Source organism: Bos indicus, chromosome 24 (assembly GCF_029378745.1).
Source record: "Bos indicus isolate NIAB-ARS_2022 breed Sahiwal x Tharparkar chromosome 24, NIAB-ARS_B.indTharparkar_mat_pri_1.0, whole genome shotgun sequence".
In the NCBI taxonomy this organism is placed as follows: Eukaryota; Metazoa; Chordata; class Mammalia; order Artiodactyla; family Bovidae; genus Bos; species Bos indicus.
In genome coordinates this window covers 36,969,548-37,041,636 of record NC_091783.1, presented here as the reverse complement: position 1 = coordinate 37,041,636, position 72,089 = coordinate 36,969,548, and the positions used below count along the sequence as shown (strand labels likewise).

The following is a 72,089-nucleotide window of genomic DNA, read 5'->3' as shown; positions in this document are numbered from 1 at the left end:
GGAGTGGGGTGCCATATAGGACTAGCATATTTTATACAATAAAATGTTGATAAATGGAATATTACTTACAACTCGTCAAAGATTATATCTGTTTTCTCATATTTTTCATGTTAAGTTTTGTGATCAATTTGTATATATGTATATAAGATACCAAAAACTGAGAAAAACTCCAGAGAAAAAGCATCCATGCCCAATCACATCTTCATTCTCCAAACAACTCAGTTTATTTCTAACGAGAACGTCAGAAAGTTTCTTACCACGGGAGAGTGACCTTTAAAGAAAAGACCTGACAACCAGATAAACTGCGCACCATTTACAGAGGGATTCAGGGAATTTACTCCATCTATTTCCCTGTCCTCTGGAGGAAATTATTCATTCTCGAAGGGCAAAGCTGATTGAGGGAGGAAGAGTCAGACTGAAAACAGACAATGCTTTTAGCTTTGCTCATGTGAAGGAGTCCAGACTTCTGGGTTTTCACCTACAGAGTGAGGTGGTTGAACTAGATCACTTTAAAGGAGCTTCCCATGTCAGATAGGGTGAGCTTTCCTGTGCTAAGCTATGCTGTGTCTGTGTTGGTTAGGTAAGAATCTTAAACTCTCTACCAGACAACAAACTCCCTGATAAATGGGGAACTTCAGTAGCCAGGCCTTGGGTCCTTAGTTTTAACCCAATTCTAGGCTCTGTCCATGGTACCTGCAGAGAGACTATAGTGGTGAGGGACAAGCAAGGTCATGTATGTACAAGTGCTTAGAGCTGCAAAGTTTTTTTTTTTTTTTAAATGTATGGCAAAGTTGTAAAATGAAAGAACTAAGAATAGACTGAGAATATTTCTTTGGTTTTGAGAACTAAAGAGCTGGAAGAAAACGGGACATCAGTGCAACCAAGTCATTTACAGTGGAGGAACCAGTAGGTTGCTGCTGCCTGATATTTAACAGAAAGCAGTGCCATTAATCTGAAATCATGAACCTACAGTTTTTGATTAGTTAATATTAAAATTTATAAAAGAGAATAAAGCAACATATGAGAAAAGAGATTATGTACACTAATCTAAAGGACTTCCCAGGTGGTTCAGATGGTAAAGAACCTGTCTGCCAATGCAAGAGCTACAAGAGACGTGGGTTTGATCCCTGGATCAGAAAGATCCCCTGGAGGAGGAAATGGCAACCCATTCAAGTATTCTTGCTTGGAAAATCCCATGGACAAATGAGCCTGATAGGCTATAGTTTATGGGGTCGCAAATAGTCGGACATGACTGAGCGACTGAGCACATATGCACACACACCAATATAACACTCTGATGGAGACCATTGCTCTATTTGCTTTTGAAGATTTCAGTAAGTAATAGTGATTTTCAAAAGGACACTACACTGTAAATCAGATGTCCCCCTAAAATGGCAGAAATATAAACCTAAATGTAGGAATAGCTTCCCTCTTCTCATTAGATGCTGACTTTTGCTTCTACTTGGGAGACTTTGGGCAGAAGTTGCATTTATTTACTGTCATTGAGTTAATTTCACATGTGCAGAACATCTCCTGACTTGGTAGCAATGGACCAGGCTCTCAATTTGCCCCCCATGCCAATGTATATTTTTAGCTCAATCACTGAGGAATTAAAACATATTTGCTTGTTATCAATGCAGCTTGTAAGTGAAATACTGGAGAATTTCTTAGTTCATGGGTGCAGGAGAGATTCTGTAAGCTCAGGAACATGCTATAAAGGTGCCCATGTCTTTAGACTGACCTGAATTTTCAAAATTTACTATTTATCAACAAATGATTAGCACTGGCGTTCATTGTAACAGAGCAGCCTTTGCAATGTGGATGGCTGAGTGGGCATGGACCATTAGGTGAATTAGCAGTTGAGGATTCAGAGAGATTGGATACAAGTAGAAAAAGAAAAAAAAAAGACTTAAGCACACCCTTCACATATATCTTTTAAAGTTATGATTTATTCTTATAAGAAAGATATGCTCATTTAAGAATATTTCAAAGATCCTAATAACCATATAGGAAAATGGGGAAAAAACCTGCAATCCTGTTATCTGGAGATAAATACTACCAATTTAGTATGTAGCACTCCTTAGGCTGTTTGCTATATATTTAAGTTATATATACACACACACACACACACAAACATGAAATATTCCTGTTTTATAATCAGTCTTTTCCACCTATAATACCATGAATATACTTTCTAAGTATATTCTTAGTTAACTATTCTTAGTCCATGAAGTGAACTAAGTACAGCAAGTTCTTTACATCACACACTAAACCAGTTTCCTTAGGGTCACTGGAACCAAATATCATGTATAAAAACTTTATTTGTAAAATACCTTAAGCTTTTTAGATACTATCAAAATCCTACCCTGAGCTGTGCCAGACACATAAGAGATTTTATGATGGTATAACTGTAATGTTATTTGAGGAGAATCCTTAATCTTGAAGGAAATCTAAGATTTCTAAGAGAGAGGGGAGCCAGTGAGTTGCATTTTGGGCTGTGGTACACCTGCTTCAGCAAAAGCTAGAACTGTCCATGGTGCTGAAGACCTCTGAGAAGGCTTCCATTTAGCATTTCTCAGTTATATTTACTGACTCAGTACTCACTGCATAAAATGAATCACCACTAATTATCACAATTGGCCTACAAGATGAGAGACATTTTATTTATTTTTACACAAGGAAACGATGTAATAGACAGGAAACAACTTAGGAAGGTTCTTTTGCAAAGGACAGAAATCATTCAAGCTATTTTAATGAAAAGGAATTTAATTTAAGAAATTTAGTATTTATAAAATTATGGAAAGTGCTGACGCAGCAGCCCCTAACCTGGGCCTCCTGGAATGACTCCCAGAACACCACTACAGAACTATCAAGCCAAAGGAACTGCTGTCTCTACTGCATCTGGGTAACTGGGAGTCATGAAGTTTCATGCCAACTGCTGCTCCAAGACCACACTGTCTTGGCTATGATCTGGGGTTTAGATTCTGGCATCAGAATGAGGCCCTCCAAAGCCAGGCTGAGATTACAATACATACAGGAGCAAAATGGATAATCTGCTTTCTGCCTCTCAGCATTCACTAAACCAGTTACTGGACACTCAGATCTTTGCTGATACTGTTTTGGGAAAACCAAGTCCCCATGATCCCTGTATCTCTGTGCACCAGCAGAAATAATAGGAGCTATAGAAGTAGCTTCTGAAGACTTCTGTTTTCCACGAGTACTTCGTATTAGTGGAACCTAAAGCACACCCTGAACCTTAGTTGCAAAGGTACCTGGGAGGAGTGGTTTTCAGAACAAGTAAAACTGAAAGGAAAGTAGAACAAGTGTGCATTAGATGACTTTACTTATCATCACAGGGAGCTGTTATTCAGAACTAAGTTTAAAGCCCTGGGTTCATTTCTATATGACACAAGTTGATTTGGAATCAATATGAAATTTACTCAGATGACCTTGGGGATTATTTTTATTAATTTCTAGTATATAAGTGGGTATTTGTTAAGAAGGACTTGAGTCAGGCTTAGAGAAGTCTGTTATAGCCTGTCTTGGAGTTGGAAGCCTGTAGGGCTCTTGAGTTGAATTAGACTGAAAAGTCATGATCATGAATGAGAGAAAGTATTACAAGAAAAGCTAGGGTGATGTCTGCCTAGCCTCAAGAGAAAATATTTTCTGAGCAGAGAGAATTTGTAAATACTTAAAACCATTGGCAAATCATTTAACAGCATTCTCTATGAAAAATAATTCCATTTATAGAAAAGAATCTCAAGAGATTATGGGCAAAGTTATGGGGATTAGTGAGGTTTGTTAATCCAAGATTGCCTTCACATTGTTGTGGTGGATTTGAGATTCCAGTCTTTGTCTGTTTGGCTCTATTGGGGTGGAATTTCCTTTCCCATGTTAACTGAACCATATGGGAGAACATCCTGGCCTCTCTGAACTCTTCACTCCTCTAGAAGTTACTGGTTAATTCAGAAGCTAGACTTCAGCTTCCTCCTTTCTGTTTCTTTTGGAAACTAGCTGCTTACAGGAAGCAGAATTCTGGTCTGTGCTTCTATGCCACACCTTTTACAGTCAGCACTTGGAACTCAACCTGGTATTTGTGAATGTCTGTTGTATTTTGGGGTTTGGTTCAAGAATCCCTTGGTTTTCAAAACCTAAATCACATTCGTGAATATTACTGATATCAATAGTAAATAAGTGATACTTGGTTGTTTGTCTATAGTTTTTCTAATCAGATTTGTTCAGAAGTAAATTATGGTTTTTTGATCTCATACTACATACCTTTCCCTATAGAAAGTGAAATAAGAAAATTAAACATAAAATGGACAGAAGATAAAAAGGAGACTGTAAATAGCAGACATAAAGCTGGAAAGAGAGAGAGAAAAAAAATACAACAGCTCAGCTGTTGGGAAAAATTCAGAGGAGGAATAATCAACTCCATATATCAAAATCCCAAGTGCACAGCATAAAACAATAATTAATGTTCATGATGGGAGCCCTTGATCCATCAAGAAAAATTAAATTATGTTCAGCAGACTTTCTTTTCTTTACCTAAGCTGGGAAAGAATGTGTAATATATTTTAGAAAGATTTATTCTTTTGATAAAGGAAATATCATTTTACTTATATTTGCTGGACTCTCTAAGGAATACTATTGTGAAAATATAGAAAAACAGAAGAGATTGTTGAGGATAACTTCTTCAGCACACATTATCTTTAAAGATTTTACCATATCATCAGCATTTTCCTACTCTCCTACAATATGTCTAATCAGGATTAATTTTTAAAATTTTACATTAATTGGTAAAATCAGCTCTAAGTGCCAGTTGTAACATGATAGATCATTTGATCTTGTCTTTAAGAAAAGATGTAAAGCATCCGTCTAGGTCTAAATTAAGTTGAATCTTGGGCTTCAAACCTATCAGATATAAATTATAATTATACTCACAGTAGTGGATAAGTGATGTTGTATTCACTTCAGAACGTGGATGTTCTAATTGACATTTCAGGTAGAAAAGAGAGAAGTTTGGCAGTCTGAATGTCTCCAGGAGAGGTATGAAGGTGCAAAGGCCTTTGTTGGGCTGCATTTCAAGCAGTCCGGGACCTGGTTCTTCAGAGCCCTGGACTTGAGCAAACCGAGAAGGGCCGACCTCATGCCAATCATTCTATATGAGACGACAATACACAAAGTGGACCACCAGTTTATCAAATCACAGCAGAGTATGGGGTGATGAGGAGGAATATTCATAACCTCACCCAGGGCACCCTCTTTGTTACATCAGGATACTTCAGAGACCAAGTGAATAATTTACAGGTTGCTTGGTAAGCATGATAGTAAGGCAAGGAGAGTTGGATAATCTTGGTCATTTCAACCAGCTGGTGGTAGGGCATTTTGAATCATCCCTGAGCTGAAATAGAGTTGTAGTAATATATGATTATGAATCATCCTGTAGGCACATTATAAATACCTTAACTTATATCACTTCATTAATACTCCCAACCACTCCATGAGGTAACCTCCCAGGAGGTGTCCTCCCCAGTAAGTAGATGAAAAAATGGAGGAACCAGAGTTTAAGTAACTCTCCTAAGGTCAAAGACTGGCAAATTTGAGAGGTTGGAGTCCAAAGCCAATGGTCTTAAGAGCTACATTATTTATCCCTCTAAGGTTCATATGTTTGTCCTGGATTTAGTGTTTCTTCCTTCAGGATAGTGCTGGATAAACACCCCAAATTCTCATTTTTTCTCCACTTTCCTTTTCTATATTCCAAGCCCTCCATTGCAATTTTGGTCTTAAGCTTCCTCCAGACAAATTACAGGCAAATGGGTTGTTACTATTTTCTAACTTACACTCTCATTCCAGTCCTTTCATTCTGAGATCTCATCCAGTCTATTTGAACTGAGTGCTTGGTTTTCGCAAATTCTCTGGTCATCCATTTATGTTTGAGTTACTCTCGGAGGGACTGAGCGTCTTGAGCCTCATGCCACCTAGTATTTTAATAACTTTGCTGCAACCTAGTTTCTGTTACTCCTAAGTTCTTAGGCATAGGATACAATGTTCTTCTCGTTATTGCTTTCCTATATCACCAACAATTAATGGATAAAATATTGGTAGAAAATAGTCTCAAAGATGGATTGTAAAGCTATTTAACTTGGTACTATTTAACTAGGTATTTCCCTAAGAATTCAAAAATTCTCATTATAAGATGGGTCCCAGTCTTGTACAATTTTCTTTCTATTTTCATTGAATTTTAACAACTGGGACTAGCAAAAGAGTCTTACTTGTTATAGTTTATTTATTTATTTTTCTCTGTACTTAGAGATTTTTCTAAGAATAGCATGGAAAGGGATTTGACTTTTGTCGTTTCTAGTATGATCAATTTCCTATCATGAATCATATGAATCATGGCTGTGAAAAATTAGTCAAAAATTCCCCCCACTTTATTTTATGTTTTCCTGCAAGTGAAGAGGTAATCTCTGACTTGAATCCTCATATTAGGATATAGTTCAGATTCTTGGAGCAGTTCCTTGAGATTCTTGGAAGAAAAATGCTTTATATAGCCTTCTATGAAGCATTTGAGATAACCCTTTATGAATTACTCTGTGTTGACAATTTTACTTGACTATACCAAAATACGTGGGATGGATTATGAATGAGTTTGGAGGCAACTCAATTTTCTGGACTGTCAGTCACCCTAAAGGCAGGTAAGGTCGTAGAACAAATAACTCTGCTCTTGCAAAATCCTATGTGGATGCTCAGACCTTCTGAAAGCCTACAACGGCTTTTCCTACCTTGGCAGTAAACTGCCAAATGATCAGCAAAGTCAGAGTGTCACTTGGCAGAGTAGCAGAAGTGCCTGCCACCATGGGAAGAACAAAAGGGGTTGGGGTTTTCTAACCTGTGGTACAGACGTGAGGCCAGGATTATACCCCAGGCTCAATCCAGTCTTTGGAGCTGTTTCAATTCATAAATTATAAATGTCATATATTGCTGCACAGGTCATGAGAGAATTGTAGATGTTAATTCCAAGACTGTTATTAGTGGAAAGCAATCCTTTGGGAGATGGGGAGGTGGGATGAGGGACACAGTCCGGGAATTAGAGATGCACGTTGTCCAGAGAGGCTGAAGTAATGTGATGATGATAATTAGAGTTTGAAAATGTCAGCAGCAGATGGGACCTGCCATCACTTGCCAATCGCAGACTGTTAAGGTCCCCACAACAAATGTGTGATTCCCTTGGAGCAAAGGGTTGATAGCCCAAAACAGTAGCAGAAGTGTCTAAGGAGTTTGAAACTGCGAAAGATCTATTTAGCCATAAACATGCCCTGTTGGGAGGGATGTTGTAAGAGAGAGTAGAACGCAAACAAGGAGAGTACAAAGGGGAGTCAGCTAAAGTTTAAGAATTAAGTGAGTCCTCACAGATACAGGGAACAAGCTAGTGGTTACCTAGTGGGGAGAGGGAAGGGGGAGGAGGAGGCACAAACCATTATTTACAAAATCAGCTACAAGGATATATTGTAGGACACAGGGAATATAGCCCATACTCTTTAATTATAAATGGAGTATAACCTTGAAAAATTGTGAAGCACTACATTGTACACCTGTCACATGTAATATGGTACATCAGCTGTACTTCATTTAAAACATGTATGTCCTAGTATATATAAAAAAGAATTACATGAGTCTTGTTTAAAACTTCATTTAGTCTCAATCATAAAAAACTACCTTTCTTGGGTTGCCTATATTTGAATGAAATAATGTCCCTTTTGCGTTCAGAAAAAAAAAAAAAAAAAAAAAACTTGTCTTACAGGAATAGCCCATAAACTGATTTCCACATCTAAAAAATAAAGTCATAGTAGAAAATGATACTTTTCCAAGCTCAAAATATGTATTTTTCACATCAACTTTCTTCAGGGGGATGAAATGTAATGCAAATCCAACCATTACCTGCTCCATGTCCTCATTTTGTTAACAAATTGGCAAATAATCTGGTCAGTAAGCAAACAAAGTGCAGGAAAAAGGCAACAGAGAGAGAAATGTCATCTTAACACAAAAGCATTCTATGTAAAAATATTCTATCTTTTGTCCTCTAGAAAGTTTCATTAAAAAAGCACATTCTCTCACTAAACCCACGGTAAAGAGAAACGACGCTATTTCCGGCTTTGTTGTCACACTCTTTCTCCCTTTCCACATCAAGTCCGTGGTGAAGGAACACTTGAGTGGTGTGGTATACCTTTCGAGCTGACCTTTTGTGTCTTTTTAAGTATTGATGAAAATGTTTATTAATTGGGAAGCTGGTAGGAATGACATTCACTATGTATATTCTGACAATAGGACTGGTAATCTAGACCATATTAAGCAATACAATTACATTTTGTAGTTTAATTAGTCTCTGAGAGTGCACATTTTTCTCTTGACCTAAGTTTGTCGGAGAACTTTGGTTTTTACTCAAACAATAAAATCACATGTTTCCATCATGGGGAAAATGGCCTCAAAGCCTAAAAAATGTTTCATTTTTGGGTTCAGATTCAGAGTTTCTTTTTGAAAGGTAGAATCCTATATTCAAATGAGTTGAAATTGATACATTTATATTTTTTTATTGATTGCTTTTCATATCAGGGAAGTGATAAATAAATAAATGCTTTTCATATCAGGGAAGCAACTTATTCCCGGATGGGCCTATATCAAAACTGAGGCAGGCACTGGCAGGATCAGACCCATCCCCTTTGCAACGGAAGCACGAAGTCTTAACCACTGGACCACCAGGGAAGCTTAAGAGCAGCATTGTTGTTATTCAGTTCTCTGTGTCCGACTTTTTGTGACCCCACAGATTGCAGCACGCCAGGCTTCCCTGTCTGTCACCATTTCCCAGCACTTGCTCAAACTCATGTCCATTGAGTCGGTGATGCCATCCAACCATCTCATTTTCTGTCATCCCCTTCTCCTCTTGCCTTCAATCTTTCCCAGCATCAGGGTCTTTTCTAATGAGTTGGCTCTTTGCGTCTTTGTAAAAAAATAATTTGGGCAGATTGAGACAAATACATTTGTCTGCAAGAAGGTTGATAGTGACATAGCAGAAGAATTTCTCGAAAGTGTGGCCAAACCCCATGCAGAGGTGTGTGGCATGAGTCTTTGGCGGAAGCAGGCAGTTGGTAAAATAGGTCTTTCCTTGCAGAAGCAAAGTTCTTAGTCTCTTATCTGAGGCTCTGGGGTGAAATTGCACAGTCTGGGAAGGATGTTAGTGGTATTCCAGGTCCCAGGTCATACAGGGGCAAATTCAAGATGGCTACACAGATGGGGGCGGCCTACAACCTTGGGTAGCCCCAGGTTTTGTCTGGAGAAGTCCCACTCTCAGCCCATGTGGTTTAGGTGGCCTGATCACATCATTACTGCCTGGAATTGGTCCTCACTGGCTAGCATCAATGAGCACATGCTACCACTTGGTCATACTTTACGGATGAAAATGGACCCAAACAGTGAGATTTTTTATGAGGTTTCAGGAAGAGATGTGTCCTTTTCTGCTAGACTTGAAGAAGAAAATATATGAAGAAGAGTTATAGCCTCCTTGGTCTAGATTTTGAGGATTGCATCAGTACTGAGGACTTTAGAACCAAGAAATGGAATGAGAGGAATCAAATCTTGGTGACATTGTTAGAGCTCCAGCATCAAGCTTTCTTGAGACAGGAGTAAAGCGTTATTGAGGAATAGTGAGAGGAAAAGGGAAGAAGCAAGATTGGGCCAGAGAAAAACTGGATATTTCTCATAGCACTAATGGATTAATTTCCTAACAGAGTACTTCAGGCTCCCAGGCATGCAGCTGACTTCACTGCCTTACAAAGTGTGCTTGTTTTAAGCCTACCTTGTTTTAAGAGGGCTGCTGCCTATTTGACTTACTCAGCTCTACTTCCATAACCTCTTTCATTCTGTTGAGCCCTTAATTTCATCTCTCCCCAATGAGACAAATTCTTTGGCAGAAGTATTTAATATCAAATAAAGAAAGTAGAACTGAGAACAAGGAATGTAAAATTTGAGTCAAGTGGCTTATTTTCTGTAGGTCTCAGCTTTCTGTCTTGGTAAATGAAGGAGTGGGTCCAGATGATGTCTAAGATCCTTCCAGCCCTTAGATTCTAATATGTTGTAGAAACAATTTTGATTTAAGGATTTCAGTTTCAAGGTGACTTTGAAAGGCTACAACACAGTTTAGCTAGATAAGAGTTAATAAAACTAGTAAGGAATTAAAAGAATAATCAATTAAAAGTGGATTCCAGGGCTCAAGAATATTATGGAATATTCTTGCAAGATGAAGCCAGAATTAGAGACTGTGGGATAAATGAGGAATGAAGAGATAAAACATTTGGAGAGAATCAGATATTGCAATAAAGGAGGTAAGAATAATTAATTCATTTATTCCATCACATATTTGTTGGGAATCTTGTGTATGCCACACCAGTAGGCCTTTAGTTCAGTTCAGTTCAGTCGCTCAGTCATGTCTGACTCTTTGCGACACCATGAATCTCAGCACGCCAGGCCTCCCTGTCCATCACCAACTCCCGGAGTTCACTCAAACTCATGCCCATTGAGTCAGTGATGCCATCCAGCCATCTCATCCTCTGTCATCCCCTTTTCCTCCTGCCCCCAATCCCTCCCAGCATCAAAGTCTTTTCCAATGAGTCAACTCTTTGCATGAGGTGGCCAAAGTACTGGAGTTTCAGCTTTAGCATCATTCCTTCCAAAGAACACCCAGGCTGATCTCCTTTAGAATGGACTGGTTGGATCTCCTTGCAGTCCAAGGGACTCTCAAGAGTCTTCTCCAACACCACACTTCAAAAGCATCAATTCGTCAGTGCTGTTTTCTTCACAGTCCAACTCTCGCATCCATACATGACCACAGGAAAAACCATAGCCTTGACTAGATGGACTTTTGTTGGCAAAGTAATGTCTCTGCTTTTGAATATGCTATCTAGGTTGGTCATAACTTTTCTTCCAAGGAGTAAGCATCTTTTAATTTCATGGCTGCAGTCACCATCTGCAGTGATTTTGGAGCCCCCCAAAATAAAGTCTGACACTGTTTCCACTGTTTCCTCATCTATTTCCCATGAAGTGATGGGACTAGATGCCATGATATTCGTTTTCTGAATGTTGAGCTTTAAGCCAACTTTTTCACTCTCCTCTTTAACTTTCATCAAGAGGCTTTGGAGTTCCTCTTCACTTTCTGCCATAAGGGTGGTGTCATCTGCATATCTGAGGTTATTGAAATTTCTCCCGGCAATCTTGATTCCAGCTTGTGCTTCTTCCAGCCCAGTGTTTCTCATGATGTTCTCTGCATAGAAGTTAAATAAGCAGGGTGACAATATACAGCCTTGCTGCTGCTGCTGCTGCTGAGTTTCTTCAGTCGTGTCCGACTCTGTGCGACCACATAGATGGCAGCCCACCAGGCTCCCCTGTCCCTGGGATTCTCCAGGCAAGAACACTGGAGTGGGTTGCCATTTCCTTCTCCAATGCGTGAAAGTGATGTCGCTCAGTTGTGTCCGACTCTTAGCGACCCCATGGACTACAGCCTACCAGGCTTCTCCGTCCATGGGATTTGCCAGGCAAGAGTACTGGAGTGGGGTGCCATTGCCTTCTCCATACAGCCTTGACGTACTCCTTTTCCTATTTGGAACCAGTCTGTTGTTCCATGTCCAGTTCTAACTGTTGCTTCCTGACCTGCATATAGGTTTTTCAAGAGGCAGGTCATAGGAGTACACAAATATAAAAGATATTACCCCTTTCTTTGAGGAGCCAGTAATCTAATTATGGAGATGTATTGATAAACAAATGCCATAGTCTAACACGTGCTTCACTGGAATAGAGGAGTCACAGATGTGTAGAGGAGCTTGTATTGAAGACAACACTCTGTTTGAATTCTATAATTGGACTCTACAGTTTCTTTGATAAATTATTCACACACGAAATGTATATCATAAATTCATAACACCAAATTAATAGAATTTCTATGATTAAATTTATTTCCTAATTTAGCAAAATACATGCTATGCCAAATTTTAAATTTGGGATCAAATCTTTGTTCTTTTGAGAAAGATGGGATGAGAGAGATAAAACTCTTAAAAATTAAATCTTGTAATTGCTGGAACAATCTTTACCAAGCCCAGCCAATACCTTGTTATACTCTAAATATAACTTGTCATTTTATGACAAAATCCAATTTTGAGATTAAGTGAAAATCCATTTTAATTTTCAATTGTTCATCATACTCGAACACCAAAAATTTACAGAAGGCACTTTCACATTTATTTTGTGTCAGGTGATGTGGAATTATACCCTCTGCATCCCTAGAAGATGGTAAGATTGATGAGCTGTTTCTGCAGGCAATTGGAATAGACACTATTAAATAATGTATTGTCTTCACTCACTTTAGCTTAACAAGATTTCACCCTAAGTCATCTCTGAATATCACCCCCAAAGAAATTTAATTCATTGATCTTATGCCCCAAAGAATGATTCTATATGGTAGCTGTCTGATAATTAATGTATTTCATGACTGGTAATTGTTCTTACTAACAGAAATTCTCAAAGTAATTTGTATTTTAGAGATTAGAATACAGCATTTAATTTTCAGTATAAGGAGTGGGCAACATTTAAAGCCTGAGGTAAAGGACACAAGCATAATGAGAAGAATTAAAAGAGCATAAAGAGGCCATAACAATGTAACTGTTTCAAAAACATTCTCTTACTAACACTTAACTACAGCCAGCCAAACAAAAATAAATTGTCTTAATGTAGCCAAGTTAATGTAATAAAATTATCAATTAAAAAAAAAGCAAGGGGAATTCAATTTGTTCTTGCTAGTTGCCAATTCTTTCCAGGCATGCTTTGAAATTTTGGTCTTCTGTAGACCTTAACTAAATAATTCTGTTTTTTCCACAAACTAAAATTAGTAGAATTTGATGGTGAGAGGTGGAAATATCTGCTTTTGTAGGAGAAAATATTTCAGTACAGACATTCATCTTCTTCAGTGGTTAAGGATAAACATATTTGAAAACTAGGGACAGATAAATAAATCAGTTCTCAAACTTTGTCTATCCTCTTTTATCTTTGCATTTATAAATATTCCGGTATAATGTTCATGCCAGTAAAATGCTGGAATCTTAAATATAATTACTAACCAAATCAAGATGAGAACATTTCCATTATTCCGAATTTTCTTCTTGCCTTTTCCTAATTAGTAAGACTCTGTCCTCAGAGGTAACTATTTTTCTGACTTCTATTATGATGTATTACTTTACCTGTTCTTGAACTTGATATAAATTGATAGTATAGTTCTTTGATGATGACTTTTAAAATCATGTCTATATCATCACTATAAATTTGTTTAGGTGTCACAATATACCAGATTAGTGCTTCCAACTCATTATGTTCTGTCTCTCCAGTATTGGATTTCCTGTCTGTATTATAATTAAAAGTGGATTACTTTCACTTAAGTTAAATGATTCTGAATTTAAATGGGATGGGTATGAAGCAGTTCATTTTGGCGGAATAGTGCATCTTGGCAGATCAGGGGGCATGAATTAGGCTAACAGGTAGGCAGAGGGGCTTGCTGTGCTGGGGGAAGGAGAATCATTGACATGTTTCTAAGTCTGGGTTGTTGGACAAAGACTATATTAGGTTCTGTTTGCAGAGATGGGGTACATGGTGAGGCCTACATTTGGGAATAGGATAAGAGCCCATATCAGGGATGAGGGGTCAGGGATGAGCAGGGAGAGTGTGAGTCACCTGAGGGTTTGGGCCATAGATCTGCCTGTGTCTAATCCTTTAGCAAATGCTTCTTCTGCCTGTGATGGTTGATACCAGCCTGCAGACAGAGGTCAGGTGGCTCCCTCCCCCATTCTGGAAGGTGACACATAGAAGTTAGGAAAAAGCAGGACCAGTCTTAGAGTACCTACAAGATAAAGGCCCGGCGCCTGGACAGGACGTATGTGCCTCCCATTAGCTGACCTGTGCTTTTGGTGGCTTCAGCTGCCAGCACTCTGCTAGATGCACTCTAAATTCTAGGGGATCAGAGCTCTGTGTGAGCTGCTTCATCTGCCTGCACTGTCCTTCCCCCTTTACCAACTGGAATAGATGATCATGTACAGATAGGGAGAAAGCAAGCTCAGACCATTGGCTTGTCTGGACACTCATCTGAGCTCTGTCTCTTACCAGCCTTGTGATGCTGGGCAAGTTACTTTACTTCTGCAAGTCTCAGTTTCTCTTTTCACCAAAGAGGGACATAACAGTACTTTCCTCTTGGGGTTAAATGAGATAAATTCTAAGTGATTGGTTGCCCAGTTGGTCACCATTTCGACCAGATGGGAAAGAACTTACTTAAACTGTAACCCCTCAAGAGTTTGGGATGGACATATACACAGTGCTATATTTAAAATGGATAACCAACAGGGACCTACTGCATAGCTCAGGGAACTCTGCTCAATGTTATGTGGCAGCCCCGATGGGAGGGCAGTTTGTGGGAGAATGCATACATGTGTATGTATGGCTGAGTCCCTTTGCTGTCCACCTGAAACTATCATAATATTGTTAATCGGCTATATACCAACACAAAATAAAAAGTTAAAAAAATATAGGCCCTCAAAATTCAACTGAAATAACTCTCTATTCAAAAGCCTTCTCTGATCCTACCAGGAAGAGTGAAGTTTTCACATAGCCCTGTTAGAGTATTTCCCACACTTGTGTGTGTTCAGGCGCTCAGTCTTGTCTGACTTTTTGCAACCCCATAGATTATAGTCCATGAGGCTCCTCTGTCCCTGGGGTTCTTCAGTCAAGAATACTGGAGTGGGTTGCCGTTTCCTTCTTCCAGGGGATCTTTCCAACCCAGGGACCGACCCCGAGTTTCTGACATCTTCTGCATTGCAGGTGGATTCTCTACCATTGAGCCGCCAAGAAATTCCCACACTTAAAAATAATAATTTCCTTTCTAACTCCTCCTCTGGACACTATACTACCTGAGGAATGGGACTGTGTCTTTCTCAGTTACAGTTCTGGTGCTGCCATGGGGTCAGGTACATAGTGGGCACTCAGGAGATATTTGTCACATGCATGAATAAAGCCTGGCATGCTGCAGTCCATGGGGTTGCAAAGAGTCGGACACGACTGAGCAACTGAACAACAGCAACGATGAGTAAAGCCTGTTATTTGGCCATGATATATTGTACCTCATTTGTTTTTGGTAATTTTCCTTCAATGCATGGTTCATGTTCAAGATTATTTTGTAGGGAAAGTATGAGTTTCACTGAGTCTTTCATATTTACCTGTCGAGTTACTCTAGCTACCTTAAATTGGCTTGACAATCAACACCAACACAAAATTACTATTTATGAACTGATTCTCTGTTGGAAGGCTCAGCAGTGACACTGTGAAAATAGCTGCAATTTAGCAATTCAGTAGCATTTGCCTCAGTGAAGGAGTTAGTATAAATAATAACCTTTAGCTTCAGCTGATCCCCTGGAGGAGGAAATGGCAACCCACTCCAGTATTCTTGCCGGGAGAATTCCATGCGCGGAGGAGCCTCATGGGCTATAATCCGTGGGGTCCCAAAGAGTCAGACAATGACAGAGAAACAGCACAGAGCACACAACTTCAACTGAAACCACAAAACCAGTGTCAGACTTCTGGGATGAAGATTTAAACAGGAGCCTGGCTATTCATTTCACATTCTGCTTTCACTATTGCCATAATATATAAGTGTAATTCCTGACCATGAGTCCCAAGGCTTGAGAAATGACACTAGCAAAACAGGAAATGTTTCACCTTACCAGAAATGTAACTACAAGGTTCTTTTGATATTGGATTATTAATATTGTGCCAAAAATAAAGCTTCTCTGCACACGCACCAGCAAGGGAAGTAAGATGACAGCCACAGGCAATTCCTGTAATGGTGCTCACAGTTTCCACTCTTCTCCCTGCCTCTTCCTAATGTTTTTCCTAAGGAGAAACACACAGGTGTCCTCTATGTGCCACAGAACAGTTTACATTTAACTGTCTTTATCTGTAGAGCAGTTTAAATTCTAAAGAAGCAAACATCCCTAGTATATTTATCTTGTAAATGGAAGTCTGTAACATCTAATTTCCCCTCCCCTCCCCACCATCTCTAGTTGCCACGAATCTGATCTCTTTATATGCATTTGTTTGTTTCTCTCTCTCTCTCTTAGGACTTTCATAATGTGTATATTGGCCCACCTAATGGTGTCTCGTGAATCCCTTAGACATTTCCCCCCCACTTTTATTCAGTCTTTTTCCTTTTTGTTTCACTGACTCAATAATTTCAAAGATACCTTTGAGTTTATTGATTTTTTTTTTTTTAGTTTTATGAGGTCTCTTGAACACTGCTGCTATATTAAAATTTTTTAAACTTTTAATTTTATATTAGAGTATAGCTGATTAACAATATTGTGATAGCTTCAGGTGGACAGCAAAGAGACTCAGCCATACATATGTAACTGGGAAGGGTTAATTTTTAATTTTCAGTGGATCTACTTCTGTGACTTCAACCCTTTTTTGTTACTAAACATACATAAAGGCCTGTCTCAGGGAGATTGAGGCTTCCATGGCAGTTCAGTGATTAAGACTCCGAGCTTCCAGCATGGAGGGGTGTGGGTTTGATCCCTGGTCTGGGAACTGCTGTGGGGAGAAGCCAAAAAACCCCCAAAGAAACAGTTTAGGACTTCAATGGCTCAGATGGTAAAGAATCTGCCTGCAATCAGGGAGACCCAGTTTTGATCCCTGGGTTGGGAAGATCCCCTGGAGAAGGCAATGGCAACCTACTCCGGTATTCTTGCCTGGAGAATTCCATGGACAGAGGAACCTGGAGGGCTACAGTCCATGGGTTCGCAAAGATTCTGACATGACTGAGAAACTACACTTTCTTTCAGGGAGATAACCTGAGTCACCCACCTGTGAAGGAGTGTAAGGAAGTGAGACTAACACATTCACTGCCTGAGGCTTGCCATTCTAGGGGATGTTTGCAAGGACTGAATAGTCTTTTTACTGTGTTTCCTCACCTCCCCCATCTCCGATCCATAAAAGAACCTGGCAACCAGGCCCTGACAAGATTTTGAGGTCTAGCCTGCCAACTTCTTGGTCAGCTGGCTCCCTCAGTCTTCCTTGCCTCAACCTCTCATCTCTCGGATTCATTGGCCTGTTGTGCGGCGAGCAGAGCAAGCTTGGACTCCATAACACATATACATGTATCCATTCTCCCCCAAACTCCTCTCCCATCCAGGCTGCCACATAACATTGAACAGAGTTCTCCATGTATACAGAAGGACCTTGCTGGTTATCCATTTAAAATATATCTGCTACTGTACTTCTCAATTCAGTTATTGTATTCTTCAGTTCTAGAAATTCTATTAAAACACTATCTCTATTGATATTCTCATTTTGTTCAGGCATAGTTTTCCTGGTTTCATTTGGTTGTCAGTTTTCTCTTATGGTTCATTGAGCTTCTCTAAGATGGTTATTTTGACTCTGTCATATAATTCTTAGGTCTCTATTTCATTAAGGTAGGTTTTTGTGCTGGCCTGAGGCAAGAGCTATCCTGGGTTAAATGCACCAGATTTCTTTATCCATTTCAAGGGGCTGGGCTTGGCTTCACACTTGTCTGGGATACTGTGATTTCTTAACTAGTTTCTGGAGTTCTTGTAAAGGCTTTTTAGATGGTATATGTTGTTAAGCTGGTGTTTCCTTGGGGGAATGAAGTCTGAGGGTTTTATTTTGGTATCTTGCTAAAGTCTCCCTGTAGGATCATTTAAAAAGTGTATCCTTTTTACTTATTCGTAATCTTCACAATATGAGTGGCAACTAATATTCCTGCAGTAGTAAAGCTAGCTATAATATTTTAAACATCTTAAGGAAATTTACAGACATTGCATTTATCCTGAGAAAACCTTGCAAGAGAGCCGTTCTATTCTTCTGTTCCAGTTTCGGTAAAAGGTTATCTAAGAAGTTAAACTTACCCAAGGTTAACATTAGGTTGGGATTCAGCCTCAGGTCTGCCTGGCTCCAAAGCCCCTGCTTTTCCTCCTCTATCCCTTTCTGCTGTAGGTCTTTTGGCAAAGAACACACATTATTGAAATATGTTTGTCACAGAGAGGTTTGTTGTATATATAACTTCTGAAATACTATTGAAGGTAACTACCAGTATAAATTACTGCATTAGTAATGCTTCGGATGTGAAGAAGATTTTGGTTGGCTTATTCCTTGAATTTTGCACCTTTTTACTAACAAGTTTAATTTTGTTGTTAAAAATTTGGGTTAACTTAGATTTTTCTAATAATCACAGCATTGCCATAGGGCATTTTTTTCTTTGCATTCTTGTTTATTAGAATAAAATATGAAGCCACACTAAAAAAAAAATCTACCAATAGATTTATTAAATAAACAATGCATACAACTGGAAACAGTATTGGCATTAAATATAAGAGCATGATATTTACCGCTATTGAAAGATGTTCATATATTAAAAATTAAATAGAAAGCAATCAACAGCATAATAAAACTGTGAAGAAAGGGGATTATTTATAAAGTTGGCTCTTGGCTAGCATCTGAAAACTCAGAAGGGCCATAGGGTATTAACTTCAGTCAACACATTACTATTCTGTTATAGACTTCAGGAAAAAAGATTTTCTCTAAAAATAATAACTTATCTGCAGGCCATAAGCTTGATGCATATCCAAATTAGAGCAAATTCTGAAGACTGTCAATTAATGATTATCATTCAACTCCTCTAACTTTACATGAAAAGAAACTAGAAACGCTGTTAGAGATTCATGTGTATGCATAAATAGTGATGGTGGAGAATTACCTAACACACCAAAGTGCAATCTTTTCCATGCCTATTTAATTTTTTTTCTCAAGGAATCAAATATCTTACAGGCATCCTATAATTAATCTCCATATACCTTGACATTTCTCCATAATTCTGTTTAATTAGAATTAACAGTGATATTAATTATGCAGGCAAATGAAGCAGACTGTTTCCTAATGGTTAAGAATCACTGAGCGCTCCCATTGTGTGACCTTAGGCAAGATCCCTAAATTTTCTTCATCTCCAAGAGGGGTCTGGGAAACAATAGAACATATTTCCTTGCTGAGTATCAGGCTTTAAATACAATAAGTCAAAAGTGTTTGGAACGTGGAGATAAACCAATGAATGTTACTATATTTTAGGGAAGGCTGGTACAAGTGGAAATGTTTCATCAGTTTATTTAGAAGAGATAAATATATATTTAAATTCTTCTGACACATGGAATAAACTTTAAAGAGTCAATGGGATATTTTACAAAATAAAATATTTCTAAAGCATGAAAACACCGAAATGATTTTCAACTCAGAAAGTATTGAACATATTTGCTCTATGAACTTTTATTATCTATCCAGGTGTATTCAGTTCAGTTCAGTTCAGTTGCTCAGTTGTGTCCAACTCTTTGCGACCCCATGAATTGCAGCACGCCAGGCCTCCTTGTCCATCACCATCTCCTGGAGTTCACTCAAACTTACATCCATCGAGTCGGTGATGCCATCCTGCCATCTCATCCTCTGTCGTCCCCTTCTCCTCCTGCCCCCAATCCCTCCCAGCATCAGAGTCTTTTCCAATGAGTCAACTCTTCACATGAGGTGGCCAAAGTACTGGAGTTTCAGCTTTAGCATCATTCCTTCCAAAGAACACCCAGGGCTGATCTCCTTCAGAATGGACTGGTTGGATCTCCTTGCAGTCCAAGGGACTCTCAAGAGTCTTCTCCAACACCACAGTTCAAAAGCATCAATTCTTCAGTGCTCAGCTTTCTTCACAGTCCAACTCTCACATCCATACACGACCACAGGAAAAACCATAGCCTTGACTAGACGGACCTTTGCTGGCAAAGTAATGTCTCTGCTTTTGAATATGCTATCTAGGTTAGTCATAACTTTCCTTCCAAGGAGTAAGCGTCTTTTAATTTCATGGCTGCAATCACCATCTGCAGTGATTTTGGAGCCCCTCAAAATAGAGTCTGACACTGTTTCTACTGTTTCCCCATCTATTTCCCATGAAGTGATGGGACCAGATGCCATGATCTTCGTTTTCTGAATGTTGAGCTTGAAGTCAGCCTTTTCACTCTCCTCTTTCACTTTCATCAAGAGGCTTTTTAGTTCCTCTTCACTTTCTGCCATAAGGGTGGTGTCATCTGCATATCTGAGGTTATTGAGATTTCTCCCGGCAATCTTGATTCCAGCTTGTGCTTCTTCCAGCCCAGTGTTTCTCATGATGTACTCTGCATATACGTGAAATAAGCAGGGTGACAGTATACAGCCTTGACATACTGCTTTTCCTATTTGGAACCAGTCTGTTGTTCCATGTCCAGTTCTAACTGTTGCTTCCTGACCTGCATACAGATTTCTCAAGAGGCAGGCCAGGTGGTCTGGTATTCCCATCTCTTTCAGAATTTTCTACAGTTTATTGTGATCCACACAGTCAAAGGCTTTGGCAGAGTCAATAAAGCAGAAATAGATGTTTTTCTGGAACTCTCTTGCTTTTTCCATGATCCAGCGGATGTTGGCAATTTGATCTCTGGTTCCTCTGCCTTTTCTAAAACCAGCTTGAACATCTGGAAGTTCATAGTTCATGTATTACTGAAGCCTGGCTTGGAGAATTTTGAGCATTACTTTACTAGCATGTGAGATGAGTGCAATTGTGCCGTAGTTTGAGCATTCTTTGGCATTGCCTTTCTTTGGGATTGGAATGAAAACTGACCTTTTCCAATCCTGTGGCCACTGCTGAGTTTGCCAAATTTGCTTGCATATTGAGTGCAGCACTTTCACAGCATCATCTTTCAGGATTTGAAATAGCTCAACTGGAATTCCATCACCTCCACTAGCTTTGTTCATAGTGATGCTTTCTAAGGCCCACTTGACTTCACATTCCAGGATGTCTGGCTCTAGGTCAGTGATCACACCATCGTGATTATCTTGGTCTTGAAGATCTTTTTTGTACAGTTCTTCTGTGTATTCTTGCCACCTCTTCTTAATATCTTCTGCTTCTGTTAGGTCCATACCATTTCTGTCCTTTATCGAGCCCATCTTTGCATGAAATGATCCCTTGGTATCTCTAATTTTCTTGAAGAGATCTCTAGTCCTTCCTATTCTGTTGTTTTCTTCTATTTCTTTGCATTGATCGCTGAGAAAGGCTTTCTTATCTCTTCTTGCTATTCTTTGGAACTCTGCATTCAGATGCTTATATCTTTCCTTTTCTCCTTTGCTTTTTGCTTCTCTTCTTTTCACAGCTATTTGTAAGGCCTCCCCAGACAGCCATTTTGCTTTTTTGCATTTCTTTTCCATGGGGATGGTCTTGATCCCTGTCTCCTGTACAATGTCATGAACCTCCGTCCATAGTTCATCAGGCACTCTATCTATCAGATCTAGGCCCTTAAATCTATTTCTCACTTCCACTGTATAATCATAAGGAATTTGATTTAGGTCATACCTGAATGGTCTAGTGGTTTTCCTTACTTTCTTCAATTTCAGGTGTACTGGGGAAAGCAAATCAAGCCTTTACTCAGGCAATTACAATATAGTTGGGGAAGCCTGGCATGTTTTGAGAAAGACAAATAGAATGTTAGGTGTCAAAATGAATGGAAACTTGCAATAGGAATTCTACAAAAGAGAGCATGGTGAGGGGGAGTGGTACAAGGCAGCCTCATGAAGAAGAGCTCTGAGCTTGGGGAGTTTGACTGGAGAAGAGAAGACCCTTTAGACGAGGGGCATGTGGTACATGCATTCTTCCCTGGTGGCTCAGTGGTAAAGAATCAGCCTGCCAATGCCTGCCAGTGCAGGAGACGTGGGTTTGATTCCTGGGTGGGGAAGATCTCCTGGAGAAGGAAATGGCAATCCACTCCAGTATTCTTGCCTGGAAAATCCCATGGATGGAGGAGCTTGGCAGGCTACAGTCCATGGGGTCACAAAGAGTTGGACACGACTTAGGGACTAAACAACAACAACAAATGTGGTACAAATAAGCAAAGAGCTTTACAAACATCAGTGATCTGTGAATTATCTTGCACACTTATTAAATGTGGCACCTGACTCACAGGTATAGAGAACAACTATGGTTACCAGTGAGGAGAGGGAAGGGGAGAGGGGCAATACAGGATTAAGAGGTACAAACAATTAGGGATAAAATAAGCTACAAGAATATATTGTACAACTGGGGATATACAAGCCAATGTTTTATGATAACTATCAATAGAATATAACCTTTAAACATTATGAATCATTACCAGAAATTTCCATAATATTACTGTATATAAACTATACTTCCATAAAAAAGCAGACTACTTTTTAAAACATTCCTTACCCAAAATTAAAGTGCAGGCAAAAAACTGAACAAAATTTTTTAAAATGTGTGAAAGAAAAAGGGCCAATAACTCAAAAAATGTAATGATTATTACAGCCATCATCAATGACAAATGCTAACCTCCTTCGTGTAACCAATTAACAAAAGGCAATGACCATATAGAAAAATGAGACTAATAAAATTTCATAAAGTGAGGAAATAAAAATTTAACACATTTATTTATTTGATAAATAAACCAAAAAATATTTTTACCTTCATATACAATGAACTGTAAACTAAAAAACAAAACACCAGTTTTTAGCTATAGTTTGAGAAAAAATTAAAACTGTAAATTCATTTTTTAGGGGTATAAACGTACACCATATTTCATAAGTTATGTGGCTGTACACACCCAAAGTCTTTCTTAACATATGTGCATGCATGCAAACTCATTTTAGTCGTGTCTGACTCTGTGCGACCCCATGGACTGTACCCGCCAGGCTCCTCTGTACGGAGATAATAGCCAAATGATTGAGAAACATGTCAAAACTAATGGAGAGCCTACCCCTGGCCTTACCAAGTGGTTAGAAAAGTATTCTGGACCTGTGCAGGAAAATACACGAGTCCATCTGGCTAGTTTACAGCCATTTCCTCCCACTGTTTTAGTCTGGGTTTTCTAACTAGTAGGTTTAACTGGATGGGACAATCTAAATGAGTGACAAAGACGCATCATGACTCTGGGGACTTTGCCTTTCTTTCCTGTTTAATAATTTAATTTGTAGATTGTTAAATGATTTAAGTCCCAGGAAGCGTAGAAGGCTCTTAAGCTTTTGCTTCCACTGGGCTTTTTAACCCAAAGAATCAAATGACAGTCTGTGAGACAAACGATAGTGACTTTGTGAGTTTTTCTGGCCTTTTGGCATGAGATGAAGAGGCCAGACGTTTTCTGTTTCCAGAGATCAAATCTTAATGATAACAAGAAAGCCCGCGTTCTCTGATGTGGAAACAGGAAACCTGTAAATCTTTGTGTCCTGCTCTGCTTCTATTTCCTGACAAGTCGGCTACTTGAACGCCCGTCCCTTGGAGCACTTATACCGACAACATGAAAAGAAATTAGTTGCTTTCATTTATTTCTTCATTTCCTCATGGGAATTTCCTGCAAGCATGGATCATAATAACTTGATAAGCAAATTATTCTGTATATCTTATTTCATGTTTTTTCTAAAGAGGCGCTTTCCTTATTATCCTACCCTCTAAAATTGTAAAACAGTAAAACATTGGTGTCTGGTGGACTCCTTGGTTTCCTTTTTCACAAGACAAAGGCACTTTGTTCTGACAAATGTGACAAACCAACTTTAGTTGTAAACTGAGTAGCCAGACGATATAATATATTATTAAGTATTTATGAAGTAATCTGGGGCAATATGCAGCTGGTCCCCTGTTCCTTAACAGATGTAAGAATTCCCAGTGTATTTCCCTGATTGATTACATGAATTTCCTTATTACAGTGCTATATTTGAACACAAGTCTTTAATCATCTGATGCCTTTTCTCTGCAAGACCATCTTTCTGCAATAAAAGGGCATCTGTTTTAACAGCAGAAACTGCATTTATCCAGAGACATTCTAGATAGAAATAGATTACAATACAGATTGTATACTAGAATTACTTAATTGGAGTTGTTTAATTGTTTGTTTGAAATGAATTGTGTTGTCAGTAAGTCACTATATGTATGTTAAACATCCACATATTCCTTAATATGAGAAAGCTATCTTTGGGCTTTCTCCCCAAAATATCAGATTATTTTCCCTCACATACTATATAAACTCAGATGAATTAAGAGACTCACATAATGCTCTTCAGATAAATTTGCCTTGAAGCTGAGATTATGTCCCAAACATGGAAGTCCAAAGCCAAACTCTCATGAAAAATTCCAGTGACTATAAATAGAATTTCTAAATGCGAAATGTCATTTCAACCTTCTCCATGTCACAGCTTGACTCTCATAATTGCTCTTGTTGCCTTATTTCCTTTAGTACACTGTGACCATTTCCTGAGGTGACTGGGTACTGTGTGATCTTTTTCACTTACATTCGGTATCATCGTATGAACATTATCTGATAGGGAAAGGAGCCTAGTCATAACATAAGCAACTCAACACAGCCGACCTTTAAAACTGCTGGTTGCTTTAATAAGACACCAACACTGCCAGCAGCAATGTTATTCTTGAGCCTCTTAAGGGTTCATTTCAGTGGTTGTTTTCCATTACATCCATTAATGTAATCTACACAGCAGGGCTGTCTCTAACTATGTTATTAATTATTATGACGTCCTGTTATGCAAATTGAAATATAGATATGGATTTCAAGACCTTGAATGGGAACATAAAAACAACCAAGTTAAATCATTTCATTTAGCAAAGCAGCGAGTAAAAACAAAAGACTTTCCTAAACCACACAGCTGTGGCATAACTGACCTTGATTTCCAAGGTCAGCACTGGATGGAGCAGAATTGATGGCTTTTGCTGACACTTATTGAATAGATTATGCTAGAAACCTTCTGCTACTATGGCTATAGAATCAACTTGAGGATACAACAACAAAACATACAAAATTTTAAGTCACAGAGAAACAAGAGTAGGAAATTTTCATAATTTTCATTATTAATTACATATCAGCTTCTATATTTTCCTTTCCAGATGGCACAATGATAAAGAATCCACCTGCCAATGCAGAAGATGCAAGAGATGTGGGTTAGATCCCTGGGTTGGGAAGATCCCCTGGAGCAGGAAATGGCAACCCACTCCAGTATTTTTGCCTGGAAAATCCCATAGACAAAGGAGCCTGGTGGCCTACAGTCTGCTGCTGCTGCTTCTGCTAAGTCGCTTCAGTTGGGTCCGACTCTGTGAGACCCCATAGACGGCAGCCCACCAGGCTTCCCCATCCCTGGGATTCTCCAAGAACACTACAGTCTATGGGGTTGCAAAGAACCGAACATGACTGAGCAACTGAGCGCACACACGACTTAGGTTTTATTATATAGATACAGAAATGTTTCACTAGTAATTTCTATAGACCATGTAAACTGAAAAAACAAAGGTTAAACAGTTAGTATTTAAGTCTTTTGCTATGTAGTTCAGAAACTAGAAATTAGGATTTTCAAGTTGAAAAGCAATTTCTTTGAAAAGTCCAAATAAAATTATTACTCTACCTAGAGATGAGGCCAGAAAGTCACACATCTATGAAGACAATAAAAACTCAAAATTACATAAGAATAAGACAGGTTTATATCTTCTTCACCCATAAAGATTTCCTTCTTTTAGTGGATGTTCAAGAGTATTTTATGAACCTGCGAATGAGAACAGAAGGGCGAAGCAAATTCAAATAGTTCATTTAGATAAAATCTGTGTAGCCATTAAATCTCAAAACCTCAGCAATATCTATGGAGTTATTTCTATTTCCATGTGCTCTAAGTTCATGTTAACTAATACAATCTGTACCTATTTATGATGGTTTCATCTCCTTTTTAATTCCTACTTCTCTGCCCTCAGGGAAAATGCCGACTTCCAACTATCATTTGAAATTAACTTCTCTTTTTCTTATATGTTAAAAGATGACTACACCTTTAGTTTATTGCAAATATCAAAGACAACCAGCAATCTCTTCATCATTTCCTCAACTATGCAACTCAAAGTACGTCTGTTTCCATCTGAAAATATGCTTGCTGATTCCCAAGGCTAAATCCCGCTGTCCTGTAACCTAACTCTGCCTTCTCCTCCTGTATTTACCCTCAGTTTATTTAGTAAATAGTCCTCTTCAGTCACCTGGTGGAGTTTTTCTCCTTGATCCATAAACATGTTCTGGTTAGTTCTAAATTGAACAACATTATTTTATACTAATGCATTATACTAATGCCTTTTCATTTTCATGCCTACACACTGGGAAAGACTGATGCTGGGAAAGACTGAAGGCAAAAGGAAAAGAGGCGGCAGAGGACGAGATGGTTAAATTGCATAACTGACTCAACTGACATGAATCTGAGCAAACTCTGGGAGACAGTGGAGGACAGAGGAGCCTGGCAAGCTGTAGTTTGTAGCTGCAAAGAGTCAGACACAACTTAGTGACTGAACAACAATAACAATGCCTTTTCAGGTTCTTTTCCTGCATTTTTCAGGCAAACTGAGTTTATCCATTAAAAGGCACAATATAACAGAATGCTTAGTGCCAAGGGGGAAATGTTTAAAATATATTTTAAAGGTAAATACAAAACCAAGTAGACAGGATGATTCCAATTTTGTGAAAAATATGTATGTTTACATAGGAAAAGGTGTACAAGGCTATATACACACAAAGAGAGACGCACATACACCCAGAGAGATAGAGATATGAGACAGAGAGAGACAGATTTTTCTGGGTAATGACATACATTTTTACTTGAGCTATATCCAATTGCCTAATTAGGTTAAGTGAGGGGAAAATGTGCAGTACTGGGGAGGTTGCCACTGTAAGGACAAGGTCCAAAGGTCTGGGGTCAAAGATTAGGGTTCAAGTTCTAATTCTGTCACTTACTAGGTTAAGGGATGTGGCCTTAAGCAAGTTCCTTAACCTCTGAGACTCAGTTTTCTTCATCTGAAAATAAGGATATTACTAAATATTTTATATACTTTGAAAAATTAGTGGTGGGCTTTTCCAAGGATGAGTTACCAATGAGTCATTATAATAGATGCTATTTACCCATCCCTGGTAGAATGATGTTCTATCCACATTTCCCCAAACATATGTGGGTGATCAACTGCCAGAGGGCATAGGGCTTCAGCAGCAGAAACTATAATAATTGTGTGTTTCAGTACAATTAGCAGGTGATTGACTTCACTCTTTCTTGGCAGAGAGTATGCTCCATTCTGGGCTTCCCTGGTGGCTCAAATGGTAAAGAATCTGCCTACAACACAGAAGACCTGGGTTCAATCCCTGGGTTGGAAAGATCCCATGGAGGAGGATATGACAATCCACTCCAGTATTCTTGCCTGGATGGAGGAGCCTGGTGAGCTACACTGCATGGGGTCATAAAGAGCTGGACATGACTGAGTGACTAACATTTTCACTTTCCATGCTCCATTCTGCCCTTTGCTGTGGGATGTCATTCTGGGGCAGGAAAACCCTACTTCTAAACTCAAGTGTGCTTTAGGATAAACTCTTCATTTTTACTTTATTAAAATCTAACCCCTATACACTGATTCACGTGTCTTAACCTCTCATAGAGTGGAATTTGTGAAGATCATATATTTTTCAAGGTTCAGTCCAGGATATACACTACTCTTGATTTCAATAAATAAGAAACAGAGCCAAAGTCAGAACAGTCAGGAGGAGGTGGGCTTTTTCCTCTGGGGTTTAGAGTATCTAATTCCAGTCTATTTGTTCATTCATTATTAACTTGCCTTGCTTATTATTTGGTTTCCTGGTGAGACTCCTAGGGTTGTCCCAGCTCATTCTCTGCAGGTTTATTCTCTCTTTTGGTTGAGTGCACTTTTATTTCTTTAGCAGCATCTCTTTTGTTTTATAAAGCCTCAGATGATATTTCCAACTCTCTTCTGATCTGTTGCATTTTTAAAGGAAAGAAATATTGTGCTACAGCTAAAGAGACTTTGAAGCAGCAGAGCATATATAATTTATGTCGAAGAAGGGTGAGTGAAACCATCTCTGGGACCAGCTGGTTTTAATGTGTCTGAAAGCTCAAATTTTTAGAACACAACCACATAAATGTCCTTTAGATTTGTAAGCTTGATCAATTTGCTTAGATATTTTTGGACTGGAGAACTTTACAAATGACTTCTATTTTGAAGAAAATAAAACAAAAACAAGTGGGAGCATGCTGCTTTTGAATTTTTCCTCTTCTAATGGAAATCAGAGAGGCAGCTGCAGCGTAGACAGGACTGATTGCATCTCCTGGCAGGGTCTGTGCCAGTGCCTGTACACACCCGTCCTGCATTGGACTCTCTGCAGAGCAAGGTGGTTCAGTTCAGTTCAGTTCAGTCGCTCAGTCAGGTCCAATTCTTTGTGACTCCATGGACTGCAGCACACCAGGCTCCCTGTCCATCACCATCTCCCAGAGCTTGCTCAAACTCATGTCTGTTGAATCCATGATGCCATCCAACTATCTCATCCTCTGCTGTCCCCTTCTCCTCCCGCCTTCAATCTTTCCCAGCATCAGGGTTGTCTCCAATGAGTCAGGTCTCTGCATCAGGTGGCCAAACTCTTGGAGCTTAGGCTTCAGCATCAGTCCTTCCAATGAACACTTAGGACTGACTTCCTTTACAATTGACTGGTTTGATCTCTTTGCTGCCCAAGGGACTCTCAAGACTCTTCTCCAACACTACAGTTCAAAAACGTCAATTCTTTGGTGCTCAGCTTTCTTTATGGTCCAACTCTCACATCCATACACAACTACTGGAAAAACCATAGCTTTGACTAGACAAACTTTTGTTGGGAAAGCAATGTCTCTGCTTCTTAATATGCTTTTTAGGTTTGTCATAGCTTTTCTTCCAAGGAGCAAGCATCTTTCAGTTTCATGACTGCAGTCACTGTCTGCAGTGATTTTAGAGCCCAAGAAAATAAAGTCTGTCACTGTTTCCATTGTTTCCCTATCTATTTACCATGAAGTGATGGGACCAGAAGAAGCAAAAGCTGGAATCAAGATTGCCGGGAGAAATCTCAATAACCTCAGATATGCAGATGACATCACCCTTATGGCAGAAAGTGAAGAGGAACTCAGAAGCCTCTTGATGAAAGTGAAAGTGGAGAGTGAAAAAGTTGGCTTAAAGCTCAACATTCAGAAAACAAAGATCATGGCATCTCGTCCCATCACTTCATGGGAAATAGAAGGGGAAACAGTGGAAACAGTGTCAGACTTTATTTTTTGGGGTTCCAAAATCACTGCAGATAGTGACTGCAGCCATGAAATTAAAACACGCTTACTCCTTGGAAGAAGAGTTATGACCAACCTAGACAGCATATTCAAAAGCAGAGACATTACTTTGCCAACAAAGGTCTGTCTAGTCAAGGCTATGGTTTTTCCTGTGATCATGTATGGATGTGAGAGTTGGACTGTGAAGAAAGCTGAGTGCCGAAGAATTGATGCTTTTGAACTGTGGTGCTGGAGAAGACTCTTGAGAGTCCCTTGGACTGCAAGGAGATACAACCAGTCCATTCTGAAGGAGATCAGCCCTGGGATTTCTTTGGAAGGAATGATGCTGAAGCTGAAATTCCAGTACTTTGGCCACCTCATGCAAAGAGTTGACTCATTGGAAAAGACTCTGATGCTGGGAGGGATTGGGGGCAGGAGGAGAGGGGGATGACAGAGGATGAGATGGCTGGATGGCATCACTGACTTGATGGGCGTGAGTATGAGAGAACTCCAGGAGATGGTGATGGACAGGGAGGCCTGGCGTGCTGCGATTCATGGAGTTGCAAAGAGTCGGACATGACTGAGTGACTGAACTGAACTGAATTGATGGGACTGGATGCCATGATCTTAGTTTTTTGAATGTTGAATTTTAAGCCAGCTTTTTCACTTTCCTCTTTCACCTTCATCAAAAGGCTCTTTAGTTCCTTTTCACTTTCTGCCATAAGGTTGGTGTCATTTGCATATATGTGGTTATTGATATTTCTCCCAGCGGTCTTGATTCCAGCTTGTGCTTCCTCTAGCCTGGCATTTCTCATGATATACTTTGCATATAAGTTAAATAAGCAGGGTGACAATGTACAGCCTTGATGTACTCCTTTCCTAATTTTGAACCAGTCCATTCAGAAATAGCCAAAGTGCTTTTCACATTCCTATACTTGTGGCTCCAGTAGAAATGACTTGGGAGCAGTGCCAGGGAGCATTATTTAGGGTCTTTTGGATAGAAACTGAGTTGTGGGTGAATGTAAGCGTGTGTGTGTAGGGCCTGGGGAGTTTAAGCATTTGCTCTCAAAGGTCATTTGCACTGAAGATAGAAGAAGTGAGATAAGGAAGGAATAATCACTGAGCAGCTCCTAAGAGAAAGGGTGGGCTTCTCTTGTGGCTTAGCTGGTAAAGAATCGCCTACAATGTGGGAGACCTGGGTTCGATCCCTGGGTTGGGAAGATCACCTGGAGAGGGAAAGGCTATCCACTCCAGTATTCTGGCCTGGAGAATTCCATGGACTAAATAGTCCATGGGGTTGCAAAGTGTTGGACATGAATGAGTGGCTTTAACTCACTAAGAGAAAGGGCACCATGTTTTACAGATGCTTTCTCATTTAATCCTCAGTATAACTCTGGGAGGTGATATTACTTAGGAAGCTGAGGCCAGAGGTGTTGAGTAGCTGGCTCATGGTCACACAGCTAGTAAGAGGCAGCACTAGATTCTGACTGGCAAGTCCTGGTCTTTCTGGGACACTAGCCCATGGAGTCTCAGGAACTGACCCTCTCTAACCCTGTGGTACTTTCCAGGTTCAAAGACAGGAACTGGGTCTCTTGTGAGGCAGGGGAATGGGTCTTCCACTTCCCGTATTGTCACCAAACACACTGAATGGGGAAGGCACCTGTGTGATACACGTGGACCCGAAGCACCATGACTGTTGCAAACAAACTTGCCCTGCCAGCTTCTTGCTTTCCTCCTGGCTTTCCCTCCTTAGCCCCAGAATACCATTTGCTATTTCCTCCTTTCTGGCAGACTAACCCTTCCTTCTTCTTCAGATCTCGGTTTAGTTAGAAGTTCCTTGGTCACTCCCATCCCCTTCCCCAGGCTGGTTTCTATGGTCTACCATTGTCACAGTCCATCCTCACATTCTGTTATAATTACTTGCTGATTTCCCTACATCCCCGGTTAGGTCATTGGAATAACGTCCTTGTTCACTGTTTTGCCCCAGAAACTAAGATGCATAGTGCATGGCGTGTGGCAGACGTGCAGGGTATCTGAACACAGACTGAGCAGTGTCAGGCCTAGCTGGGGGAGGGGCGTTAAAACCCATGCTATGATCCCAGCCTCCCAGGGATCATAAGACCTAAGGAGAAACAGTGTGTTCACACTGTAAACACAGCTCCAAGACAAGTCCCCTACCCCTTCTTCCCGCCAGATGGCGCCCTAAACTCAGGACGTGTTGACTGGTGTCACCGAGATGGACAGAGAGACAAAAGTGTGGACTTCATCAGTGAAAATGCCTGAGTTACTTCTCACTTCCTTTCTCTTCTCTTTTCCTCACTCCTTTCCCCCTCTCTTTTTACAGAACATATAAAAAAGATACAGAAAAGAATTACTGCCTTTGGCTTTTGACTTAACGAAATCTAACTTAGAGATTATTTTAAAATATTTGAAGAAATGTTAAAAAGCATTATTAATTTAAACATTGTAAAATGGATATAAATACATTTTTATATGAGGCAAATAAAACTTTCACTTGAATAAGGATGATTACTATTATCAACAAACCTACCTTCCCACTGGGCATTGAATATCACCAATGCTAACAAAATAACTATTAAGAAATTAATTATTTGTGTATTAGAGCAAGTGTCTCAGCCTTGGGTCTCAGTGGTTCCAGTTATTGGCTTAAAGTTCTGGGCACAAGTGGGATTTTTGTTTTTGTTAGAGGTAATGACTTTGTCTCCTGTGTACAGATAATAGTTTACATAAAAAATTATTCAGTGATAAAACTGATAACACAGTGTTTGTAGAACCCAATTCCACTCATTACCTTATATTAATGGATTTTCATTCCATGTGTCTAGGATGTTATCTTTCTGCTTTCAACTTTAAACTTACAAGAAGATCTTTGTTACCTTCTGACAATAACAGAAATGCAGGAGCTAGTGCAGGGAAAGGCTAGAAAGAATAGAACCCAGAAGCACACAATCTGTAGGCATTAGGATGCTGCCATCTTTGAATGACAATTGAATTTCTGGAAAAGCCAAAGTGTTTGTAGTATGAAAGGCTGGATTTTATTACATTGCCAATCACAGTTTTATGACACAGCTTTATTCTCTTAGTCTATAAAAGTATACCTACAGAAAATAGCCAAATTTGAGCATCAGAAGCCCACCCAGTCTACCTGATGCATGATCTTTGTAGTTCTGAGAAGCAAAAGAGTAATTTAAAATTAGGAGTGTGAAGGTTGTATGTGTGTGTGTGTGTGTAAAGTTGACTGGATAACTGAGGGGCTTATTGGTGGGTAAATGAGAGTTGGCTGTGGGTGTGTGTGTATGAAAGGCTGAGCAATGATGTAAAAGTTTGACTGCAGACCTTTTTAAATATGAAAGTTGCTACACTTGATCTGAGCTCAGGATTAAAAAAAAGTATACCTACAAAATATACATAGATAAATAATGTACATATATATCATATATATGTATTATATACATACAATTTATATAAATGAAACTAAAGTAGCATAAGTACAGTATTATATACTTATAAAAATAAATTTTACATTAAAGAGAATCCCATGAATTGAGTAAACACAATCTGAGAATTTCTAGATGTCCTGGTGCATCTCCAACTCTCACATCCATACGTGACTACTGGAAAAACCATAGCTTTGACTAAACAGACCTTTATTGGCAAAGTGATGTCTCTGCTTTTTAATACACTGTCTAGGTTTGTCATAGCTTTTCTTGTAAGGAGCAAGCATCTTTAATTTCATGGATGCAGTCACTGTCTGCAGTGATTTTGTAACATGACCTTTATCAAATTATAGAACTTGCATTTTATTTTTCTGAGTGATACTTAAAGAATCACAAATAGACACTGAAGTTTGTTAAATGATTTTTTACAAACTTCCTAAACAAATTATTTTTGTTTCTTTTCTTCAGACAAATTTTGGAGTACCTTGAACAATTTTCTAATGTTAAACCAACATTGTATTCCATGGTAAGCCCTCTTGATCAGACATATCCGAAGTAGTATGCCGTACAAGTAATTGGAAAATATTCATTTAAACACACATAGAACTCATTTGTGAAAACTGACTTTGTTTTGAGTCATAATTTTAAGGAATTACTATTATACACTTTATGATGGCAGTGCAATTGAATATGAAATAAATAGTAAAGTGATAATAAGAAACTTCATTTAGTTGAAAATTAAAAATGCTTACACATAATTTAAACTAAAATTAGGAAATACTTAGTACAGAACAAAAATGAAAGTGCTACACATCCACATTTACATGATATAGTTAAATCGACACTTTGTGGAAAATGTATAGCCTTAAATACTTTTATTACAGTTTTCAGCTTGTGGATTTTAGATCAAGCAGATATCATAGATTTAGGCCTAAAGCATTTATAAGTGGTCCTACCATTTGCCATGGATTCTAGGGGAAATCTTCAGTTTATTTTTATGTGTTTGTCTACTTAAGCCTCCACGGAGAGTTTGTCTACAGAAGTGAACTTACCACGCTGTATACAAGAGTGCATGTATATATAAATTCTTAAGATAGCTGATGGTTTCAGTATTTATTTACTTCCCTGGACTAATGTTCTGCCTTTGTATTTGGCTTCATACTTTTTCTTGCATTTTTGTAATCTCATACATTTACTTAAAAAGTTATTCTATTTTCAGTATTTTCTTTCAAACATATAAAAGTGCTTTGTAGTAGTAGGTGTCAGTAATTCCCATCTGCCTCACTACTGGAAACTCATATCTATCTTATTATTTTTAATATATACTCTTTCAGTTTAAAATATTATAGTATTTCCATGATGATTTCTTCTTTAAATGTAGTTCACAGTGAGATTGCATTTTCAGCAGGATCTTCCCCCTCCTTTTTTAAAATTGCATTTCATTTTTATTGCATTGACAACAAACTTTGGTTCGTATCAAAGAGTCCCTTCAGTATTCATGGAAATGTCTTACACTATTATGCTGTCCATTTTTATAAAATTAATGATTCTCTTAAAAATATGTATTTTCTAATTGTTAGGTATGTAGTTTTATATATGTATAAAGCTTGTTCATCATGCACTCAAGTTCTTATATCTGTACTAGTTCTCGACTGCTTGATCTATCAGCAGCACAGAGGGATGCATTAGTATTTCCCTATATGATTGTGGATATCATCATTAATCTGCCATGTTTTCATTTGTATATTTGGGGCTTTCTTTTTAGGTATCCTAGTGGGTTTTTATCATTTTACTTGAAGGCAACTGCATCACTGATGCATTTGCTTACCTCTGCTGTTCCCTTTCCTTGTCATTTCTGGCATTATCTCTTAGAACCTCAGTTCCTCCATTTAAAGTGAATTTTTACATTCTGTCCAGCGTTTCTGGAGGTTTGAAGTGGGAGGGTTTTCACATTCTGTTAATATCTTGCCAGGAGGGCATGAAGTTAATAGATTTCATTTAAGCTATGGAACTGGATGAGATCACCTGGGCAAGAGAGTATGAAATGAAGAGAAGTGAGCGGAGGGCTGATCCACAGGAAACTAATATTTAGAGGATGAAGGAAAGTGAGGTAAACCGAGTATGACTTCCTTCTATCCCAGAATCGCTGCAAATTCTTCCCCTTGGAGGGCTCATAAATTTCCAAGTATGCCAAAAAGCAAATTAAACATAGGTAATAAAACAGAGGTCAGTCTTTCACATGGAGTCATTTGTGTCTTAACCAAATATATAATACAGTAATAAGAACATTGGCAGATAGTGTGCATTTTGTGCTCAAAGGCAGTTTGCTTTTTTCTTGTGTATAGAGATGTACCAAAATCGTTCTCCTTTTATTGAGTGTTAAATATAAGGAAAACTTTTATTGCTGGCATTTTATAAAAGTAATATGATGTCTACTTTTATTCGTTTTATATTGAACCCTTTGGCAAAAGACAGCCTCATCATTGTTTTCTGTCAATCTTCAGATAGGGGAAAAGCAGAAAGATTTCAAGCTAGTATACTCTCTGAAAGAAAAAGCAATAGAGAAAATGGCAAAGACAGATAAAAGAAAATGAAATTTACAATGTCAGCTAAACTTTAGGGATGAGAAAACACAAAAAGATCCATAGTAGAGCAAGACTAGGGTAAATCCTGACAGTTCTGACAGATTTCAGAGATCTACCAAACTTCCTTGGCTAAAAGAAATTGACCAGAAATGTTAAGATAGTTTCTCTTATAATACTGTGAATGCTCTTGCAGTTTACAAGCTATAAAATCACATTGTGCAGAGATGGGATCAAAAACAAAAAGTCATCTAAGGGTATAGAGTCAGTGAACCATGATGAGTAAGTATTTGAACTTTGGAGAGGGGTAAGGGGGCTACAGTGCTGTCACTGAAATTTTTTCTAAAGGGAAAATACCTACAAGTTGATACAAAAAAAGAGAAGGGAGCTTCTTTGCAAAGGCTGAGGCTTCAGATGAACAAATAACTTCTTCAACATTCTTAAATATATTAAACCCAACTTCATATGGTTAGTATTAAATAAAATGGCTGAATTATACTTAAAATATTTAATTCAGAATGTGTAAAAAAAGCAATCAAAGTTAGAAGCAAATAAAAATATGTGTATTTCTTATATACATTCAGTTCAGTTCAGTTCAGTCACTCAGTTGTGTCCGACTCTTTGTGACCCCACGAATTGCAGCACGCCAGGCCTCCCCGTCCATCACCAACCCACGTCCATCGAGTCGGTGATGCCATCCAGCCATCTCATCCTCTGTCGTCCCCTTCTCCTCCTGCCCCCAATCCTTCCCAGCAACAGAGTCTTTTCCAATGAGTCAACTCTTCACATGAGGTGACCAAAGTACTGGAGTTCAGCTTTAGCATCATTCCTTCCAAAGAAATCTCAGGGCTGATCTCCTTCAGAATGGACTGGTTGGATCTCCTTGCAGTCCAAGGGACTCTCAAGAGTCTTCTCCAACACCACAGTTCAAAAACGTCAATTCTTCAGCACTCAGCTTTCTTTATAGTCAACTCTCACATCCATACATGACCACTGGAAAAACCATAGCCTTGACTAGACAGACCTTTATTGGCAAAGTAATGTCTCTGCTTTTTAATATGCTTATGTATATTACCATGTGTAAAACATATCACTAGTGGGAAGCTGCTGCATAATACAAGAAGCTGAGCTGGGTGCTCTGTGATGACCTAGAGTGGTGAGATGGGGGAAGGTGTGTGGAGAGGGAGGCTCAAGAGGGGGTGGGGTATGTGTATACTTATGACTGATTCATGCTGTTGTATGGCAGAAACCAACTCAATATTATAAAGCAATTATCTGCCAATTTAAAAAAAATGTGCATTTCTGCCCAGTTCTTACACTCTACTATCATCTCTGCAGAAAAGCAGTGTCCTGAACTTTCTATTTTTCTTAGCTTGATGTCTAGCTCACATATTTACTATTGAAATATTTGTTGGAACTGTGGAATTCTGCATTTAGAATTATCAATTGTTTATAATGATGATTTTCCTGAGTCATAACTCTTTGATAGCTAATGGACTGAAATGAGATTACTAAACCATCACTGATGGAGACCAGTTGGCAGCCATGATTTTAGAAGCAAAGCCTTTGTACATCCTGATCCGTCTACTAGGTTGCTTTTCCAGCCGCTTCTTTCACTAATACCAACTCTTCCTTTCTTTTCTTTTTTTCCTTGTCACAGCACGTGGCATGTGGGATCTTCCCCAATCAGGGATCAAATCCATGCCCCCTACAGTGTAAGCGTGAGTCTTAACCAATGGACAACCAGGGAAGTTCCAAAACTCTTCCTTTGGCTCTTAGCTCAAATTTGTCTTCCCTACATCCCTCCTCACCCAGAAAAGCTTAGTTCTCTTTTTCTTTTTAAAAAAGATTTATTGAAGTATAGTTGATTTATAATGTTGCATTAATTTCTGCTGTATAGCAAAGTGACTCAGTGACAAACATATATATTGTTTTTCATGTTCTTTCCCTTATGGTTTATCACAGGATATTGAATATAGTTCCCTGTGCTACACAGTAGGACCTTGTTGTTTATTCATCCTATATATATAAAATAGCTTGGGATTAGCAGATGCAAACTATTTTAGTTCTCTTATGTTTTCATTTTTCTTTCATAACTCTTATTCCCATTTATGGTGTACTTCCCTCAATTATTTGATGTATGCCTCTCTCCATCAGTGAGCTCCATAAAGCCAGTGATGAATGTTCTCATATTCCCAATCACTAGCATCAAGGCTGTCACATAGTAGGTGAAAACAGTAATTGAATGAAATGAATGAAATACAGCCATTTGCATTGGGGTCATATAGGCTTGTACCTCTTATCTCCTATTTCTTCTCTTTGACCCCTAACTCATCTTCCCTTTTTCATCAACAACTGTTCCATTTTTGGATGTCTCCATAGGGCAGAAAGTGAAGAGGAACTAAAAAGTCTCTTGATGAAAGTGAAAGAGGAGAGTGAAAAAGTTGGCTTAAAGCTCAACATTCAGAAAACGAAGATCATGGCATCTCGTCCCATCACTTCATGGGAAATAGATGGGGAAACAGTGGAAACAATGTCAGATTTTATTTTTGGGGGCTCCAAAATCACTGCAGATGGTGACTGCAGCCATGAAATTAAAGGACGTTTACTCCTTGGAAGGAAAGTTATGACCAACCTAGATAGCATATTGAAAAGCAGAGACATTACTTTGCCAACAAATGTCCCTCTAGTCAAGGCTATGGTTTTTCCTGTGGTCATGTATGGATGTGAGAGTTGGACTGTGAAGAAAGCTGAGCACCGAAGAATTGATGCTTTTGAACTGTGGTGTTGGAGAAGACTCTTGAGAGTCCCTTGGACTGCAAGGAGATCCAACCAGTCCACTATGAAGGAGATCAGCCCTGAGATTTCTTTGGAAGGAATGATGCTAAAGCTGAAACTCCAGTACTTTGGTCACCTCATGTGAAGAGTTGACTCACTGGAAAAGACTCTGATGCTGGGAGGGATTGGGGGCAGGAGGAGAGGGGGATGACAGAAGATGAGATGGCTGGATGGCATCACCGACTCGATGGACGTGAGCTTGAGTGAACTCCAGGAGATGGTGATGGACAGGGAGGCCTGGCGTGCTGCAATTCATGGGGTTGCAAAGAGTTGGAGACGACTGAGTGACTGAACTGAACTGATAGGTCCAAATTAAATATCTCAAAAATTTGTGCTCAAAAGATGATCCATAATTTTCTACTGCAAGCTTCTACTTAGTTTGTTACATTCATTTAGTCTCTTGAGCCTCTGGGGTGTTTTTTCCCTGTAGAGAAGATTCATGAAGAAATTTTATTAGATTTGATTTTACAAGTGAAAACAATGCTATTTGGTTTGCAAGAAAGCTGGTAGACTCAGTTTGATTAAAAACCTCTTTTAGAAAGTGCAGTAGCAAGAATGGAAAATGTAATAAAGCCAAATCAGAGACATAACTTTATCCTTACTTTTTAGTAGCACTGTAATTTCCCTCCTGGAGATTGCTTCATTGAAGTACAGTTCAATCTACTTTCTATAACGACTGATTCAGGCCAAGATGGCCGACATGTTTTTGCAATGACTCAGCAGAGAAGGAGCATGTTACTGTTGGAAGCAAGATCACTTAGTCTCACTGGGTGGCAGAGGTAGTACTGGAACTGACAGGACTGAGTGCCAGGTTGACACTGAAGGCTGTGGGCACTGCTTAGGCAATTAGCTTCTTGGCTGACCACAAACCTCTGACAAAACTTGTTTTTTTCTGTTTGCATATGAAAAAGAACCTTAATTATGTAAGTCACCCTGAGCTGCTGGGAGTAATGTCTGTGGTAGGCAGAATTATGGTCCTCCAAAGATGCCTACATCCTAATCACAATGACCTTGTCCCCTTTCAACACAGTTAAAATCCCAACTCCCAATATGATGGTATTAGGAGGTGGGGCTTTGGGGAAGTGATTAAGACATGAGGGTGGAGCCCTCATGAAAGGGGTTACTGCCCTTATAAAAGAGACTTACCTTACCCTTCTGCCACATGAAGACACAGTGAGAAGGTGGCCATCTATGAACCAGGAAGCAGGCTCTCACCAGACAACAAATCTGCTAGCACCTTGATCTTGGTGCCTCCATAACTATAAGAAATAAATGCTTGCTGTAAAATCTGCCAAGTCTTTTTTTATATCAATGATATTTTTGCTATAAGAATGGAATAAGATACCCTGTGAATGTTGCTTCATATGGCAAACAGACTTTGCAGGTGTGATTATGTTAGGAACTTTAAGATGCTGAGATTATCCTAGATTGACCAAGAAAGCACAGTGTAATCACTGCTGCTGCTGCTGCTGCTAAGTCGCTTCAGTCGTGTCCAACTCTGTGCGACCCCATAGACGGCAGCCCACCAGGCTCCCCCGTCCCTGGGATTCTCCAGGCAAGAACACTGGAGTGGGTTGCCATTTCCTTCTCCAATGCATGAAAGTGAAAAGTGAAAGTGAAGTCGCTCAGTCGTGTCCGACTCTTAGCAACCCCATGGACTGCAACCCACCAGGCTCCGCCATCCATGGGGTTTTCCAGGCAAGAGTACTGGAGTGGTCTGCCATCACCTTCTCTGAGTGTAATCACTAGAGTCTTTAATAATGGATCAGAGAGGCAAGAGGAGCATCACAGTGATGTGATTAGAGGACTCAACTGGCAATTTCTTATCTCAAAGATGGAGGGGCCACAAGCCAAGGAATATGAGCAGTCTAGAAACAAGAAAAAGCAAGAAAACAGATTCTCTCCCAAATCCTCCAGAAAGGAACATAACCTTGCCAGGCCCTTAACCTTTAGCCCAGTAAGACCATTTCAGACTTCTAACCTCCAAAACTGTAACATGATGAATTTATGTTGTAAGTCCCTAAACTTGTGATTTCTAACAGCAGTGATAGGAAACAAGTGTTGTGGCCAATCTCCATGATTAAACACAATCTGTCGAAGGCCTTTATGACTGTGCCCCTTTAAGAAGTCTTCCTGGCCAACTTAGCCTTGATTCCCCAAATCTGAATCTATAAGCGTACTTATTAAAGACATTTGAAGAGCAAGCTAACTAATATCTTTTGAGCTCCTCAAGGTCACTTCTGTGATGATTTATTGTTCTAGACAAGGCTGTTGACTAAGGCTTACTTGAGTGACAGAGACAGTCTAGACCTCTGATAACATTACATTATATGAAGGGTAGAAAAAATCCTTGTAATTTTTATTTCTTGCACTGGTTTGTTATAAGGTGAAATGTAGTCTATTATAATACATTTTAAAGAAAGAGATTTATTCATACCTTTCTGTTTTAGAAGAAGATGAGAAGGTAAGAATTTCTGGATTTCAGTCAGCTCAGTTCAGTTAAGTCACTCAGTCGTGTCTGACACTTTGCCACCACATGGACTGCAACACACAAGGCCTCCCTGTCCATCACCAACTCCTGGAGTTTACTAAAACTCATGTCCATTGAGTCGGTGATGCCATCCAACCATCTCATTCTCCGTCATCCCCTTTTCCTCCTGCCTTCAATCTTTCCCAGCATCAGGGTCTTTTCCAACAAGTCAGTTCTTCACATCAGAAGGCCAAAGTATTGGAGTTTCAGCTTCAGCATTAGTCCTTCCAATGAATATTTAGGACTGATTTCCTTTAGGATGGACTGATTTGATCTCCTTGCAGTCCAAGGAACTCTCAAGAGTCTTCTCCGACACCACAGTTCAAAAACGTCAATTCTTCAGCACTCAGCTTTCTTTATAGTCCAACTCTCACACCCATACATGACTACTGGAAAAACCATAGCCTTGACTAGATGGACCTTTGTTGGCAAAGTAATGTCTCTGCTTTTTAATATGCTGTTTAGGTTGGTCATAACTTTCCTTCCAAGAGTAAGCATCTTTTAATTTCATGGCTGCAGTCATCATCTGCAGTGATTTTGGAGCCCCAAAAATAAAGTCTGACACTGTTTTCACTCTTTCCCCTTCTATTTGCTATGAAGTGATGGGACCAGATGCCATGATCTTCGTTTTCTGAATGTTGAGTTTTAAGCCAACTTTTTCACTCTCCTCTTTCACTTTCATCAAGAGGCTCTTTAGTTCTTCTTCACTTTAAGGGTGGTGTCATCTGCATATCTGAGGTTATTGATATTTCTCCCGGCAAACTTAATTCAAGTTTGTGCTTCCTCCAACCCAGTGTTTCTCATGATATACTCTGTATATAAGTTAAATAAGCAGGGTAGCAATATACAGCATTGACATACATACTCCTTTTCCTATTTGGAACCAGTCTGTTGTTCCATGTTCAGTTCTAACTGTTGCTTCCTAACCTGCATATAGATTTCTCAAGATGCAGGTCAGGTGGTCTGGTATTATCTCTTTCAGAATTTTCCACAGTTTATTGTGATCCACACAGTCAAAGACTTTGACAGAGTCAATAAAGCAGAAATAGATGTTTTTCTGGAATTCTTTTGCTTTTTTGATGATCCAGTGGATGTTGGCAATTTGATCTCTGGTTCCTCTGCCTTTTCCAAAACCAGCTTGCATTTGGAAGTTCACGGTTCATGTACTGTTGAAGCCTGGCTTGGAGAATTTTGAGAGTTACTTTACTAGTGTATGAAATGAGTGCAATTGTGCGGTAGTTTGAGCATTCTTTGGCATTGCCTTTCCTTGTGATTGGAATGAAGACTGACCTTTTCCAGTCCTGTGGCCACTGCTGAGTTTTCCAAATGTGCTTGCATATTGAGTGCAGCCCTTTCACAGCATCATCTTTTAGGATTTGAAATAGTTTAACTGGAATTCCACCACCTGCACTAGCTTTGTTCATAGTGATGCTTCCTAAGGCCTACTTGACTTCACATTCCAGGGTGTCTGGCTCTGGGTGAGTGATCACACCATCGTGATTATGATACAGCAATTAATAGTGCAAAACTTCCACTACATGCCAACATATGGCAATTTAGAAATTAAATCCTAGTGGCCTGAAATCTTATACTGTTATTTACAAAATAGTGATTTATTAAATAGTAACAGCCTAACAAAGTTAATGCAGGCTTGTAGGTAGTTTGGCTAGCTACTAGGCAGCTTCTGGGATAATCTGAATTCAGTACTGAATCCAGCCTGGTATAGTAGCATGCACAATGTTAGCTTAATTTATAAGCCAATTGAGTAAGAAATGGCAACCCACTCCAGTATCCTTGCTTGGAAAATTCCATGGACAGAGGAGCCTGGTGGCTATAGTCTATGGGGTCAGAGAGTTGGACACAACTGAGTGATTGAGTACACACAGCATATAAGCCAATTGAAAAAAAAAAGACAAACATAAATAATCATAGTGGGATTAAGACTAAAGAAGTTCCAGTCCTAATCCATCAATTTTGAGGATAATTAAATACTAAAATAATAGCTCATTTTAAACATCTGCTGTGTAATAAATCTTCTACATCTTATTTGTATTTTGTTCTCTTCTGACCTCACAAGAAGATGACAGCTTCTCTCATCCATCTCTTGCAGTTAGGCAAAGTCTTATGACTGGTTAAGGCTAATGAGTTGTGAGAAGAGGTGGTGGTATTCCTTAGTCGCTCAGCCGTGTCTTACTCTTTGTGACCTGCCAGGCCTCTCTGTTCTTGGGATTTCCCAGGCAAGAATATGGAAGTGGGTTGCCATTTCTTTCTCCAGGGGATCTTCTCGACCCAGAGAATGAACTCAAGTCTCCTGCATTGACAGGCGGATTCTTTACCACTGTGCCTCATTAGTTAGCTAATAATTCTCACAAATCATCAGACTTCTTGGGAACCTAAAAGTCCCATTGTTTTCCTATACAGCCTTTCCCTGCTTCAAAACAGTAACCAAAAACTCCTCTGTCATATTTGTTTCAAATTATGTTTATTTATGTTGGTGTTTGCTTACTTTATCACTCTGTATTTCCTGATTTTAAATATTAAATGCTTGGATAGTTGATGAAACAGAAAAATGGTTTACTTTATGCAATCAATTTAGGCCACAAACGTAATTTCCACTTGAAAATTTCACAGATGTCCAATGGAACTTGGGGAAATTGATACACTTTCCTAAGTCTTTTTTTTTTTTTTAATTTGTCAAATGGGATTAAAAATGTACCAGCTTTATGGTTTTGAGGCAAGGATTAAATAAAACAATGTATTTGAAGAACTTAGCATGGAAAAAAGTCCATGCTGTCTATGATGCTGTGTGAAGATATCACCTAGATCATGCTCAGTTATACAAAATAATGAGAGAAGCATGTGGCAGGAAGTTCTACATGCCTCCCCAGATCCATTCCTCCCTTTTAGACAGACAAGCTCTGGCTTTTAGCTGGCACGTTGAAGCCCAAGAATACTGGAGTGGGTAGCCTATACCTTCTCCAGCATATATTCCCGACCCACTAATCGAACCGGGGTCTCCTGAATTGCAGGCGGATTCTTTACCAACTGAGCTATCAGGGAAGCTGTTATTAAACCAAAAAACAGATTTTTATCCCTGTTTTTGTTATTAGACCAAAAAGCAGATTTTATCCCTGAAGACTTTTCTCAAAGCTCCAGAAACAACTTTGCTTTTGAGACGGGAGCCAACTGTATAAAGGCTAAAATCTGGTGTAGATGCTATTGAACAAGTTGGAAACAATGAGTTTTCTAGGAAGGTGAATTCAATTCTAATGATGTGCTGGTGGAGTCCCTTTGTATGTAACACTGGAGAGAGAAGGAAGGAGAGGAGGAAAATCCATACAGAAAGCCTGGGAGTGAGGAGGGTAGCAACAGGTCAGATGAGCCTTGGCAGGAACACTCCTTTGAGTGTGGGTCCGGTGACCATGGCCATGTGTGACTGTGCATTTCTGTCCTTCTTGCCATGGTGTATTTGCCTTTGTTTTCAGTGCTTAAGCAAAAGGCCCAGTGAGTATGTATTATTAGGCTCTAATAAAATAGGATAGCCTCTGTTTATTTTTCTTGTTGTTTACAGACTTGTTGCCGCAAGAGCTTAGGCATTGACAAAGGGCATATTTCCATTTCTTCAAGTATCTTTAAGGGATCAAGGTGGATGAGCTGTAGACAGCATAATGCAGGCAGTGCCAGTAAGCATGAACTGGCTGTTAACTGGAGTCTGGTTATTGCAGAAATCAATTCCATTGAAAGATCAGAAAAGCTTTAAAACTGAGAGACAATGGAAGGATTACTGTTATAGAATACCAAGTTTTGTTTGTTTGGAAATGGGAAAAGAGACTGTGGAATGTGCAAAGTAGACTGGCTCTTTTGTTTCCATTCTTTTTTTTTTTTTTAAATAATTGGGCTCAGCATTTAAACAAAGCAAAAGGAAAAACTAGCTGCAATGCTAGGTTTCTCTGTCCTTTTTTTTTTACTGTAGGAAAATCTGTCTACCTTAGCTGAACTGGCCGAGTCATAGTTTGGGCTTCCTTTTGAGCTATTCTGTAGACAAATAGAGTAATTTCCAACTTCTAGGAAACAATACATACAGCAAATACAAGCCAATGTGTTTTCCCTCTTCAACATCCCCTTCCTCCGATTCCTGCCCCCCAAACCTTATACATGTAGAAATAATGTCTCTTCCTGCTATAATAGCATGGACTCTAGGTCAGTCTATTTGCGCTTTTCTTCAGAAGTAACTCTCTAGGGAGCTAAAATCAAATATCTACACACATACTTGAACAATACTGATGGAGAAATTTAAGCAAAGATACAAGCTCTCAGTAATAGTGTATCTCATTCAAAGTTTTTAAAACTCAAGGACCAGTTCCTTTTCCTTTTAAAGGTCCTTACATTTCTGTTTTCCCCAAGAGAAGTTGTTTGTGATCCTAGTTTCTCATTTTTAATTTCCTCTATTATTTTACATAGTGGGTGTCAAGGTCCAGGTTACTCTGAGATGTGTAACCTGGATCCCAGGATCCAGGATCTCTGGGCCTCTGAATTTGTCTCTCTCTTTTTTTTAAATATAACTTTCATTTGAGGATTAAAAGCAATCTTTATGTAGACAATGCACGTAAGGCTTTTTTGGTGCTTTAAAGAGCTACACTTTGGGAAATGGGTTCAGGATTCACTATTTCTTTTGGGGAGTTCTATTTGGAACCAAGAGTTAAGGGACAAGAGGAAAGAACAGCTTTCAGGAAAATAGTCCCAGTTGTTATTTCCTGTGAGGATTGTTGTCATTGTTCAGTCTCTCAGTTGTGTCCAACTCTTTGTGACCCCATGGACTACAGCATGCCAGGCTTCTCTGTCCTTCACTATCTCCCAGAGCTTGCTCGAACTCATGTCCATTAAGTCGGTGATGCCATTCAACCATCTCATCCTCTGTTGCTCTCTTCTCCTCCTGCCCTCAATCTTTCCCATCATCAGGGTCTTTTCCAATGAGTTGGCTCTTTGCATCAGATGGCCAAAAAGTATTGGAGCTTCAACTTCAGCATCAGTCCTTCCAATGAATATTCAGGGTTGATTTCCTTTAGGATTGACTGGTTTGATCTCCTTGCTCTCCAAGGGACTCTCAAGAGTCTTCTCCAGCACCACAATTCAAAGCCGTCAATTCTTTGGTGCTCAGCCTTCTTTGTGATCCAACTCTCACATCCATACATGATTACTGGAAAAACCATAGCTATGACTACATGGATGTATGTTGGCCAAGTGGTGTCTCTGATTTTTAATATGCATGTAAGGATTATTTCAGTGATTTTATCGTCTGTGCTTTTCAAGGTTTAGAACAGTGAATACTTTAAAGCATCTTCACAGAAAATGAAACTATGGAACTTCCCATACTGCATCTGAAAGCTGTTATGTCATTTTATAAATAGGCATATCATATCTAAATTACTTGTAATATAAACTGAAAACATCCTTGGCTTTTATGATGGTTGTATATGATCCAGAGGTACAATTATGAATAATGCATTGAGTTTTGTTGTTCTCTGATTTCCTACTTTGTTATGCAGGCAGGGATTTCCACGACAGTGTCCCAGATTTGAATTGTATAGTTGCTTTTTGTAGCAGCTGCCCCAGAATTATATGAGCTCACTGAGGATATTCATAGAAAATAGTAATCCTTACCCCTGTGCTTCACAGAGATATAATCTCAGAACTTTCTCCAAGGATTGTCTCATCAAGTATAATTTAATATGTATCATGAACTGCATGGACGGAGGTTCATGACATTGTACAGGAGGCAGGGATCAAGACTATTCCTGAGAAAAAGAAATGCAAAAAAGCAAAATGGCTGTCTGAGGAGGCCTTACAAATAGCTGCGAAAAGAAAAGAAGTGAAACACAAAGGAGAAAAGGAAAGATATACCCATTTGAATGCAGAGTTCCAAAGAATAGCAAGGAGAGATAAGAAAGCCTTCCTCAGCAATCAGTGCAAAGAAATCGAAGAAAACAATAGAATGGGAAAGACTACAGATCTCCTCAAGAAAATTAGAGATACCAAAGGAACATTTCAAACAAACATGGGCTCAATAAAGAACAGAAATGGTATGGACCTAACAGAAGCAGAAGATAGTAAGAAGAGGTGGCAAGAATATACAAAAGAACTATGCAAAAAAGATCTTCATGACCCAGATAATCATGATGGTGTGATCACTCATCTAGAGCCAGACATCCTGGAATGTGAAGTGGGCCTTAGGAAGCGTCACTATGAACAAAGCTAGTGGAGGTGATGGAATTCTAGTTGCGCCATTTCAAATCCTGAAAGATGATGCTGTGAAAGTGCTGCACTCAATATGCAAGCACATTTGGCAAACTCAGCAGTGGCCACAGGACTGGAAAAGGTCAGTTTTCATTCCAATCCCAAAGAAAGGCAATGCCAAAGAATGCTCAATCTATTGCACAATTGCACTCATCTCACATGCTGGTAAAGTAACGCTCAAAATTCTCCAAGCCAGGCTTCAACAATACATGAACCATGAACTTCCAGACGTTCAAGCTGGTTTTGGAAAGGGCAGAGGAACCAGAGATCAAATTTCCGACATCTGCTGGATCATGGAAAAAGCAAGAGAGTTCCAGAAAAACATCTATTTCTGCTTTATTGACTCTGCCAAAGCCTTTGACTGTGTGGATCACAATAAACTAAAATTCTGGAAGAGATGGGAATACCAGACCACCTGACCTGCCTCTTGAGAAATCTGTATACAGGTTAGGAAACAACAGTTAGAACTGGACATGGAACAACAGACTGGTTCCAAATAGGAAAAGGAATCTGTCAATGCTGTATATTGTCACCTGCTTATTTAACTTATATGCAGAATACATCATGAGAAACACTGGGCTGGAGGAAGCACAAGCTGGAATCAAGATTGCCGGGAGAAATATCAGTAACCTCAGCTCTGCGGATGACACCGCCCTTATGGCAGAAAGTGAAGAACTAAAGAGCCTCCTGATGAGTGTGAAAGAGGAGAGTAAAAAAGCTGGTTTAAAGCCCAACATTCAGAAAACAAGATCATGACATCTGGTTCCATCACTTCATAGCAAATAGAAGGGGAAACAGTGGAAACAGTGTCAGACTTTATTTTTTTGGGCTCCAAAATCACTGCAGATGGTGACTGCAGCCATGAATTTAAAAGATGCTTACTTGTTGGAAGGAAAGTTATGACCAATCTCGACAGCATGTTAAAAAGTAGAGACATTGCCAACAAAGGTCTGTCTAGTCAAGGTTATGGTTTTTCCAGTGGTCATGTATGGATGTGAGAGTTGACTATAAAGAAAGCTGAGTGCTGAAGAATTGATGTTTTTGAACTGTGGTGCTGGAGAAGATTCTTGTGTGAGTCCCTTGGACTGCAAGGAGATCAAATCAGTCCATCGTAAAGGAAATCAGTCCTAAATATTCATTGGAAGGACTAATGCTGAAGCTGAAACTCCAATACTTTGGCCACCTGATGTCAAGAACTGACTGATTTGAAAAGACCCTGATGCTGGGAAAGATTGAAGTCAGGAGGAGAACGGAAAGACAGAGGATGAGATGGTTGTATGGGATCACCAACTCGAAGGACATGAGTCTGAGCCAGCTCCAGGAGTTGGTGATGGACAGGAAAGCCTGGCATGCTGCAGTCTATGGGGTCACAAAGATTTGGACATGACTGAGTGACTGAACTGAGCTGAACTGAGGACATGGAAGCAACCTAGATGTCCATTGGCAGGTGAATGGATACAGAAACTGTGGTAAATATATACAATGGAATATTACTCAGCTATAAAAAAGAACACATTTGAGTCAGTCTAATGAGGTGTATGACCCTAGAGTCTATTATACAGAGTAAAGTAAGTCAGAAAGAGAAAGACAAATATTGTGTGTTAACCATGCATATGGAATCTAGACAGTTGGTACTGATGAACCTATGTGCAGGGCAGCATTAGATACACAGACATAGAGAACAGAACTTGTAGCCACAGTGGGGGAAGGGCAGGGTGGGACAAATTGAGAGAATAGTATGGAAACATATACATTACCGCATGTAAAGCAGATAGCAAGTGGGAGCTCAACCACACACAGCTCCCTGTGTACTGTGTGATGCAGGGAGCTCAGCCCAGTGCTCTGTGATAACCTGGAGAGGAGAATGGGGTGGGAGGGGGATTTAGGAGGGAAGGGATATATGTATACCTGTGGCTGATTTATGTTGACGTATGGAAGAAACCAACAAAATATTGTAAAGCAATTATCCTCCAATAAAATAATAATAATAATAAAAAGAATGGCATGTGGCAGAAAGCTTTGCATTTTTCCTTCTTTGTGGCTGAATGAGCTCCAGAATCTGGGCCAGTGCTTAGGCTATAGGTAGAATTAGGTAGCTCTTGCCATGAAAATAGCAAACACAGGGCAGAAGTGTAGGCTGGTGGTGAAATTTATTGGGACTTCATATGGCTGTGTTGTTAGTGAATAAATAAATGGCTTCTCCTGCCCTCTACCTTCCACCCTGTCCCCACCCCAAGTTTGGACCAAGATGCAGGAATCAGGTATAAGTAAATGAAAGATTTGTCAGTAACAGAAAAAAGTACTTATATCAGGATCTACGTACCAAACAACTCAGATTCATAATCTTAGCAACAAACCGGCTGAACTCAGTGAGGCCTGCACCAATCCGAATCTAGGTTAAATGAACTGTGTGCTTTCTAGGAATTTTTAAAAGGTCTGAAATTCAGTTATTCTCTGAATCATGTTAACTTCTTCAACCACAGAGAACTAGCACAAGCTGCCAGATCAAAGACCAACTTTATGCTTTACATTTCCACATAGAGGTCTTATGGCCATCTCAAAGTTAACGTAACCAAAACAGAAATCTTGATTTTTCTCATGCTCTCCAAAACCTGCTCCTTTCCCATCTTAATATACCACAAGATTCTATCCAGTTTCTCAAGCCATTTCAGGCACTATTGGAAATGAGAATATATGATATTTATCTTATTTGTTAACTATACATTTGTAGTCATCATGAAATGGGTCTGCCCCATGAAACCTGTATGTTTCAGCCTTTCCTCTCTATATAATTAATTTGTTATACAGTTGCTCAGTCGTGTCTGACTCTTTGTGACTCTAGGGACTGCAGCACACCAGGCTTCCCTATCCTTCACCATCTCTTAGAGTTTGCTCAAACTCATGTGCATCAAGTAGGTGATGCCATCCAACCATCTCATCCTCTGTTGTCCCCTTCTCCTCCCATCTTCAATCTTTCCCAGCATCAGGATCTTTTCAAATGAGTCAGTTCTTCGCATCAGGTGGCCAAAGTATTGGAGTTTCCGCTTTTGCATCAGTCCTTCCAATGAATATTCAGGACTAATTTCCTTTAGGATGGACTGGTTTGATCTCCTTGCTGTCCAAGGCACTCTCAAGAGTCTTCTCTAGCACCACAGTTTGAAAGCATCAATTCTTTGGTGCTCAGCTTTCTTTATGGTCCAACTCTCACATCCATACATGACTACTGGAAAAACCATAGCTTTAGTTAATTAGCCAAATGTTTAATTCCTACTTATTGTTTGTAAGATATTAGACTAAATATACTGCTCTTAAGAGCATTCAGACTTTAGTTAGATGCCTAAATAAAATTTGAAGACTAAAGAGAGGGAGAAAAAGATGAAGTGTTGTTATACTTGGCTGCAGCTGAGACAGTGCAGGCCCCAAGGGGTCCAAGTTCTCCCCATCTTGTGCTATTTTATAGGAAAAAGGCAGGACAAGCTAGTTGAAGAGAAAAAAGGAGAGAACATTTCTTTTGCAATAAAGAAAAAATTCTGAGACATTTTAGTGTCAGAATGATGACTGAATTGGAGAGAGATGAGCAATTCAAATGCTCTCCCTCATAAATCTCACTCAGAAGGGAGATACAAGACAGATCATTGCACTTAGAGACAAGACTACACCAATCCTAAGAGACGGGACACAATGATACTGAAGTGACAAATGCAGTTTCAGCGATAGGAAAGCTCTGTCATTTGCCAACTGAGCCAATGACTTGGCTAAAATGTAGGGAAGAGTAGAGAATTGAAATGAAAGCTCCAGCAGAAAAAGAAAGGTTTGCATAACAAAATCTGAAGTTAGCTCAAACAATAAAGTCTTGGGTTAGCAATTTCTCCCTTAATTGTTTCTGACTTTGGTATAGCATATTATTGCATCTTGCATTTTATAATGTGGATGCATACTCAATCGTGTCTGACTCTTTGTGACTCCATGGACTATAGCCTGCCAGGTTCCTTAGTTCATGGGATTTCACAGGCAAGGATTTTGGAGTAGGTTGCCATTTCCTTTTGTGGGGGATGTTCCCAACCCAGGGATAGAACCCACCTTTCCTACGTCTCCTGCATTGGCTGGCAGATTCTTTACCACTGAGCCATCTGGGAATCCCATTTTATACTGACTTATTATCAAATAGCTATTTTCATGTTAGAATAAAAAAATCTAAAAAAAAAAGGATGAAAAATATAGGAAAGTGTTGTAAAGTTATATTGCTTGCTTCTGAACAGGATTAATACATGACATTCAATCTCTGTGGTAGTTCAGTGTCACGGTAGGTCATCTGTATCTGTCTTTATCAATAATACCTGTCTTAGGTTGAAAATTACATGTCAGAGATTTTGACTCCTGCCAAATTGTGAAGCAGACACAGTTTTTGTTGTGGTTGCCATCGTTTCTTCCTCTCCCTCTTTTGGGTGCCAAGTGCTTCGTTTATTCATTTATTCATTCAGTCATAAAACTTTTATTGATTATGGCTATGTGCAAGAAGACACTGTGTTGATTGTACAGGGAGATGAGAACTGAGTGAAGTAAATGGTATGATGGGTGTAACACACCAAGTGCAGGAGCTCATGAAAGAGGAAGTTAACGTGCCTATGATTCTCAGAAAATTCGGTCTTCATTAGCACTGTAGTGTAATTCCATTCACTTCTCCTGAAAATCAACAGAAAAATATCCAATAAAATGAGACAAAATGTGAATTGCCAGCAAGGCTGCTAATTGCCTTTCTCGTTATATTTCATATGAGAATCCCCAGACGATATTCCCATCTGCTCTTAATACCAAGAGCAGTTGTACTTCTCCTGAATAATTGGTACAATTTTATCTTATAGACAATGAAAATATTGTAACTGACAATGCTAGTTTTTCTATTTAGCAAAAGCCGAGCACAACGTATGAGTAATTTGTGTACCGTCTATATTGTGTTGTTTTTGGGTCCCTAAGTTACGTCAGGCTCTTTGTGACCACATGGACTGTAGCCTACCAGATTTCTTGTGCATGGGATTTCCTAAACGAGAATACTGGAATGGGTTGCTGTTTCCTTCTCCAGGGATCTTTCTGACCCAGGATTTGAAACTGAGTTGCCTGCATTGGCAGGTGGGTTCTTTACCACCGAGTCACCAGGTAAGCCCTGTAAAGCAATTATCCTCCAATTAAAAATAAACTTTTAAAAAAGGAAAAAGACCTTTACCCTACAACCTTGATCTCAGACTTTGGCCTCCAGAACCATGAGAAATAAACTTCTGTTTATAAGCTAAAAAAAGAAACAAAAAAATCCCTTGCCTGTCTTGCGTGTATTTTCTTCAGAGACTGTCCACCACCAGATACTTTACTTAAGTTTACTGTGTTATCGTTTGCAGTTAGATTGAGTTATAGACTTATTCTAAAAAGTAGTTGATATGGAAATTTCTGATATCTAGGCAGGCAGATGGGGAATTTTTTTTGACAAGCATCTCTTTAAAATCATATCATATGGGTTATGGCCAGTTTAGTTTACATTGAGGTTGAATTCCTATAGTGCCTCGCATATTTCCACACATAAGTAGGCATTTCCAAATGTGAAAACAGCAATTACCATCATTGGCTCTTACTCCAGAAGGATTCTAAGATTCTAATGAACAAATTTTTCCATCAGCATCATCAAATGTTTACTTCACTTGCAATGACTTATTAATAAAATCCAAATTTCCCCAAGGCAATTTAAAAAGGAGGTAAAGTGATAAAGCATATAGCTCTCGTTTAAAAATTTCAGAGGAGGATTAACATCATGTAATAGGATATATTATGGAAACTGTTTATGGTTCTGAATTTTCTTGATTTTATTAAGAATTAAAGAATTGATTCTGAGAAATGGAGAGAGAAGCAAAAGAATAGTTTTTTCTTTTTCCTTGGGTTGCTTTCCTTGGTGAAAAGTGAGGATATGAGACAACTAGGTATGTGGTGTTAGAATTAAAGAGAAAATGCTCACAAATGAATATTGAAATAAGGATCTGTTTAAAGAATGATTCATTTAAAACAAACTTCTTTAGCAGCAGGTTTCATTCAATGGAAATAACCTTAAGTGGGATCCTAGAGGCTTGCAATGCATGCATGCATGCTAAGTCGCTTCAGTCGTGTCTGACTCCGTGCGACCCTATGGACAGCAGCCCACCAGGCTCCTCGGTCCACAGGATTCTCTAAGCAAGAATACTAGAGTGGGTTGCCTTTCCTTTTTTGTGCATATCTGCTACACTCAGTTTTATGATCTTTCTTCCAAAGAATCCCATATTGCTGGACGATTTGACCTGATGAGGGCAGTGTGTGCCTTTCTGTCTCAGGAGTCTCCATGTTTAACAAAGGAGAAAAGTAAGGTAAGCGTGAAAAGCACCATACGGTACTTAGGAAAGGCTGCTGATACCTTCACTGGCAGCTTGATTGTGAACAAAACTGAGAAGGGATCAAAAGGAAAAAATCAAAGTTCTGTCAGGTTTTCCACAGTCCAGTACAAGAGCCGCTTGTCAAAAGATTATTTTGTAAAGCTCCCTAATAGGCTTTCCCAAGCTCTTTCTTAAAGCAGTCAAAACAGAGATAATGAAGTCTCCCCAAAGATCTGCCTTAAGAACAGTTAATGGATTTTTAGGCTTTCCCCATAGTCATGATTTGCTTATTAGAAATGTCCAGTTCCCTGCACATGTGCTTATCTTTATTCACTCCTTTGACTGGAATGTGAGCAGAAAACTTAGTTGCATTAACTTGAAAACTTTTACTTTTCCTGAGGAATATCACCATTCAGCCAGGGCTGTTCTGAGCCTGTGTGGGAAGCTCTAATGATCAATGTGGAAAGCTTGCTCTTTTGCCTTTGAGACACATGTATTTTCTCTTTCAGCCTCTTAGGCATGAGGGGAAAAGAAAGATGGACCTTGTAATAGGCAACCCTTCCTGGTGCCTCTGTGTCCCTTTATTCCCTTCTCATGATGCCTTATTATGACGTCTCCCACTGGCTGGAACTGCCCATGTGGAGTCCACTTTCTGTGAGGCAGAAAGGAGAAGCCATTTACTCAAGTGGAATGCTGTCTCCTACTTCAGTTTCTTATACTTTCTGAAGTGCTTCTAGCTTCAAGTGATTAACACTATCAGGGCTCATTTGTTTATAATTTAAGCGTATTAAAACAACTTTTCTGTTGTGAAATATGACAAATGTGTACATAAATACACAATACAAAGATATAAAGCATAAAGGTTTATCACAAAGCAAAACACCTAGGTTAAAAAAAGAACATTATCTGTATTCTATGTCTTCCTATATTGTTTATGTAGTAATTTATATCATTTATATTGTTTACCATTAAAAAATATTATACCTTTAGTTATTTTTAATACTTTTATATTTTAACTTTCATATAAGAATTAAAAGTGATTTATATACCATTACAATATTAGAGTATTCTGAATTTGAGTATATTCTTATGCTTTCCATTAAGTTTTATACTTTCATATGTTTTCATGTTACTGATTGGCATCCTTTTATACCAACTTGAATAATTCCCTTTAGTAGTTCTTTAAAGCAGTTCCAGTGGTGGTGAACTCCCTCAGCTTTTGTTTGTCTGGGAAAATGTTTATTTCTACTTTAATACTGAGGGATAGTTTTGTCAGGTATAGTATTCTTGGCCATTTTTTTTTTAACTTTTAGCACATTGAATATATCATCAGGATTGTGTGATGTATCACTCCCTCTTGACCTGCAAGGTTTCTGTGAGAAATCGCTTCATAGCCTTATGGGTATTCCTGTGTATGTGATGAGGTGATTTTGTCTTGTTCCTTTCAGAGTTCTGTCTTTGACTTTTGAGAATTTGTTATAATGTGTCTTGGTGTAATCTTTTTTGAGTTGATCCTGTTTGGGAACCTCTGAGCTTCATATATCAAGATGATCAAGATGTTCATATGCCTCTGAATACTAGTTGGTTTTCAGCCATTATTTCTTTAAATAAACTTTCTGCCCCTTTTGCTTAAAATCGGTTAAGATCCTTAGGTCTTTCCCTACAGTCATAGTTTTTGATGGCTTTTTGGTACTTATTCCCTTCTTCCATTTTGTGATAATAGATTATATTGTTTTTTAACACAATTATGAAAAATTTAACCAAATAATGAGTTTTACTTTTTAAATTTATTGATTTTTATTTTATTTTTTAGCCCTTCTGCATGGCATGTAGGATCTTAGTTCCCTGACTAGGGATCAAGCCAATGCCCCCTGCACTGGAAGTGTGGAGTCTTAACCACTAAACTGCCAGGGTAGTCTACAGTTGTATAGGGTTTTGTGGTTTTTTTTTGACTGTACTGCATGGCATGCAGAACTTCCCTGACCAGGGATCGAACCTGTCCCCCCACGCAGTGGAAGCATGTAGTCTTAACTACTGGACCACCAGTGAAGTACTACATTTTTATATATTAAATGCATCCTTGTATCCTTGTTGAGTGTAGTTGAACATAGGCCTATGGAACTGCTTTCAGAAACAAAATAAAAATGAAACTGCATAAATAAGAGATGGAGGTGATGTTGCTTGGCAGCAGCACATGGGAAAATGAATTAATGACTTTACGAGGCTCCCTGAAACTAGCATATCAATTATTTGCCAAAAATTTATGTCACTTTAGGATATAGTAATATCTAGTACAGGGATGACAATTTGGTTTTCTCTTTAGTACCAAAGAGATCAGAAGGTAGTGGTGGTCTAGAAGGTTGTATTGAGATTATTTGCAGATGATTCTCATTTAAGCAAACAGAATTCTGGGTGTGATTTGTTGTATCAGCTGTGGGGGTGGGGAATTTAGTATCTGTCTGTGTGTCTGTGTTTGCTTCTTTGATTGTGAGGATAAAGGATGGTAGTGACCATCTACATTGTGACAGTCCAAATGGACTTAAAATGTGCTCATAATGAGACAATGCCCGTCATGGTGAGAGGTCTCTGAATTCTTCCTGATGTGGAAAGCTTTCATGAACTGGAACTATTCAGTGTGGAGAAGCAAATGTTGAATGACTGTCATGTAAAAGAGATTACATCTGTTGTTACATATTGACTTATGGGAAGAGCTAGGTTCTGATGACATTCATGGATGGACACAAAGAATAGATAGTGTTTACTTTAATATACAGAGAAGGCGATGGCACCCACTCCAGTACTCTTGCCTGGAAAATCCCATGGACGGAGGAGCCTGGAAGGCTGCAGTCCATGGGGTCGCTGAGGGTCGGACACTACTGAGCGACTTCACTTTCACTTTTCACTTTCGTGCATTAGAGAAGGAAATGGCAACCCACTCCAGTGTTCTTGCCTGGAGAATCCCAGGGACGGGGGAGCCTGGTGGGCTGCCGTCTATGGGGTCACACAGAGTCAGACACGACTGAAGCGATTTAGCAGCAGCAGTTTAATATAAGTAGAGCTTACCCACAATTAGAGCTGTTTTGAGATAAAGTAGCTGAAGTGAGGCAACCTGCCATTGGAGGTTTAAGAAAAACATTCTAGGGATCATTGGTTGAAAGTAAGAGTAGGGACTGTGTGTGGCTTAGGTTACTTTTAAGTTCCTTCAGTTCAGATAATCTGTTAATTAATCAGTTCATTTCAAAATATTATTGAGTGCCTATTTGATGCCAGACATTTTTTTTTTTCTAAGAAAAGGGGATGCAATGGGGAATAATAAAGTCTGTTCTCATTGGCTCTTAAAGTCTCATAAGGGTGGGGAGCCAGATATATAACCAATAAACAAGCAAAATAATTTTATATAAATGTTTCATAAAAATTAAACAGTGTGAGTGAAAATAAAACACTGAGAGCAGGAAGGAAGGACTTTAGATGAGTGGTCTGTGAAAGTTTCTGTAAAGAAGTAGCATGTGAACTGAGAACTGAATTTTTAGAAGAGGGCATTTCTGTAGACTTCCGAGGGAAAAACTTTAATATCTTAAAAAAATCCTTCAGTTGTTTTTGTACAAATGAATGAAATTTTTTCATTGTGATCTGCTCTTGAGTAAACTCATGCTGGCTCTTTTAGACTACAACTTTCCTCTGGTGTAATAAACTATTCTAGAACTTTTTTGGAAATCAATCACTCACCAAATTGTATTTCCACAATTATTTTTTCTCTCATTTTGAAGATGGCAACGAGTTTTGCCAGTCTTTTTTCATCCATCTCCTTTTCTGTGGTGTGCAGCCAAATCTGCATGTTCTTTCAGCATGTTGGGCATGTTTTGTTAGGGCTACAGGCAGAAGCTGCTTTAAAGTAGCTATATTTTCCTCTACTCAATTCATTATCTACCTTGGCTGTAATTCCCTCTGGTTTTCTTTCTGTTTCTCAATTTTAATTTTCCAGGCTGGAAATAATGAGAGAAATAGCATTTAAAATTTTAGAGAAAAAAATGGAGCCTTTTGTCTTCTTTCTGCATCTGTTAACTTTTCGCCATCTGCCCCAAGCACTGGTTCAATTCCTTTCTTTTTTCCTTCAGTTTTGAACTTACTGCAAATGTATTTCCCCCTCCTCTTGTTCGTACCAGGTTTTCAAGTCTTTGCTCACTCTGCAGTTCTTTCTTGAGTCAATTCAGATATTTTTATTCTTCTTTTGTAGCTTTCTTGGTTATGCAGATGTCTTTCCATTAATTAGAGTGTTCCCTTACAAATTAATTTCATTGGCTGCTTTTGCCCTTTTCTTCTTCTCTAGGATAATTTGTAGTTGTATTGGTAGATCTATGGTTATCAGAGCTTCTTAATTCATTTGCACCTTCCTTTCTTTTATAGTGCATGTACACGGGTTCATCTTAATCTTTTCTGTTTTTGTTGTTGCTGTTGCTGTTGTTGTTGATATCTGCATGGATAACGCATAGAATGTCTGAAAAAATGAAAGTGTTAGTTGCTCAGTCATGTCTGACTCTTTGTGACCCCTGCCAGGCTCCTCCATCCATGGGATTTTCCAGGCAAGAATACTGGAGTGAGTTGCCATCTCCTTCTCCAGGGGATCTTCCCAACCCAGGGATGGAACCCAGGTCTCCCGCTTTGCGTATAGACTATCTGAGCCACCAGGGAAGTCCTGCCCATTATTGTCTCCTTGGTTTTTATGAACTTGAAGAGAACATGGCCACCTTTCTTAAAGATTCCTGTTGCTTCTGGTGTTAGGGTTATGCAATAGTTCTTTCTTGCTGGTCAGAATTCAATTCAGACTTATTTTTGATACTCACCACTTTCATAATTAAATCTTGCTTTTGTCCCATTTTCATGGTCATTTTGTCCATTTTCAGAATCTACAGGTATTTTTGAAGGGTATATTAGAGCATTAATAAAATGTTTCTGAACCCAGTTTCATCAATGTGTGTGGGGTTTTCTCATACCACAAACACTTCTCAGATACCCACAGTGTGTCTGAGAATTCATTCAATTCTGACACTGTCTATATGGAGATAATAGTAGATTTCCCAGGTTAAGGGCTCAGCCCTGTAAGATGTTAATCACAAACCCAAGTTGTTACCTGTACTTCTGACTGGCTATATGTCAGAGGTTCCCACAATCCCCTGCTTGGGTTCAATTAACTTGCTAGAGCGACTTATAAAACTCAAGGAAACATTTTAAAAAAATCTTTAAAATTATCCTTTAACTTTCTCTATGTCTTTGTGAGGGTTTGAAATAGCCAAAGTGAGTTGTTCCATTGTTCCAGCTGAACAGGTGAACTTTGGCTAATGCTTGGCTTGGTTTGATTCCTGTCAAAATGCTGGGGAAAGTTTCTATTGTGAAAATAGTGACACAGGTAAATTCTGTTCAGTGCCCATAACCATGCATCGTGGAAATCAACTTTCTAATATTTGTATCCTTGCCCTTTACCTTGAAGAAGGCACGTAGGTCCATAAAAAGACTAAAAATTGGTGTGATGTTCATTCACCAAACGGAAGAGGAAATTACTTTTGTGTGTATAGTAATCATATTTCTTTCATTTTCATTTCCTTTAGCATAAGGCAAATCCTCTTCTCTCTCTTTTTTTACTTTCATTCTTGCTAGACATTCGTCAGTTTTATTGACCTTTGCAAAGAACCAGCCTTTGGCTTCATTAATTTTTTCTATTGCTTTCCTCTTTTCAATTTTATTGATTTTTGCTCTTATGTTTATTATTTCCTTTGAATCACTTTGTTTTATTTTGCTTTTCTGTTTCTAGCTTCTTAAGGTAGAATCTTGGTTAATTTGAGACATTCTTCTTTTCTCTTATAAGAATATAATACTATATTCTGCAAATTGTTTTTGCTATTTTTTTCATTTTCATTCAGTAAAAAATATTAAAATTTCCCTTTATAATTCTTTTTTTGACTCATGGATTATTTAGAAATGTTGTTTAGTTTCCACATTTGTAGCTTTTTCTCTCATCTCTCTGATACTGATTTTCAGTATAATTCCATTATGGTCTGAAATATATTTTTCATAATTCCGATTCTTTTAAATATTTTAAGATTTGTTTTATGATTCAGGGCATATCTTGTTGAAAGTCCTATGTACACCAGAAAAGACTGTGTTGTTGGTTGGAATGTTCTATTAATGTTTATTACATCTAATTGGTTAATGGCATTGTTCAGTCCTTACCAAGATTCTGTCTCCTAGTTCTATTGTTACTGACAGAGGAATATGAAATTCTCTAATCATAATCATGGATTTGCATGTATCTCTTTTCAGTTCTTTCAGTTTTTGTCTCATGTAATCTGAAACTCCAGTGTAATACGGTAAACATTTTGAATTCCTTTGCCTTATTGTGTGAATTGCTGTGCCTTATTGTGTGAACTGATCCTTTTATCAATGGGCAATATTTTTCTTTATCCCCTGGAAATTGTCTTTGTTTTGAAGTTTACTTTGTTTGATATTAATATGGACTACAACTTACTTTTGATTAGTGCTTGTAACCTATGTATATCATTATATTTGAAGTGAGTCTACTGTGGACAACCTAGAGTTGATTCACTATTTTTTGACCATGGTGACTAGTATGCTGAGACTACCATGTTGAGTGGCACAGTTGTAGAATGAGTGATGTAAAAGCAGTTGTGGATTTCCTTGAGACTTTACTACTTGAGTTGTCTGGGAGGTAGAATATATTTAGCAGTCAAATTATTTATCACATTCTACCAGGAGATGACAGAGATTCTTTATATAACAGAGAAAAAAGACCTAAAAGCATGAAACAAACTCCATGATTTTCATAATACCATGTTTATAACAAGAGACATTAAAATCTCTGTTATTTTTAACTTTGAAGAATATATAAATCATATAAAAAAGCAAGAAAGTTTGCATTATTCATTTGCATCACCAGGGGAAAATGTTCATTTGAAAATTTGCTATTAAAGCAGTCGTCTAAATGACCAGATTTTGATGTAACTTGGAGCAGAATAAACCATCCAATATTTTAATGGGTAAGATATCAGTAATTTCCTGGTTGTTTCATCTGGAGCACAAATCTGTAAATAAAAAATAAAATAGGCAATGAGTATTTCTGTGCCATAATTTTGAACTTCAGCTTTGTTTCACACTGAAACTTTATTTACAAAGGGAATTGGTAATCAAAGGCACATGCTGTCACACTCTGGCTTCTAAACCCGTATTTCTTATAAAATCATTATTTTTTTCCTAGCCAACTGCAAGATGACCAGAAAACATGATGGATGATAGAATTCATCTTTATTTTTAGGATGTCACTAAAATGCTTTTTCCAATATTTTGTGCCAGAACTTTGCTACCACGTTATGTTGAAGATTAAGATTGAAGGAAAACTCTTAAATAATGACTGTGATATACTCTCAGTAGTTAACCCCCTTGGGAATTGATGGTAAACCCAATTAAGCTGAATGTCAGGCTATAATTCCAAGCATTCTGAGAGAACTCTAGTATTATATTACTGATTATATGTATGTTCTTTAACTCTAGACATAACAAAAATATTTTTTTCTCTTGCCACTTAGGAAATTCCTAGTTTTGGAAGTTCTATCCTACAAACAGGGGTGAAGACCAAACATACTTTTCTTATTGTAAATCACAAAACCACACCATCTAGTGGTGGTTGTACGCTCTTAGGACACTGCCTGCTAAGTCGCGTCAGTTGTGTCGGCTCTTTTGAGATCCTATGGACTATAGTCCACCAGGCTCCTCTGTCCATGGGATTCTTCAGGCAAGAATACTGGAGTGGGTTGCCATGCCCTTCTCCAGGGGATCATCCTGACCCAGCGATCAAACCCATGTCTCCTGCGTTGCAGGAGGATTCTTTACTATTGAGCCACCAGGGAAGCCCCCTTAGAACACTAACAGTCCCCCCAAATGCAAGTGCAATATATTGTTCTGTCAGGATACTTGTGTTCTGAAGTCAGTTTATTCCTCTAGTATGAAAGCAGTAGATCATGTGAATTTCAGAAGTTTGCCTCATTCACTGAGTCCTGACATGGAAGTACAGCCTGCTAATATGTATACAGCTGTCCCTCCATATCCATGGGGGACTGGTTCTTTGGTTCTAGGACCACTGTGAATACCAAAATCTGTGGATGCTCAAGTCCCTTAAATAAAATGGTGTAGTGTTTGCATATCCTGCACACATCCTCCTGTATGCCTGAAATAAGTAACCTATAGATTACTTATAATACCTAATACACTGTAAATGCTATATAAATTGTTGTACACAGCTAATAAAGTCTTGCTTTTGGGAACTTTCTTGAATTTTTTGGGGGTGGGATTTATTTGATCTGCATTTGGTTGAATCTGTGGAGGTAGAACTCATGGATACAGAGGGCTGACTGTACACAGAAAAGACACTAGAAAGTTGGAGACTTTTACACAGTGTGAGAAGGAAGATCTCTTCCACATTGCTATAGTGCCTCTTTGGTCTCAAAATCAAGAAGGCTCTGCACTCCTCTTTTTGTAGGTTATAGGTAGGTTAGTATGGACTCTGACGTTATAGGGAGGTTTAAGAAGACAGAAATGACAGATAAAAGACAGAAATGGTATGGACCTAATAGAAGCAGAAGATATTAAGAATAAGTGGCAAGAATACATGGAAGAACTGTACAAAAAAGATCTTCATGACCAAGATAATTATGATGGCATGATCACTCACCTAGAGCCAGATATCCTGGAATGTGAAGTCAAGTGGGCCTTAGAAAGCATCACTATGAACAAAGCTAGAGGAGGTGATGGAATTCCAGTTGAGCTATTCCAAATCCTGAAAGATGATGCTGTGAAAGTGCTGCACTCAATATGCAAGCAAATTTGGCAAACTCAGCAGTGGCCAAAGGACTGGAAAAGTCAGTTTTCATTCCAATCCCAAAGAAAGGCAATGCCAAAGAATGCTCAAACTACTGCATAATTGCACTCATCTCACACGCTAGTAAAGTAATGCTCAAAATTCTCCAAGCCAAGCTTCAGCAATATGTGAACTGTGAACTTCCATATGTTCAAGCTGGTTTTAGAAAAGGCAGAGGAACCAGAGATCAAATTGCCAACATCTGCTGGATCATGGAAAAAGCAAGAGAGTTCCAGAAAAACATCTATTTCTGCTTTATTGATTCTGCCAAAGCCTTTGACTGTGTGGATAACAATAAACTGTGGAAAATTCTGAAAGAGATGGGAATATCAGACCGCCTGACCTGCCTCTTGGGAAACCTGTATGCAGGTCAGGAAGCAACAGTTAGAACTGGGCATGGAACAACAGACTGGTTCCAAATAGGAAAAGGAGTACATCAAGGCTGTATATTGTTACCCTGCTTATTTAACGTATATGCGGAGTACATCATGAGAAACACTGGGCTGGAGGAAGCACAAGTTGGAATCCAGATTGCTGGGAGAAATATCAATAACCTCAGATATGCAGATAACACCACCCTTATGGCAGAAAGTGAAAAGGAACTCACAAGCCTCTTGATGAAAGTGAAAGAGGAGAGTGAAAAAGTTGGCTTAAAGCTCAACATTCAGAAAATGAAGATCATGGCATCTGGTCCCATCACTTCCTGGGAAATAGATGGGGAAACAGTGGAAACAGTGTCAGACTTTATTTTTGGGGGCTCCAAAATCACTGCAGATGGTGATTGCAGCCATGAAATTAAAAGACGCTTACTCCTTGGAAGGAAAGTTATGACCAACCTAGACAGCATATTAAAAACAGAGATATTATTTTGCCAACAAAGATCCTTCTAGTCAAGGTTATGGTTTTTCCAGTAGTCATGTATGGATGTGAGAGTTGGACTGTGAAGAAAACTGAGCGCTGAAGAATTGATGCTTTTGAACTGTGGTGTTGGAGAAAAGTCTTGTGAGTCCCTTGGACTGCAAAGAGATCCAACCAGTCCATTCTAAAGGAGATCAATCCTGGGTGTTCTTTGGAAGGACTTATGCTAAAGCTGAAAGTCCAATACTTTGGCCACCTCATGCGAAGAGTTGACTCATTGGAAAAGACTCTGATGCTGGGAGGGATTGGGGGCAGGAGGAGAAGGGGATGATAGAGGATGAGATGGCTGGATGGCGTCACCAACTCAATAGACATGAGTTTGGGTGAACTCCAGGAGTTGGTGATGGACAGGGAGGCCCGGAGTGCTGCAATTCATGGGGTTGCAAAGAGTCGGACACGACTAAGCGACTGAACTGAACTGAACTGAAGAAGACAGAAAGTTCAGGTCTAGAAGCTTTGATGGCAAGTACCAGCCAGCTGGCTGTGTGGTTTTGAGGGCTACGGTAGGATGGACATTTTTGGAAAATCATTGGCCAGGGAAGGAATGTAGGGCCCTAGTATAGGACCCTGGTATTGGGTAAGAAAAGGAGACTTAGGCCTAGGACAAAATAACAAGATGATAACTTCTAGTAATCCAGCTACTAGAAGGGTATGGTATTCCAAAAACATATTTTTGAGTGTCTGTCCTGCTTTAGTTACTGAATAAGATAGGCAAAAAGACTGTCCCCTTGGAACTGACCTTCTAGTGAAGAGGGACAGAAATTAAACAAAATGAACTTGTTTGAGTGCCATGAAAGAGATATATGTGTAGCTTTCAATATTATGGTTAGTGACATCCTTACTGAGAAGTTGTTACTTCAGAAGGATATAAGGTTAGAGGTTAGAGAGTGATTTAGGCAATAAGGCTGAGCTGCTTTTGGGGTTCTTAAGTGGTTCCAGCTTTGAGTATTAGGAACCCTGGTTCATGGAGTTAAGGGGTCCTGTTTATATCTATAACCATGAAGAAGTGAAAGGACTAAGGAGTTCATTCGAGGCTCTGCACCTGGCCAGGTTGGGAGCTGATATCCCTCTGAACTGAAGGACTTGGAAAAAGTCTACCTTCGGCAGATCAGTAAGGTTAAGTCAGTTACTGGGATGAGAGGATGGCTAAGTCAGGAGGCCAGAAGCAAAATGAGTAGTAGGGCATCTGCCAGGATCACTTCCTGTGCTGAACTTCCAAAGTACTATCCAGGCTGATTTGTTGGCTCTGCCCACTAAGTAGACCTTCCTGATGATAAAATACTCACATATTTGATGCAAGGTTTGACACACTTGTGGATTATATAAACTCCTTTCACAGAAGATCCACATGCTTGAGCCTGACCTGAGTAGGGTTGCCAGATGAGGAATGGGATGTCCAGATGAATTTGGATTTCAGATAAACAATGAAAAGCCTTTTAGTATGAAGTTTATCCCCCAATATTACTTGGGGTTTGCTACAATAAGTATACTTATACTAAGTTTATTCATTATTTTTCTGAAATTCAAATAAACTGAGCATTCTATGCTATTATGGTAAATCTGGCAACCCTCAATTTGAAGTTCATCTGGAGGTCCAGATCCTGGATGGACCAGCCTTTCAGGTGGGTGGTAGAAGCTGAGACCCGCTTCTTATTTAGCAGCATTTGGCTTTTAGGAATATTAACATTCTTTATGTCTGGGGTTCTAAAATGGATACTTACGTAGTTTTTAGTAAACTCTACTATTCATAGCAGTGGTGTGAATAATGGTCAGTGATGAATTGTATTCCCTTAGAGCAGCATTTGGGCTTCTCTGGTAGCTCAGCTGGTAAAGAATCTGCCTGCAATGGAGGAGACCCTGGGTTGATTCTTGGGTTGGGAAGGTCCCCTGGAGAAGGGAATGGCTACCCACTCCAGTATTCTTTGGCTTCCCTGGTGACTCAGTCGGTAAAGAATCTGCCTGTATTGAGGGAGACCTGGGTTGGATCCCTGGGTTGGGAAGATCCCTTGGAGAAGGCTATGGCAACCCACTTCGAATTCTTGCCTGGAGAATCCCCATGGATAGAAGAGCCTGGCAAACGGCAGTCCATGGGGTTGCAAAGAGTCCGACAGGACTGAGTGACTAAGCACAGCACAGCACAGAGCAGCATTTAGCCTTTCACATCACAGAACTGATGTAGGAAGTATAAGTTCATAGGAGTCTTGAACCAGGCCTACTGAGTCTCTGTCTTGTGTGGTGGGTTCTAAAGCATGTCTGCAGAAATCTGGGGCTCCTTGGATCCCAACTACTGCTTTAGTACAAGAATTAGCTGAAATGATCATGTGAGTATTAAGAAAAAAATCCCTCCCCACTGTGTTTGGAGTCAAGCATTCTAAGTACTCAGTGGATATGAGAGAATTTATAGGGATGAGACACTTTTTTTTTCTAAAGAAAATGAATATTAAAGATATATTTCTAATGGTGAGAATTTCTGGAAAAAGGATATTAGCTTGGCAATAGAAGGAGTCTCATCTCCCCAGCCCCACAACACACACACGCTTTTTTTTTTTTTTTGCTGTAACTCTTTCCATAATGCCCAAGTTATTTTTTTATATGGAATTAGACTCTATTTTTATTCCCAGTACAAAAGATGTAACATGCCTTTTTATTTGCTTTTTTATTAAACTCTCACCAGTTTTGAAGATCTGCAGATAATTACTCAAGGAATCATAGGTCAGTTAAGAATACTGAAATACATTCAGACAATACATATGGTATCTCAATTAACTTTCCTGTGAATTTCTCGCAGTTCTTTTCTTTGTACTATTGTCATCGTTGGATAATTTAACATCCGTATGAGCATGCTTAATTACAGTTGGCTTCAGAGTAGGCAAGGTCACAAGGAAAATGCCATCGTGAGAGGTCAGATTTATACTGTGATTCTTAGAATTCGCTTTGAGAATTATCTGTTAAAACCGATTGTGCTCCTAAACGAGGGATACCATCTTTATTTCTGACTTATTTTCAAGTAAAGATGCTATGTAGATTTGATGTGTCATATATTATCACAGAGTAGGTCTTGAACGTCCTAATTCAGGCAAAACTCCATGCTGGAGAGTCTCAAAGCTGGTCCTAGGCTTCCCCCACCAGCATCCCTCCCCCCATTTCTATCTTTCCTACCTTGTCCCTTTCTTTTCCTTGTCTTCTTCCCCTTTCTCCCTTGCTCCCTAAATAATCTTCCATTTCGATAGAATGTCCCTCTTTCCCTCCACCAAAGATAAATATCCCAGGGACTTGACTTTATCCTTTGCATTATTGGCAATTGGAGTGGGTGGGTGGGTTTGGCAAATAAGATGCTTTATGTCTGGGTTTGAATTGCAAATAAAAGTGAAAGTCACTCAGTCGTGTATGACTGTTTGTGACTCCATGGACTATACAGTTCATGGAATTCTCTAGGCCAGAATATTGGAGTGGGTAGCCTTTTCCTTCTCCAGAGAATCTTCCTACCCCAAGTTAGTGGCCAAAGAATCAGGGACAGATCAACAGAGAGTTGATCTAGGTGGGAACAAGCAGTGTCCAGGTCCATATCCTGGGGGGGAGCCTGAACCAGGGTACCAGTGGCCATGTTCAGTGTCCAGGGCCAGCCACAGTGGCTGCATGGCTCAGCAGAGGAACAATGGCATGATTTTCACTGTGTTCTTGGCCAACCAGTGTTCTGTGGTTTCTGCTTATTTTCTGAGTGTGTTTTTCAAAACCTCTTGGAAATTCTATGTGCTCTCCAACATCTTTCCAATACATTTATTTTATACTTAAACCAGCAGGAGTTATTCCTGTTGTTTGTTGATTGCCATGATGCCTGGGGTTCATAAACACCCCTTCCATATGGCTTCTGTGTCATTACTCCTATTTCTCTCCCAACCATGTTTTGTCCTTCCCCTTTTCCTCTCACTTGTAAATGTAGGCTTTCTTCAGTATACTCTCCTAAATTTTATTTTTCTTTCTTTCTGGACAACCTTCCTTGACCATCTCCTCTGTATATGCACCTTCACAGCCTGTATTCCCTTGTGGCTCAGCTGGTAAAAAATCTGTCTGTAATGTGGGAGACCTGGGTTTGATCCCTGGGTTGGGAAGATCCCCTGGAGAAGGGAAAGGCTACCCACTCAAGTATTCTGGCCTGGAGAATTCCATGGACTGTGTATAGTTCATGGAGTCGCAAAGAGTCAGACATGACTGAACGACTTTCACTTTCACTAACCTGCATCTTCTGAGCAGGCCTTCTTTAGGACTGCAGCTCTTGTGTCTAGCTGCCTGCTAGACATTACTCATACAGACAGTCCTGTGGTTTAGTAATGAGACTGAATTCATCACCCAGCTCTCTAGACCTCTTCTGCCTCCTTAATCAGTATCACACTAAATTACCCAACATTCAGAAGGATCATGAAAGCTCTTTCTCCTTTTTTTGTCTTGGCCGCTACCTTATTTCAGGCCCTAAATGCTTATGATACAAATTGTATCAGTAATTCCCTAACAGGTTTTCCTCCCTGTGAGTCTTAGCCATTTTCTACTTTGCTCCCAGAATCAGCTCTCTAAAGCCTAACTCTAATTGGTGTAAATTTTGCATTACGAATCCTCAGCAGCTACCCCTCTTCCAGCGTATTCTGATTAAAATCTGGCTTTCAACGCTCTCTCCAACTTGATTTCTGGTGTAATTTCTAGCTTACCCCTCACCTCTATGCCCACCATAAGCTCTTGCCACCACCCACCAAATGTGAAGAGTTCATGTCTCTGTGCCACTGCTTATTCTATTGCATCTATTTCCTCATCTTTCTTTATGAAAATCTCACGGTACAGACCTCCCGGCAGAACATAAAAATGCAAAGACATGACAGAGAAATATACTTTACATTTAAATAATTATTCAGTTTTCTCCTTGCTTTGCCTTTGCAGAATGCTTGTACCCTCTGCTGAGCCTCTGTCAGGAACGCCTTCACTGGACTTGGAGATCCTGTGTGAATTTTCTGTAACTGAAGAAAAGGCTCTGCTTAGTCAAAGTTTAAATGCTAATTTCTCTCATTCCTGTTTTCTTTATTTTATACATTCATTCTCTGTGTGTCTGTGTTAGTCACTCAGTCATGCCAGACCCTTTGACCCCATGGACTGTAGCCCACCAGGCTCCTCTGTCCATGGGATTCTCCAGGCAAGAATATTGCAGAGGGTTGCCAGTTCCTTATCCAGGGGATCTTCCTGACCCAGGGATCAAACCTGTGTCTCCCACATTGTAGGCAGATTCCTTACTGTCTGAGCCACAAGGGAAGCCCATTCATTCTATAACTCTTTCATGAATACATACTAAGTGCTGGACACTATTCTAGGCCCTGAAGGATAAGCTACTAAGTGAAACTAATATAGTCCTTGCCTTCTGGAGGTTGTAGATTAGTGAAGGAACAGTATTAATCAAATACAGTAAGATAAAAGTGACATCTGTGTTGAGCGCTAAAAGAGGTACTTGGTTTCATTGGAGTGTATCAGTGGGGTGCTGACCTTGTCTGGGGGTTCAATAAAGGCTTCCCTGAGGAAAACAATGAATGAATAGCAAAGGGAGAGGAAAGCATTCTGAAAAGACCTTATCCATGTATTGTTGTTCAGTCGCTAAGTTGTGTCCAACTCTTTGTGACCTCATGGCCTGCTGCAGGCCAGGCCTCCCTGTCCTTCACTATCCTATCACTGCTGCTGCTGCTGCTAAGTCACTTCAGTTGTGTCTGACTCTGTGTGACCCCATGGACTGCAGCCTACCAGGCTTCTCTGTCCATGGGATTCTCCAGGCAAGAACACTGGAGTGGGTTGCCATTTCCTTCTCCAATGTGTGCAAGTGGAAAGTGAAAGTGAAGTCGCTCAGTCGTGTCTGACTCTTAGCGACCCCATGGACTGCAGCCTACCAGGCTCCTCCATCCATGGGATTTTCCAGACAACAGTACTGGAGTGGGGTGCCACTGCCTTCTCCGATCCTATCACTAGTTTGCTCAAACTCATGTCCATTGAGTTGGTGATGCCATCCAACTATCTCATCCTCTGTTGCCCCCTTCTCCTTCTGCCTTCAGTCCTTCCCAGCATCAGGGTCTTTTCCGATGAGTCAGCTCTTCGCATCAGGTGGCCAAATCCATGTATTACACTGAGGTTAATTTGGAGAAGAAAAACTCACTTAAAATATGCATTTTACTACTAATTAAGAATGTGCAGATAGTTAAATACAGAAATTATATCTTCTAAAGGCTCCTCTGAAAACACAAAGCCATGTTAGGGCCAAAAGTGGCACCTAGGGACATCTTGCACTCTCGATGGATGGGTTGAGAGGTAAGTATTTTTACAGTGCTACCTGGGGTCCCATAAATAACTTTGTGAGAAAGGTCAGTATGTGTTGCTTTTCCAAAGTGTTTCTGAAATGTTCCATAGGAATCATTCTTACTTCCTTAGCAGGCCCTGGCTTGCTCATTGTTTACTCAACAGCTGCAAAACAACTTGCCCTCTTCTTGCAGTTTTCTTTTTCTTTTTTTTTTTAAGTGTCAGAAATCAGAGTGAAGTGTTAATCATGTGCCACATTTATCATCATTGTCAGCATCAGTGCCCAACATGTCTCTTGTTTCGTGTTTGTATTTTTCCTCCATCTTCCTTGTTCTTTCTATTCCACTGCCCACACCACACATCTCTTTAAATATACATGTATTATATTCAATGCATCAGAAATAAACTTGCTATCTGCCTCAACCTGCTGTGCTTCAGTCTAGTCTCACATGTCAGAACTCTGCACATGGGTATCAATGGTACCACCTCCCAGATATCTCCAGACTCCATCTGTCCCTGCATCCGTACCTCTACTCCTTGACTCAAATCCTGGCTATTTCTCTCCTGCACTACTGAAATTGGGGGCTTCCCAGGTGATGCAGTGGTAAAAAATCCACCTACCAATACAGGAGAAACAAAAGATTCGAATTTCATCCCTGGGTTGGGAAGATCCCCTGAAGGAGAAAGTGGAAACCTACTCCAGTATTCTTGCTTGGGACATCCCGTGGACAGAGGAACCTGATGGGCTATAGTCCATAGGGTTGCAAAGAGTTGAACATGACTGAGCACACATACACACAAGTGAAACTGATTTCCCTGATTAGTCTTCCTAACTCTAGTCTTATTTGCTAAATGCAACCAAAAATGACTTTGCTAAAACACATACCTGTTCATACCACTTTTCTGCTTAAAAACCTTCCGTGGCTCTCAGTTTTCTGGTGAAAGTCCTTTGGATGGTGTCAGAGCTCCTCACTTTTGACCCCTGTCTGTGCTTCTGGCATCACTGTACTCTCTTCAGAAGCATCCACTTTGCCTGCATATTGAGTTTCTTGGCAGCCCCCCACATGTACCTCTTGTTTCTTGCCTCTGTTCCTTAGCACATGGTGTTCAAAAGTCAGAGCTGATTAGAAAAAGGTATTTCACATAGACAATCCAGCCAAAGACCAAGGGCCTCTCCAAAGACCAGTGGAGAGTCACGATAAACAATATTTAGGACAGTGTTCATATAGAGTAAAAGAAATAAAGAATCAAAGAATTGTGCATTTAAAATTACTTTTGTAAGAACGAGACTGTAAACCAGTTAGAGTGGGACACATAATTTCTACATGAGAGGATTACAGGAATGAGGGAATTGGGAAGGATAAAGGAAAACTGTTTTTGGAAAGGAAAGTGACATGAACAGAGTTGTTGGTTGGTTGTATCAGTAGATTGAGCTTCACAGAGAAAAGCTAATAGATTAGGGGTCAGTTAGGGTAGTTTAGGGCCACTGATTAGGGGACAGACAACGGTTCATCCTTAAAGGTGGTAATGAAGTGTGTTTTCACATCCCACTGAATAAACTAATTATTTGAGTTTTTCCCTTTTAAAAGTGCATCAGTTTGAAATCTGCTACTGTTTATCCAGTATACATGTATAGAAATTATAAATTGGATGGGAATTTATCACTTAATTTAAAATTGATAAACATTTGATCATATGTTGTTTAATCCATACATGTAATGCACCCATTGCTTACTGTCATGAAGCATTAGGAATATTGACATTGATATTTAAGAATCTAATGAAGAGGATAAAATTCTAATATATCTGCAATTTAGTTTAAAATAATTTGTGACAAAGCTGTAATTTGGCAACCATCTAAAGAAAATTCTTATGTAGTGAAGCAAGATCTTATTAAAAAAAAAGATAGTGGTAATGACATTCCTTTTATGATTTCCTTGGTTGGGAATGAAGCCTATTTTCAGCCTCAGTGTGTTACTTCCCTGTTACATTCTGAGATGGTATCTTTCATCTTGTTATTTACAATCAAACTCAAAAATAGCTGAATTTTTTAAAGGCAAGGACCTAAAATAAAGAAAGCGTTTTAGAATTTGTTTTTAATATTGAAACACATAATCCAATTTCAATGCGTATTTTAATATATACTCCCAACCTAAACCTTAGCAGAACTCCTAGAGGTGAGTGAAGAACTAACTTGTGATTCACTTCCCTGGAACTGAGATCAACTATGCCCTTGGATCAAGACATATTAGACTGGGCTTATGCCTGAGAGTGCTTCCCCGGTGGCTCTGCAGTAAAGAATCTGCCTGACATGCAGATGTGGGTTCAATCCCTGGGTCGGGAAGATCCCCTGGAGAAGGAAACGGCAACCTACTCTAGTCTTCTTGCCTGGAAAATTCCAAGGATAATGGAGCCTGGTGGACTACAGTCCATGGGGTTGCTCTTAGCAACTAAACAACAACAAGAACGTGCCTGAGGGTACTTGCTGTCCTGTGCTCTGTGGTGTGTTGGTGACCTTGAGAGAGATGGTGTTACTGTGGGCCAGGTTCATACTCCGTGAGCCTATCTGCAGTAGTGCTATGCCTCCAG

The 72,089-nt window shown here is 39.3% G+C and overlaps 2 non-coding genes across 2 annotated transcripts; both read left to right on the top strand.

The window, feature by feature from the left end:
* Positions 1-32,367: 32,367 nt before the first annotated feature.
* Positions 32,368-32,447, top strand: LOC139179520 (small nucleolar RNA U2-19). The gene has a single exon (XR_011563892.1). It is a non-coding gene; the product is annotated as a small nucleolar RNA U2-19 (small nucleolar RNA).
* A 133-nt stretch (positions 32,448-32,580) lies between these two features.
* On the top strand, positions 32,581-32,650 carry LOC139179519 (small nucleolar RNA U2-30). The gene has a single exon (XR_011563891.1). It is a non-coding gene; the product is annotated as a small nucleolar RNA U2-30 (small nucleolar RNA).
* The last annotated feature ends 39,439 nt before the right edge of the window (positions 32,651-72,089 follow it).